Here is a 72089-nt window from a genome sequence, read left to right on the forward strand (position 1 = left end):
CTTTTAGGCAATCATATCGGCAGGTGACACGAAGTGATTCGAGTTTGTTTGCCCCCCCATTTTCTTTAACGAACGATAACTTTTTCTGAAAATAACAAGTGCCCCGATCCCGACCGAAACGACTCGAATTACACTACGAGACCCGCCGACATGATCGCCACGATGCACAGAGCAAATCGGACGACGTTGTATTTTTTCACAACCAGGACCGAAACCCTAGCCCGAACAAAATGGTCGTACGCGAAGTGAAATTTTTTGGCTCGAAATTTTACGAGCTTGTGCAGAACTTCTAGGCAATCATATCGGCAGGTGACACGAAGTGATTCGAGTTCGTTTGCCCCCCCCATTTTCTTTAACGAACGATAACTTTTTCTGAAAATAACAAGTGCCCCGATCCCGGCCGAAACGACTCGAATTACACTTCGAGACCCGCCGACATGATCGCCACGATGCACAGAGCAAATCGGACGACGTTGTATTTTTTCACAACCAGGACCGAAACCCTAGCCCGAACAAAATGGTCGTACGCGAAGTGAAATTTTTTGGCTCGAAATTTTACGAGCTTGTGCAGAACTTCTAGGCAATCATATCGGCAGGTGACACGAAGTGATTCGAGTTCGTTTGCCCCCCCATTTTCTTTAACGAACGATAACTTTTTCTGAAAATAACAAGTGCCCCGATCCCGGCCGAAACGACTCGAATTACACTACGAGACCCGCCGACATGATCGCCACGATGCACAGAGCAAATCGGACGACGTTGTATTTTTTCACAACCAGGACCGAAACCCTAGGCGGAACAAAATGGTCGTACGTGAAGTGAAATTTTTTGGCTCAAAATTTTACGAGCTTGTGCAGAACTTCTAGGCAATCATATCGGCAGGTGACACGAAGTGATTCGAGTTCGTTTGCCCCCCCCATTTTCTTTAACGAACGATAACTTTTTCTGAAAATAACAAGTGCCCCGATCCCGGCCGAAACGACTCGAATTACACTTCGAGACCCGCCGACATGATCGCTACGATGCACACAGCAAATCGGACGACGTTGTATTTTTTCACAACCAGGACCGAAACCCTAGGCGGAACAAAATGGTCGTACGCGAAGTGAAATTTTTTGGCTCGAAATTTTACGAGCTTGTGCAGAACTTTTAGGCAATCATATCGGCAGGTGACACGAAGTGATTCGAGTTCGTTTGCCCCCCCCCCATTTTCTTTAACGAACGATAACTTTTTCTGAAAATAACAAGTGCCCCGATCCCGGCCGAAACGACTCGAATTACACTACGAGACCCGCCGACATGATCGCCACGATGCACAGAGCAAATCGGACGACGTTGTATTTTTTCACAACCAGGACCGAAACCCTAGGCGGAACAAAATGGTCGTACGCGAAGTGAAATTTTTTGGCTCGAAATTTTACGAGCTTGTGCAGAACTTCTAGGCAATCATATCGGCAGGTGACACGAAGTGATTCGAGTTCGTTTGCCCCCCCCCATTTTCTTTAACGAACGATAACTTTTTCTGAAAATAACAAGTGCCCCGATCCCGGCCGAAACGACTCGAATTACACTTCGAGACCCGCCGACATGATCGCCACGATGCACAGAGCAAATGGGACGACGTTGTATTTTTTCACAACTAGGACCGAAACCCTAGGCGGAACAAAATGGTCGTACGCGAAGTGAAATTTTTTGGCTCGAAATTTTACGAGCTTGTGCAGAACTTCTAGGCAATCATATCGGCAGGTGACACGAAGTGATTCGAGTTCGTTTGCCCCCCCCCATTTTCTTTAACGAACGATAACTTTTTCTGAAAATAACAAGTGCCCCGATCCCGGCCGAAACGACTCGAATTACACTTCGAGACCCGCCGACATGATCGCCACGATGCACAGAGCAAATCGGACGACGTTGTATTTTTTCACAACCAGGACCGAAACCCTAGGCGGAACAAAATGGTCGTACGCGAAGTGAAATTTTTTGGCTCGAAATTTTACGAGCTTGTGCAGAACTTCTAGGCAATCATATCGGCAGGTGACACGAAGTGATTCGAGTTCGTTTGCCCCCCCCCATTTTCTTTAACGAACGATAACTTTTTCTGAAAATAACAAGTGCCCCGATCCCGGCCGAAACGACTCGAATTACACTACGAGACCCGCCGACATGATCGCCACGATGCACAGAGCAAATCGGACGACGTTGTATTTTTTCACAACCAGGACCGAAACCCTAGGCGGAACAAAATGGTCGTACGCGAAGTGAAATTTTTTGGCTCGAAATTTTACGAGCTTGTGCAGAACTTCTAGGCAATCATATCGGCAGGTGACACGAAGTGATTCGAGTTCGTTTGCCCCCCCCATTTTCTTTAACGAACGATAACTTTTTCTGAAAATAACAAGTGCCCCGATCCCGGCCGAAACGACTCGAATTACACTTCGAGACCCGCCGACATGATCGCTACGATGCACACAGCAAATCGGACGACGTTGTATTTTTTCACAACCAGGACCGAAACCCTAGGCGGAACAAAATGGTCGTACGCGAAGTGAAATTTTTTGGCTCGAAATTTTACGAGCTTGTGCAGAACTTTTAGGCAATCATATCGGCAGGTGACACGAAGTGATTCGAGTTCGTTTGCCCCCCCATTTTCTTTAACGAACGATAACTTTTTCTGAAAATAACAAGTGCCCCGATCCCGGCCGAAACGACTCGAATTACACTACGAGACCCGCCGACATGATCGCCACGATGCACAGAGCAAATCGGACGACGTTGTATTTTTTCACAACCAGGACCGAAACCCTAGGCGGAACAAAATGGTCGTACGCGAAGTGAAATTTTTTGGCTCGAAATTTTACGAGCTTGTGCAGAACTTCTAGGCAATCATATCGGCAGGTGACACGAAGTGATTCGAGTTCGTTTGCCCCCCCCATTTTCTTTAACGAACGATAACTTTTTCTGAAAATAACAAGTGCCCCGATCCCGGCCGAAACGACTCGAATTACACTTCGAGACCCGCCGACATGATCGCCACGATGCACAGAGCAAATCGGACGACGTTGTATTTTTTCACAACCAGGACCGAAACCCTAGCCCGAACAAAATGGTCGTACGCGAAGTGAAATTTTTTGGCTCGAAATTTTACGAGCTTGTGCAGAACTTCTAGGCAATCATATCGGCAGGTGACACGAAGTGATTCGAGTTCGTTTGCCCCCCCCATTTTCTTTAACGAACGATAACTTTTTCTGAAAATAACAAGTGCCCCGATCCCGGCCGAAACGACTCGAATTACACTACGAGACCCGCCGACATGATCGCCACGATGCACAGAGCAAATCGGACGACGTTGTATTTTTTCACAACCAGGACCGAAACCCTAGGCGGAACAAAATGGTCGTACGCGAAGTGAAATTTTTTGGCTCGAAATTTTACGAGCTTGTGCAGAACTTCTAGGCAATCATATCGGCAGGTGACACGAAGTGATTCGAGTTCGTTTGCCCCCCCCATTTTCTTTAACGAACGATAACTTTTTCTGAAAATAACAAGTGCCCCGATCCCGGCCGAAACGACTCGAATTACACTTCGAGACCCGCCGACATGATCGCTACGATGCACACAGCAAATCGGACGACGTTGTATTTTTTCACAACCAGGACCGAAACCCTAGGCGGAACAAAATGGTCGTACGCGAAGTGAAATTTTTTGGCTCGAAATTTTACGAGCTTGTGCAGAACTTTTAGGCAATCATATCGGCAGGTGACACGAAGTGATTCGAGTTCGTTTGCCCCCCCATTTTCTTTAACGAACGATAACTTTTTCTGAAAATAACAAGTGCCCCGATCCCGGCCGAAACGACTCGAATTACACTACGAGACCCGCCGACATGATCGCCACGATGCACAGAGCAAATCGGACGACGTTGTATTTTTTCACAACCAGGACCGAAACCCTAGGCGGAACAAAATGGTCGTACGCGAAGTGAAATTTTTTGGCTCGAAATTTTACTAGCTTGTGCAGAACTTCTAGGCAATCATATCGGCAGGTGACACGAAGTGATTCGAGTTCGTTTGCCCCCCCCATTTTCTTTAACGAACGATAACTTTTTCTGAAAATAACAAGTGCCCCGATCCCGGCCGAAACGACTCGAATTACACTTCGAGACCCGCCGACATGATCGCCACGATGCACAGAGCAAATCGGACGACGTTGTATTTTTTCACAACCAGGACCGAAACCCTAGCCCGAACAAAATGGTCGTACGCGAAGTGAAATTTTTTGGCTCGAAATTTTACGAGCTTGTGCAGAACTTCTAGGCAATCATATCGGCAGGTGACACGAAGTGATTCGAGTTCGTTTGCCCCCCCATTTTCTTTAACGAACGATAACTTTTTCTGAAAATAACAAGTGCCCCGATCCCGGCCTTAACGACTCGAATTACACTTCGAGACCCGCTGACATGATCGCCACGATGCACAGAGCAAATCGGACGACGTTGTATTTTTTCACAACTAGGACCGAAACCCTAGGCGGAACAAAATGGTCGTACGCGAAGTGAAATTTTTTGGCTCGAAATTTTACGAGCTTGTGCAGAACTTTTAGGCAATCATATCGGCAGGTGACACGAAGTGATTCGAGTTCGTTTGCCCCCCCATTTTCTTAAACGAACGATAACTTTTTCTGAAAATAACAAGTGCCCCGATCCCGGCCGAAACGACTCGAATTACACTACGAGACCCGCCGACATGATCGCCACGATGCACAGAGCAAATCGGACGACGTTGTATTTTTTCACAACTAGGACCGAAACCCTAGGCGGAACAAAATGGTCGTACGCGAAGTGAAATTTTTTGGCTCGAAATTTTACGAGCTTGTGCAGAACTTCTAGGCAATCATATCGGCAGGTGACACGAAGTGATTCGAGTTCGTTTGCCCCCCCCCATTTTCTTTAACGAACGATAACTTTTTCTGAAAATAACAAGTGCCCCGATCCCGGCCGAAACGACTCGAATTACACTTCGAGACCCGCCGACATGATCGCCACGATGCACAGAGCAAATCGGACGACGTTGTATTTTTTCACAACCAGGACCGAAACCCTAGGCGGAACAAAATGGTCGTACGCGAAGTGAAATTTTTTGGCTCGAAATTTTACGAGCTTGTGCAGAACTTCTAGGCAATCATATCGGCAGGTGACACGAAGTGATTCGAGTTCGTTTGCCCCCCCCATTTTCTTTAACGAACGATAACTTTTTCTGAAAATAACAAGTGCCCCGATCCCGGCCGAAACGACTCGAATTACACTTCGAGACCCGCCGACATGATCGCCACGATGCACAGAGCAAATCGGACGACGTTGTATTTTTTCACAACCAGGACCGAAACCCTAGCCCGAACAAAATGGTCGTACGCGAAGTGAAATTTTTTGGCTCGAAATTTTACGAGCTTGTGCAGAACTTCTAGGCAATCATATCGGCAGGTGACACGAAGTGATTCGAGTTCGTTTGCCCCCCCCATTTTCTTTAACGAACGATAACTTTTTCTGAAAATAACAAGTGCCCCGATCCCGGCCGAAACGACTCGAATTACACTACGAGACCCGCCGACATGATCGCCACGATGCACAGAGCAAATCGGACGACGTTGTATTTTTTCACAACCAGGACCGAAACCCTAGGCGGAACAAAATGGTCGTACGCGAAGTGAAATTTTTTGGCTCGAAATTTTACGAGCTTGTGCAGAACTTCTAGGCAATCATATCGGCAGGTGACACGAAGTGATTCGAGTTCGTTTGCCCCCCCCATTTTCTTTAACGAACGATAACTTTTTCTGAAAATAACAAGTGCCCCGATCCCGGCCGAAACGACTCGAATTACACTTCGAGACCCGCCGACATGATCGCTACGATGCACACAGCAAATCGGACGACGTTGTATTTTTTCACAACCAGGACCGAAACCCTAGGCGGAACAAAATGGTCGTACGCGAAGTGAAATTTTTTGGCTCGAAATTTTACGAGCTTGTGCAGAACTTTTAGGCAATCATATCGGCAGGTGACACGAAGTGATTCGAGTTCGTTTGCCCCCCCATTTTCTTTAACGAACGATAACTTTTTCTGAAAATAACAAGTGCCCCGATCCCGGCCGAAACGACTCGAATTACACTACGAGACCCGCCGACATGATCGCCACGATGCACAGAGCAAATCGGACGACGTTGTATTTTTTCACAACCAGGACCGAAACCCTAGGCGGAACAAAATGGTCGTACGCGAAATGAAATTTTTTGGCTCGAAATTTTACTAGCTTGTGCAGAACTTCTAGGCAATCATATCGGCAGGTGACACGAAGTGATTCGAGTTCGTTTGCCCCCCCCATTTTCTTTAACGAACGATAACTTTTTCTGAAAATAACAAGTGCCCCGATCCCGGCCGAAACGACTCGAATTACACTTCGAGACCCGCCGACATGATCGCCACGATGCACAGAGCAAATCGGACGACGTTGTATTTTTTCACAACCAGGACCGAAACCCTAGCCCGAACAAAATGGTCGTACGCGAAGTGAAATTTTTTGGCTCGAAATTTTACGAGCTTGTGCAGAACTTCTAGGCAATCATATCGGCAGGTGACACGAAGTGATTCGAGTTCGTTTGCCCCCCCATTTTCTTTAACGAACGATAACTTTTTCTGAAAATAACAAGTGCCCCGATCCCGGCCTTAACGACTCGAATTACACTTCGAGACCCGCTGACATGATCGCCACGATGCACAGAGCAAATCGGACGACGTTGTATTTTTTCACAACTAGGACCGAAACCCTAGGCGGAACAAAATGGTCGTACGCGAAGTGAAATTTTTTGGCTCGAAATTTTACGAGCTTGTGCAGAACTTTTAGGCAATCATATCGGCAGGTGACACGAAGTGATTCGAGTTCGTTTGCCCCCCCATTTTCTTAAACGAACGATAACTTTTTCTGAAAATAACAAGTGCCCCGATCCCGGCCGAAACGACTCGAATTACACTACGAGACCCGCCGACATGATCGCCACGATGCACAGAGCAAATCGGACGACGTTGTATTTTTTCACAACTAGGACCGAAACCCTAGGCGGAACAAAATGGTCGTACGCGAAGTGAAATTTTTTGGCTCGAAATTTTACGAGCTTGTGCAGAACTTCTAGGCAATCATATCGGCAGGTGACACGAAGTGATTCGAGTTCGTTTGCCCCCCCCCATTTTCTTTAACGAACGATAACTTTTTCTGAAAATAACAAGTGCCCCGATCCCGGCCGAAACGACTCGAATTACACTTCGAGACCCGCCGACATGATCGCCACGATGCACAGAGCAAATCGGACGACGTTGTATTTTTTCACAACCAGGACCGAAACCCTAGGCGGAACAAAATGGTCGTACGCGAAGTGAAATTTTTTGGCTCGAAATTTTACGAGCTTGTGCAGAACTTCTAGGCAATCATATCGGCAGGTGACACGAAGTGATTCGAGTTCGTTTGCCCCCCCCATTTTCTTTAACGAACGATAACTTTTTCTGAAAATAACAAGTGCCCCGATCCCGGCCGAAACGACTCGAATTACACTTCGAGACCCGCCGACATGATCGCCACGATGCACAGAGCAAATCGGACGACGTTGTATTTTTTCACAACCAGGACCGAAACCCTAGCCCGAACAAAATGGTCGTACGCGAAGTGAAATTTTTTGGCTCGAAATTTTACGAGCTTGTGCAGAACTTCTAGGCAATCATATCGGCAGGTGACACGAAGTGATTCGAGTTCGTTTGCCCCCCCATTTTCTTTAACGAACGATAACTTTTTTTGAAAATAACAAGTGCCCCGATCCCGGCCTTAACGACTCGAATTACACTTCGAGACCCGCTGACATGATCGCCACGATGCACAGAGCAAATCGGACGACGTTGTATTTTTTCACAACTAGGACCGAAACCCTAGGCGGAACAAAATGGTCGTACGCGAAGTGAAATTTTTTGGCTCGAAATTTTACGAGCTTGTGCAGAACTTTTAGGCAATCATATCGGCAGGTGACACGAAGTGATTCGAGTTCGTTTGCCCCCCCATTTTCTTAAACGAACGATAACTTTTTCTGAAAATAACAAGTGCCCCGATCCCGGCCGAAACGACTCGAATTACACTACGAGACCCGCCGACATGATCGCCACGATGCACAGAGCAAATCGGACGACGTTGTATTTTTTCACAACCAGGACCGAAACCCTAGGCGGAACAAAATGGTCGTACGCGAAGTGAAATTTTTTGGCTCGAAATTTTACGAGCTTGTGCAGAACTTCTAGGCAATCATATCGGCAGGTGACACGAAGTGATTCGAGTTCGTTTGCCCCCCCCCCATTTTCTTTAACGAACGATAACTTTTTCTGAAAATAACAAGTGCCCCGATCCCGGCCGAAACGACTCGAATTACACTACGAGACCCGCCGACATGATCGCCACGATGCACAGAGCAAATCGGACGACGTTGTATTTTTTCACAACTAGGACCGAAACCCTAGGCGGAACAAAATGGTCGTACGCGAAGTGAAATTTTTTGGCTCGAAATTTTACGAGCTTGTGCAGAACTTCTAGGCAATCATATCGGCAGGTGACACGAAGTGATTCGAGTTCGTTTGCCCCCCCCCATTTTTTTTAACGAACGATAACTTTTTCTGAAAATAACAAGTGCCCCGATCCCGGCCGAAACGACTCGAATTACACTTCGAGACCCGCCGACATGATCGCCACGATGCACAGAGCAAATCGGACGACGTTGTATTTTTTCACAACCAGGACCGAAACCCTAGGCGGAACAAAATGGTCGTACGCGAAGTGAAATTTTTTGGCTCGAAATTTTACGAGCTTGTGCAGAACTTCTAGGCAATCATATCGGCAGGTGACACGAAGTGATTCGAGTTCGTTTGCCCCCCCCATTTTCTTTAACGAACGATAACTTTTTCTGAAAATAACAAGTGCCCCGATCCCGGCCGAAACGACTCGAATTACACTTCGAGACCCGCCGACATGATCGCCACGATGCACAGAGCAAATCGGACGACGTTGTATTTTTTCACAACCAGGACCGAAACCCTAGCCCGAACAAAATGGTCGTACGCGAAGTGAAATTTTTTGGCTCGAAATTTTACGAGCTTGTGCAGAACTTCTAGGCAATCATATCGGCAGGTGACACGAAGTGATTCGAGTTCGTTTGCCCCCCCCATTTTCTTTAACGAACGATAAGTTTTTCTGAAAATAACAAGTGCCCCGATCCCGGCCTTAACGACTCGAATTACACTTCGAGACCCGCTGACATGATCGCCACGATGCACAGAGCAAATCGGACGACGTTGTATTTTTTCACAACTAGGACCGAAACCCTAGGCGGAACAAAATGGTCGTACGCGAAGTGAAATTTTTTGGCTCGAAATTTTACGAGCTTGTGCAGAACTTTTAGGCAATCATATCGGCAGGTGACACGAAGTGATTCGAGTTCGTTTGCCCCCCCATTTTCTTAAACGAACGATAACTTTTTCTGAAAATAACAAGTGCCCCGATCCCGGCCGAAACGACTCGAATTACACTACGAGACCCGCCGACATGATCGCCACGATGCACAGAGCAAATCGGACGACGTTGTATTTTTTCACAACCAGGACCGAAACCCTAGGCGGAACAAAATGGTCGTACGCGAAGTGAAATTTTTTGGCTCGAAATTTTACGAGCTTGTGCAGAACTTCTAGGCAATCATATCGGCAGGTGACACGAAGTGATTCGAGTTCGTTTGCCCCCCCCCATTTTCTTTAACGAACGATAACTTTTTCTGAAAATAACAAGTGCCCCGATCCCGGCCGAAACGACTCGAATTACACTTCGAGACCCGCCGACATGATCGCCACGATGCACAGAGCAAATCGGACGACGTTGTATTTTTTCACAACCAGGACCGAAACCCTAGCCCGAACAAAATGGTCGTACGCGAAGTGAAATTTTTTGGCTCGAAATTTTACGAGCTTGTGCAGAACTTCTAGGCAATCATATCGGCAGGTGACACGAAGTGATTCGAGTTCGTTTGCCCCCCCCATTTTCTTTAACGAACGATAACTTTTTCTGAAAATAACAAGTGCCCCGATCCCGGCCGAAACGACTCGAATTACACTTCGAGACCCGCCGACATGATCGCCACGATGCACAGAGCAAATCGGACGACGTTGTATTTTTTCACAACCAGGACCGAAACCCTAGCCCGAACAAAATGGTCGTACGCGAAGTGAAATTTTTTGGCTCGAAATTTTACGAGCTTGTGCAGAACTTCTAGGCAATCATATCGGCAGGTGACACGAAGTGATTCGAGTTCGTTTGCCCCCCCATTTTCTTTAACGAACGATAACTTTTTCTGAAAATAACAAGTGCCCCGATCCCGGCCTTAACGACTCGAATTACACTTCGAGACCCGCTGACATGATCGCCACGATGCACAGAGCAAATCGGACGACGTTGTATTTTTTCACAACTAGGACCGAAACCCTAGGCGGAACAAAATGGTCGTACGCGAAGTGAAATTTTTTGGCTCGAAATTTTACGAGCTTGTGCAGAACTTTTAGGCAATCATATCGGCAGGTGACACGAAGTGATTCGAGTTCGTTTGCCCCCCCATTTTCTTAAACGAACGATAACTTTTTCTGAAAATAACAAGTGCCCCGATCCCGGCCGAAACGACTCGAATTACACTACGAGACCCGCCGACATGATCGCCACGATGCACAGAGCAAATCGGACGACGTTGTATTTTTTCACAACTAGGACCGAAACCCTAGGCGGAACAAAATGGTCGTACGCGAAGTGAAATTTTTTGGCTCGAAATTTTACGAGCTTGTGCAGAACTTCTAGGCAATCATATCGGCAGGTGACACGAAGTGATTCGAGTTCGTTTGCCCCCCCCCATTTTCTTTAACGAACGATAACTTTTTCTGAAAATAACAAGTGCCCCGATCCCGGCCGAAACGACTCGAATTACACTTCGAGACCCGCCGACATGATCGCCACGATGCACAGAGCAAATCGGACGACGTTGTATTTTTTCACAACCAGGACCGAAACCCTAGGCGGAACAAAATGGTCGTACGCGAAGTGAAATTTTTTGGCTCGAAATTTTACGAGCTTGTGCAGAACTTCTAGGCAATCATATCGGCAGGTGACACGAAGTGATTCGAGTTCGTTTGCCCCCCCCATTTTCTTTAACGAACGATAACTTTTTCTGAAAATAACAAGTGCCCCGATCCCGGCCGAAACGACTCGAATTACACTTCGAGACCCGCCGACATGATCGCCACGATGCACAGAGCAAATCGGACGACGTTGTATTTTTTCACAACCAGGACCGAAACCCTAGCCCGAACAAAATGGTCGTACGCGAAGTGAAATTTTTTGGCTCGAAATTTTACGAGCTTGTGCAGAACTTCTAGGCAATCATATCGGCAGGTGACACGAAGTGATTCGAGTTCGTTTGCCCCCCCATTTTCTTTAACGAACGATAACTTTTTTTGAAAATAACAAGTGCCCCGATCCCGGCCTTAACGACTCGAATTACACTTCGAGACCCGCTGACATGATCGCCACGATGCACAGAGCAAATCGGACGACGTTGTATTTTTTCACAACTAGGACCGAAACCCTAGGCGGAACAAAATGGTCGTACGCGAAGTGAAATTTTTTGGCTCGAAATTTTACGAGCTTGTGCAGAACTTTTAGGCAATCATATCGGCAGGTGACACGAAGTGATTCGAGTTCGTTTGCCCCCCCATTTTCTTAAACGAACGATAACTTTTTCTGAAAATAACAAGTGCCCCGATCCCGGCCGAAACGACTCGAATTACACTACGAGACCCGCCGACATGATCGCCACGATGCACAGAGCAAATCGGACGACGTTGTATTTTTTCACAACCAGGACCGAAACCCTAGGCGGAACAAAATGGTCGTACGCGAAGTGAAATTTTTTGGCTCGAAATTTTACGAGCTTGTGCAGAACTTCTAGGCAATCATATCGGCAGGTGACACGAAGTGATTCGAGTTCGTTTGCCCCCCCCCCATTTTCTTTAACGAACGATAACTTTTTCTGAAAATAACAAGTGCCCCGATCCCGGCCGAAACGACTCGAATTACACTACGAGACCCGCCGACATGATCGCCACGATGCACAGAGCAAATCGGACGACGTTGTATTTTTTCACAACTAGGACCGAAACCCTAGGCGGAACAAAATGGTCGTACGCGAAGTGAAATTTTTTGGCTCGAAATTTTACGAGCTTGTGCAGAACTTCTAGGCAATCATATCGGCAGGTGACACGAAGTGATTCGAGTTCGTTTGCCCCCCCCCATTTTCTTTAACGAACGATAACTTTTTCTGAAAATAACAAGTGCCCCGATCCCGGCCGAAACGACTCGAATTACACTTCGAGACCCGCCGACATGATCGCCACGATGCACAGAGCAAATCGGACGACGTTGTATTTTTTCACAACCAGGACCGAAACCCTAGGCGGAACAAAATGGTCGTACGCGAAGTGAAATTTTTTGGCTCGAAATTTTACGAGCTTGTGCAGAACTTCTAGGCAATCATATCGGCAGGTGACACGAAGTGATTCGAGTTCGTTTGCCCCCCCCATTTTCTTTAACGAACGATAACTTTTTCTGAAAATAACAAGTGCCCCGATCCCGGCCGAAACGACTCGAATTACACTTCGAGACCCGCCGACATGATCGCCACGATGCACAGAGCAAATCGGACGACGTTGTATTTTTTCACAACCAGGACCGAAACCCTAGCCCGAACAAAATGGTCGTACGCGAAGTGAAATTTTTTGGCTCGAAATTTTACGAGCTTGTGCAGAACTTCTAGGCAATCATATCGGCAGGTGACACGAAGTGATTCGAGTTCGTTTGCCCCCCCATTTTCTTTAACGAACGATAACTTTTTCTGAAAATAACAAGTGCCCCGATCCCGGCCTTAACGACTCGAATTACACTTCGAGACCCGCTGACATGATCGCCACGATGCACAGAGCAAATCGGACGACGTTGTATTTTTTCACAACTAGGACCGAAACCCTAGGCGGAACAAAATGGTCGTACGCGAAGTGAAATTTTTTGGCTCGAAATTTTACGAGCTTGTGCAGAACTTTTAGGCAATCATATCGGCAGGTGACACGAAGTGATTCGAGTTCGTTTGCCCCCCCATTTTCTTAAACGAACGATAACTTTTTCTGAAAATAACAAGTGCCCCGATCCCGGCCGAAACGACTCGAATTACACTACGAGACCCGCCGACATGATCGCCACGATGCACAGAGCAAATCGGACGACGTTGTATTTTTTCACAACTAGGACCGAAACCCTAGGCGGAACAAAATGGTCGTACGCGAAGTGAAATTTTTTGGCTCGAAATTTTACGAGCTTGTGCAGAACTTCTAGGCAATCATATCGGCAGGTGACACGAAGTGATTCGAGTTCGTTTGCCCCCCCCCATTTTCTTTAACGAACGATAACTTTTTCTGAAAATAACAAGTGCCCCGATCCCGGCCGAAACGACTCGAATTACACTTCGAGACCCGCCGACATGATCGCCACGATGCACAGAGCAAATCGGACGACGTTGTATTTTTTCACAACCAGGACCGAAACCCTAGGCGGAACAAAATGGTCGTACGCGAAGTGAAATTTTTTGGCTCGAAATTTTACGAGCTTGTGCAGAACTTCTAGGCAATCATATCGGCAGGTGACACGAAGTGATTCGAGTTCGTTTGCCCCCCCCATTTTCTTTAACGAACGATAACTTTTTCTGAAAATAACAAGTGCCCCGATCCCGGCCGAAACGACTCGAATTACACTTCGAGACCCGCCGACATGATCGCCACGATGCACAGAGCAAATCGGACGACGTTGTATTTTTTCACAACCAGGACCGAAACCCTAGCCCGAACAAAATGGTCGTACGCGAAGTGAAATTTTTTGGCTCGAAATTTTACGAGCTTGTGCAGAACTTCTAGGCAATCATATCGGCAGGTGACACGAAGTGATTCGAGTTCGTTTGCCCCCCCATTTTCTTTAACGAACGATAACTTTTTTTGAAAATAACAAGTGCCCCGATCCCGGCCTTAACGACTCGAATTACACTTCGAGACCCGCTGACATGATCGCCACGATGCACAGAGCAAATCGGACGACGTTGTATTTTTTCACAACTAGGACCGAAACCCTAGGCGGAACAAAATGGTCGTACGCGAAGTGAAATTTTTTGGCTCGAAATTTTACGAGCTTGTGCAGAACTTTTAGGCAATCATATCGGCAGGTGACACGAAGTGATTCGAGTTCGTTTGCCCCCCCATTTTCTTAAACGAACGATAACTTTTTCTGAAAATAACAAGTGCCCCGATCCCGGCCGAAACGACTCGAATTACACTACGAGACCCGCCGACATGATCGCCACGATGCACAGAGCAAATCGGACGACGTTGTATTTTTTCACAACCAGGACCGAAACCCTAGGCGGAACAAAATGGTCGTACGCGAAGTGAAATTTTTTGGCTCGAAATTTTACGAGCTTGTGCAGAACTTCTAGGCAATCATATCGGCAGGTGACACGAAGTGATTCGAGTTCGTTTGCCCCCCCCCCCATTTTCTTTAACGAACGATAACTTTTTCTGAAAATAACAAGTGCCCCGATCCCGGCCGAAACGACTCGAATTACACTACGAGACCCGCCGACATGATCGCCACGATGCACAGAGCAAATCGGACGACGTTGTATTTTTTCACAACTAGGACCGAAACCCTAGGCGGAACAAAATGGTCGTACGCGAAGTGAAATTTTTTGGCTCGAAATTTTACGAGCTTGTGCAGAACTTCTAGGCAATCATATCGGCAGGTGACACGAAGTGATTCGAGTTCGTTTGCCCCCCCCCATTTTCTTTAACGAACGATAACTTTTTCTGAAAATAACAAGTGCCCCGATCCCGGCCGAAACGACTCGAATTACACTTCGAGACCCGCCGACATGATCGCCACGATGCACAGAGCAAATCGGACGACGTTGTATTTTTTCACAACCAGGACCGAAACCCTAGGCGGAACAAAATGGTCGTACGCGAAGTGAAATTTTTTGGCTCGAAATTTTACGAGCTTGTGCAGAACTTCTAGGCAATCATATCGGCAGGTGACACGAAGTGATTCGAGTTCGTTTGCCCCCCCCATTTTCTTTAACGAACGATAACTTTTTCTGAAAATAACAAGTGCCCCGATCCCGGCCGAAACGACTCGAATTACACTTCGAGACCCGCCGACATGATCGCCACGATGCACAGAGCAAATCGGACGACGTTGTATTTTTTCACAACCAGGACCGAAACCCTAGCCCGAACAAAATGGTCGTACGCGAAGTGAAATTTTTTGGCTCGAAATTTTACGAGCTTGTGCAGAACTTCTAGGCAATCATATCGGCAGGTGACACGAAGTGATTCGAGTTCGTTTGCCCCCCCATTTTCTTTAACGAACGATAACTTTTTCTGAAAATAACAAGTGCCCCGATCCCGGCCTTAACGACTCGAATTACACTTCGAGACCCGCTGACATGATCGCCACGATGCACAGAGCAAATCGGACGACGTTGTATTTTTTCACAACTAGGACCGAAACCCTAGGCGGAACAAAATGGTCGTACGCGAAGTGAAATTTTTTGGCTCGAAATTTTACGAGCTTGTGCAGAACTTTTAGGCAATCATATCGGCAGGTGACACGAAGTGATTCGAGTTCGTTTGCCCCCCCATTTTCTTAAACGAACGATAACTTTTTCTGAAAATAACAAGTGCCCCGATCCCGGCCGAAACGACTCGAATTACACTACGAGACCCGCCGACATGATCGCCACGATGCACAGAGCAAATCGGACGACGTTGTATTTTTTCACAACCAGGACCGAAACCCTAGGCGGAACAAAATGGTCGTACGCGAAGTGAAATTTTTTGGCTCGAAATTTTACGAGCTTGTGCAGAACTTCTAGGCAATCATATCGGCAGGTGACACGAAGTGATTCGAGTTCGTTTGCCCCCCCCCATTTTCTTTAACGAACGATAACTTTTTCTGAAAATAACAAGTGCCCTGATCCCGGCCGAAACGACTCGAATTACACTTCGAGACCCGCCGACATGATCGCCACGATGCACAGAGCAAATCGGACGACGTTGTATTTTTTCACAACCAGGACCGAAACCCTAGCCCGAACAAAATGGTCGTACGCGAAGTGAAATTTTTTGGGTCGAAATTTTACGAGCTTGTGCAGAACTTCTAGGCAATCATATCGGCAGGTGACACGAAGTGATTCGAGTTCGTTTGCCCCCCCATTTTCCTTAACGAACGATAACTTTTTCTGAAAATAACAAGTGCCCCGATCCCGGCCGAAACGACTCGAATTACACTTCGAGACCCGCCGACATGATCGCCACGATGCACAGAGCAAATCGGACGACGTTCTATTTTTTCACAACCAGGACCGAAACCCTAGGCGGAACAAAATGGTCGTACGCGAAGTGAAATTTTTTCGCTCGAAATTTTACGAGCTTGTGCAGAACTTCTAGGCAATCATATCGGCAGGTGACACGAAGTGATTCGAGTTCGTTTGCCCCCCCATTTTCTTTAACGATCGATAACTTTTTCTGAAAATAACAAGTGCCCCGATCCCGGCCGAAACGACTCGAATTACACTTCGAGACCCGCCGACATGATCGCCACGATGCACAGAGCAAATCGGACGACGTTGTATTTTTTCACAACCAGGACCGAAACCCTAGCCCGAACAAAATGGACGTACGCGAAGTGAAATTTTTTGGCTCGAAATTTTACGAGCTTGTGCAGAACTTCTAGGCAATCATATCGGCAGGTGACACGAAGTGATTCGAGTTCGTTTGCCCCCCCATTTTCTTTAACGAACGATAACTTTTTCTGAAAATAACAAGTGCCCCGATCCCGGCCGAAACGACTCGAATTACACTTCGAGACCCGCCGACATGATCGCCACGATGCGCAGAGCAAATCGGACGACGTTGTATTTTTTCACAACCAGGACCGAAACCCTAGCCCGAACAAAATGGTCGTACGCGAAGTGAAATTTTTTGGCTCGAAATTTTACGAGCTTGTGCAGAACTTCTAGGCAATCATATCGGCAGGTGACACGAAGTGATTCGAGTTCGTTTGCCCCCCCATTTTCTTTAACGAACGATAACTTTTTCTGAAAATAACAAGTGCCCCGATCCCGGCCTTAACGACTCGAATTACACTTCGAGACCCGCTGACATGATCGCCACGATGCACAGAGCAAATCGGACGACGTTGTATTTTTTCACAACTAGGACCGAAACCCTAGGCGGAACAAAATGGTCGTACGCGAAGTGAAATTTTTTGGCTCGAAATTTTACGAGCTTGTGCAGAACTTTTAGGCAATCATATCGGCAGGTGACACGAAGTGATTCGAGTTCGTTTGCCCCCCCATTTTCTTAAACGAACGATAACTTTTTCTGAAAATAACAAGTGCCCCGATCCCGGCCGAAACGACTCGAATTACACTACGAGACCCGCCGACATGATCGCCACGATGCACAGAGCAAATCGGACGACGTTGTATTTTTTCACAACCAGGACCGAAACCCTAGGCGGAACAAAATGGTCGTACGCGAAGTGAAATTTTTTGGCTCGAAATTTTACGAGCTTGTGCAGAACTTCTAGGCAATCATATCGGCAGGTGACACGAAGTGATTCGAGTTCGTTTGCCCCCCCCCATTTTCTTTAACGAACGATAACTTTTTCTGAAAATAACAAGTGCCCCGATCCCGGCCGAAACGACTCGAATTACACTTCGAGACCCGCCGACATGATCGCCACGATGCACAGAGCAAATCGGACGACGTTGTATTTTTTCACAACCAGGACCGAAACCCTAGCCCGAACAAAATGGTCGTACGCGAAGTGAAATTTTTTGGGTCGAAATTTTACGAGCTTGTGCAGAACTTCTAGGCAATCATATCGGCAGGTGACACGAAGTGATTCGAGTTCGTTTGCCCCCCCATTTTCCTTAACGAACGATAACTTTTTCTGAAAATAACAAGTGCCCCGATCCCGGCCGAAACGACTCGAATTACACTTCGAGACCCGCCGACATGATCGCCACGATGCACAGAGCAAATCGGACGACGTTCTATTTTTTCACAACCAGGACCGAAACCCTAGGCGGAACAAAATGGTCGTACGCGAAGTGAAATTTTTTCGCTCGAAATTTTACGAGCTTGTGCAGAACTTCTAGGCAATCATATCGGCAGGTGACACGAAGTGATTCGAGTTCGTTTGCCCCCCCATTTTCTTTAACGATCGATAACTTTTTCTGAAAATAACAAGTGCCCCGATCCCGGCCGAAACGACTCGAATTACACTTCGAGACCCGCCGACATGATCGCCACGATGCACAGAGCAAATCGGACGACGTTGTATTTTTTCACAACCAGGACCGAAACCCTAGCCCGAACAAAATGGACGTACGCGAAGTGAAATTTTTTGGCTCGAAATTTTACGAGCTTGTGCAGAACTTCTAGGCAATCATATCGGCAGGTGACACGAAGTGATTCGAGTTCGTTTGCCCCCCCATTTTCTTTAACGAACGATAACTTTTTCTGAAAATAACAAGTGCCCCGATCCCGGCCGAAACGACTCGAATTACACTTCGAGACCCGCCGACATGATCGCCACGATGCGCAGAGCAAATCGGACGACGTTGTATTTTTTCACATCCAGGACCGAAACCCTAGCCCGAACAAAATGGTCGTACGCGAAGTGAAATTTTTTGGCTCGAAATTTTACGAGCTTGTGCAGAACTTCTAGGCAATCATATCGGCAGGTGACACGAAGTGATTCGAGTTCGTTTGCCCCCCCATTTTCCTTAACGAACGATAACTTTTTCTGAAAATAACAAGTGCCCCGATCCCGGCCGAAACGACTCGAATTACACTTCGAGACCCGCCGACATGATCGCCACGATGCACAGAGCAAATCGGACGACGTTGTATTTTTTCACAACCAGGACCGAAACCCTAGCCCGAACAAAATGGTCGTACGCGAAGTGAAATTTTTTGGCTCGAAATTTTACGAGCTTGTGCAGAACTTCTAGGCAATCATATCGGCAGGTGACACGAAGTGATTCGAGTTCGTTTGCCCCCCCATTTTCTTTAACGAACGATAACTTTTTCTGAAAATAACAAGTGCCCCGATCCCGGCCGAAACGACTCGAATTACACTTCGAGACCCGCCGACATGATCGCCACGATGCACAGAGCAAATCGGACGACGTTGTATTTTTTCACAACCAGGACCGAAACCCTAGCCCGAACAAAATGGTCGTACGCGAAGTGAAATTTTTGGCTCGAAATTTTACGAGCTTGTGCAGAACTTCTAGGCAATCATATCGGCAGGTGACACGAAGTGATTCGAGTTCGTTTGCCCCCCCATTTTCCTTAACGAACGATAACTTTTTCTGAAAATAACAAGTGCCCCGATCCCGGCCGAAACGACTCAAATTACACTTCGAGACCCGCCGACATGATCGCCACGATGCACAGAGCAAATCGGACGACGTTCTATTTTTTCACAACCAGGACCGAAACCCTAGCCCGAACAAAATGGTCGCAAGCGAAGTGAAATTTTTTGGCTGGAAATTTTACGAGCTTGTGCAGAACTTCTAGGCAATCATATCGGCAGGTGACACGAAGTGATTCGAGTTCGTTTGCCCCCCCATTTTCTTTAACGAACGATAACTTTTTCTGAAAATAACAAGTGCCCCGATCCCGGCCTTAACGACTCGAATTACACTTCGAGACCCGCTGACATGATCGCCACGATGCACAGAGCAAATCGGACGACGTTGTATTTTTTCACAACTAGGACCGAAACCCTAGGCGGAACAAAATGGTCGTACGCGAAGTGAAATTTTTTGGCTCGAAATTTTACGAGCTTGTGCAGAACTTCTAGGCAATCATATCGGCAGGTGACACGAAGTGATTCGAGTTCGTTTGCCCCCCCATTTTCCTTAACGAACGATAACTTTTTCTGAAAATAACAAGTGCCCCGATCCCGGCCGAAACGACTCGAATTACACTTCGAGACCCGCCGACATGATCGCCACGATGCACAGAGCAAATCGGACGACGTTCTATTTTTTCACAACCAGGACCGAAACCCTAGGCGGAACAAAATGGTCGTACGCGAAGTGAAATTTTTTGGCTCGAAATTTTACGAGCTTGTGCAGAACTTCTAGGCAATCATATCGGCAGGTGACACGAAGTGATTCGAGTTCGTTTGCCCCCCATTTTCTTTAACGAACGATAACTTTTTCTGAAAATAACAAGTGCCCCGATCCCGGCCGAAACGACTCGAATTACACTTCGAGACCCGCCGACATGATCGCCACGATGCACACAGCAAATCGGACGACGTTGTATTTTTTCACAACCAGGACCGAAACCCTAGGCGGAACAAAATGGTCGTACGTGAAGTGAAATTTTTTGGCCCGAAATTTTACGAGCTTGTGCAGAACTTCTAGGCAATCATATCGGCAGGTGACACGAAGTGATTCGAGTTCATTTGCCCCCCCATTTGCTTTAACGAACGATAACTTTTTCTGAAAATAACAAGTGCCCCGATCCCGGCCGAAACGACTCGAATTACACTTCGAGACCCGCCGACATGATCGCTACGATGCACACAGCAAATCGGACGACGTTGTATTTTTTCACAACCAGGACCGAAACCCTAGGCGGAACAAAATGGTCGTACGCGAAGTGAAATTTTTTGGCTCGAAATTTTACGAGCTTGTGCAGAACTTTTAGGCAATCATATCGGCAGGTGACACGAAGTGATTCGAGTTCGTTTGCCCCCCCATTTTCTTTAACGAACGATAACTTTTTCTGAAAATAACAAGTGCCCCGATCCCGGCCGAAACGACTCGAATTACACTACGAGACCCGCCGACATGATCGCCACGATGCACAGAGCAAATCGGACGACGTTGTATTTTTTCACAACCAGGACCGAAACCTTAGGCGGAACAAAATGGTCGTACGCGAAGTGAAATTTTTTGGCTCGAAATTTTACGAGCTTGTGCAGAACTTCTAGGCAATCATATCGGCAGGTGACACGAAGTGATTCGAGTTCGTTTGCCCCCCCCATTTTCTTTAACGAACGATAACTTTTTCTGAAAATAACAAGTGCCCCGATCCCGGCCGAAACGACTCGAATTACACTTCGAGACCCGCCGACATGATCGCCACGATGCACAGAGCAAATCGGACGACGTTGTATTTTTTCACAACCAGGACCGAAACCCTAGCCCGAACAAAATGGTCGTACGCGAAGTGAAATTTTTTGGCTCGAAATTTTACGAGCTTGTGCAGAACTTCTAGGCAATCATATCGGCAGGTGACACGAAGTGATTCGAGTTCGTTTGCCCCCCCATTTTCTTTAACGAACGATAACTTTTTCTGAAAATAACAAGTGCCCCGATCCCGGCCTTAACGACTCGAATTACACTTCGAGACCCGCTGACATGATCGCCACGATGCACAGAGCAAATCGGACGACGTTGTATTTTTTCACAACTAGGACCGAAACCCTAGGCGGAACAAAATGGTCGTACGCGAAGTGAAATTTTTTGGCTCGAAATTTTACGAGCTTGTGCAGAACTTTTAGGCAATCATATCGGCAGGTGACACGAAGTGATTCGAGTTCGTTTGCCCCCCCCATTTTCTTAAACGAACGATAACTTTTTCTGAAAATAACAAGTGCCCCGATCCCGGCCGAAACGACTCGAATTACACTACGAGACCCGCCGACATGATCGCCACGATGCACAGAGCAAATCGGACGACGTTGTATTTTTTCACAACCAGGACCGAAACCCTAGGCGGAACAAAATGGTCGTACGCGAAGTGAAATTTTTTGGCTCGAAATTTTACGAGCTTGTGCAGAACTTCTAGGCAATCATATCCGCAGGTGACACGAAGTGATTCGAGTTCGTTTGCCCCCCCATTTTCTTTAACGAACGATAACTTTTTCTGAAAATAACAAGTGCCCCGATCCCGGCCGAAACGACTCAAATTACACTTCGAGACCCGCCGACATGATCGCCACGATGCACAGAGCAAATCGGACGACGTTCTATTTTTTCACAACCAGGACCGAAACCCTAGCCCGAACAAAATGGTCGTACGCGAAGTGAAATTTTTTGGCTCGAAATTTTACGAGCTTGTGCAGAACTTCTAGGCAATCATATCGGCAGGTGACACGAAGTGATTCGAGTTCGTTTGCCCCCCCATTTTCTTTAACGAACGATAACTTTTTCTGAAAATAACAAGTGCCCCGATCCCGGCCTTAACGACTCGAATTACACTTCGAGACCCGCTGACATGATCGCCACGATGCACAGAGCAAATCGGACGACGTTGTATTTTTTCACAACTAGGACCGAAACCCTAGGCGGAACAAAATGGTCGTACGCGAAGTGAAATTTTTTGGCTCGAAATTTTACGAGCTTGTGCAGAACTTTTAGGCAATCATATCGGCAGGTGACACGAAGTGATTCGAGTTCGTTTGCCCCCCCCATTTTCTTAAACGAACGATAACTTTTTCTGAAAATAACAAGTGCCCCGATCCCGGCCGAAACGACTCGAATTACACTTCGAGACCCGCCGACATGATCGCTACGATGCACACAACAAATCGGACGACGTTGTATTTTTTCACAACCAGGACCGAAACCCTAGGCGGAACAAAATGGTCGTACGCGAAGTGAAATTTTTTGGCTCGAAATTTTACGAGCTTGTGCAGAACTTTTAGGCAATCATATCGGCAGGTGACACGAAGTGATTCGAGTTCGTTTGCCCCCCCATTTTCTTTAACGAACGATAACTTTTTCTGAAAATAACAAGTGCCCCGATCCCGGCCGAAACGACTCGAATTACACTACGAGACCCGCCGACATGATCGCCACGATGCACAGAGCAAATCGGACGACGTTGTATTTTTTCACAACCAGGACCGAAACCCTAGGCGGAACAAAATGGTCGTACGCGAAGTGAAATTTTTTGGCTCGAAATTTTACGAGCTTGTGCAGAACTTTTAGGCAATCATATCGGCATGTGACACGAAGTGATTCGAGTTCGTTTGCCCCCCCATTTTCTTTAACGAACGATAACTTTTTCTGAAAATAACAAGTGCCCCGATCCCGGCCTTAACGACTCGAATTACACTTCGAGACCCGCTGACATGATCGCCACGATGCACAGAGTAAATCGGACGACGTTGTATTTTTTCACAACTAGGACCGAAACCCTAGGCGGAACAAAATGGTCGTACGCGAAGTGAAATTTTTTGGCTCGAAATTTTACGAGCTTGTGCAGAACTTTTAGGCAATCATATCGGCAGGTGACACGAAGTGATTCGAGTTCGTTTGCCCCCCCCATTTTCTTAAACGAACGATAACTTTTTCTGAAAATAACAAGTGCCCCGATCCCGGCCGAAACGACTCGAATTACACTACGAGACCCGCCGACATGATCGCCACGATGCACAGAGCAAATCGGACGACGTTGTATTTTTTCACAACCAGGACCGAAACCCTAGGCGGAACAAAATGGTCGTACGCGAAGTGAAATTTTTTGGCTCGAAATTTTACGAGCTTGTGCAGAACTTCTAGGCAATCATATCGGCAGGTGACACGAAGTGATTCGAGTTCGTTTGCCCCCCCATTTTCTTTAACGAACGATAACTTTTTCTGAAAATAACAAGTGCCCCGATCCCGGCCGAAACGACTCGAATTACGCTTCGAGACCCGCCGACATGATCGCCACGATGCACAGAGCAAATCGGACGACGTTGTATTTTTTCACAACCAGGACCGAAACCCTAGCCCGAACAAAATGGTCGTACGCGAAGTGAAATTTTTGGCTCGAAATTTTACGAGCTTGTGCAGAACTTCTAGGCAATCATATCGGCAGGTGACACGAAGTGATTCGAGTTCGTTTGCCCCCCCATTTTCTTTAACGAACGATAACTTTTTCTGAAAATAACAAGTGCCCCGATCCCGGCCGAAACGACACGAATTACACTTCGAGACCCGCCGACATGATCGCCACGATGCACAGAGCAAATCGGACGACGTTGTAATTTTTCACAACCAGGACCGAAACCCTAGCCCGAACAAAATGGTCGTACGCGAAGTGAAATTTTTGGCTCGAAATTTTACGAGCTTGTGCAGAACTTCTAGGCAATCATATCGGCAGGTGACACGAAGTGATTCGAGTTCGTTTGCCCCCCCATTTTCTTTAACGAACGATAACTTTTTCTGAAAATAACAAGTGCCCCGATCCCGGCCGAAACGACTCGAATTACACTTCGAGACCCGCCGACATGATCGCCACGATGCACGCAGCAAATCGGACGACGTTGTATTTTTTCACAACCAGGACCGAAACCCTAGGCGGAACAAAATGGTCGTACGCGAAGTGAAATTTTTTGGCTCAAAATTTTACGAGCTTGTGCAGAACTTCTAGGCAATCATATCGGCAGGTGACACGAAGTGATTCGAGTTCGTTTGCCCCCCCATTTTCTTTAACGAACGATAACTTTTTCTGAAAATAACAAGTGCCCCGATCCCGGCCGAAACGACTCGAATTACACTTCGAGACCCGCCGACATGATCGCCACGATGCACAGAGCAAATCGGACGACGTTGTAATTTTTCACAACCAGGACCGAAACCCTAGCCCGAACAAAATGGTCGTACGCGAAGTGAAATTTTTTGGCTCGAAATTTTACGAGCTTGTGCAGAACTTCTAGGCAATCATATCGGCAGGTGACACGAAGTGATTCGAGTTCGTTTGCCCCCCCATTTTCCTTAACGAACGATAACTTTTTCTGAAAATAACAAGTGCCCCGATCCCGGCCGAAACGACTCGAATTACACTTCGAGACCCGCCGACATGATCGCCACGATGCACAGAGCAAATCGGACGACGTTGTATTTTTTCACAACCAGGACCGAAACCCTAGCCCGAACAAAATGGTCGTACGCGAAGTGAAATTTTTTGGCTCGAAATTTTACGAGCTTGTGCAGAACTTCTAGGCAATCATATCGGCAGGTGACACGAAGTGATTCGAGTTCGTTTGCCCCCCCATTTTCTTTAACGAACGATAACTTTTTCTGAAAATAACAAGTGCCCCGATCCCGGCCGAAACGACTCGAATTACACTTCGAGACCCGCCGACATGATCGCCACGATGCACAGAGCAAATCGGACGACGTTGTATTTTTTCACAACCAGGACCGAAACCCTAGCCCGAACAAAATGGTCGTACGCGAAGTGAAATTTTTTGGCTCGAAATTTTACGAGCTTGTGCAGAACTTCTAGGCAATCATATCGGCAGGTGACACGAAGTGATTCGAGTTCGTTTGCCCCCCCATTTTCCTTAACGAACGATAACTTTTTCTGAAAATAACAAGTGCCCCGATCCCGGCCGAAACGACTCGAATTACACTTCGAGACCCGCCGACATGATCGCCACGATGCACAGAGCAAATCGGACGACGTTGTATTTTTTCACAACCAGGACCGAAACCCTAGCCCGAACAAAATGGTCGTACGTGAAGTGAAATTTTTTGGCTCGAAATTTTACGAGCTTGTGCAGAACTTCTAGGCAATCATATCGGCAGGTGACACGAAGTGATTCGAGTTCGTTTGCCCCCCCATTTTCTTTAACGAACGATAACTTTTTCTGAAAATAACAAGTGCCCCGATCCCGGCCGAAACGACTCGAATCACACTTCGAGACCCGCCGACATGATCGCCACGATGCACAGAGCAAATCGGACGACGTTCTATTTTTTCACAACCAGGACCGAAACCCTAGCCCGAACAAAATGGTCGCACGCGAAGTGAAATTTTTTGGCTCGAAATTTTACGAGCTTGTGCAGAACTTCTAGGCAATCATTTCGGCAGGTGACACGAAGTGATTCGAGTTCGTTTGCCCCCCCCATTTTCTTTAACGAACGATAACTTTTTCTGAAAATAATAAGTGCCCCGATCCCGGCCGAAACGACTCGAATTACACTTCGAGACCCGCCGACATGATCGCCACGATGCACACAGCAAATCGGACGACGTTGTATTTTTTCACAACCAGGACCGAAACCCTAGGCGGAACAAAATGGTCGTACGCGAAGTGAAATTTTTTGGCTCGAAATTTTACGAGCTTGTGCAGAACTTCTAGGCAATCATATCCGCAGGTGACACGAAGTGATTCGAGTTCGTTTGCCCCCCCCATTTTCTTTAACGAACGATAACTTTTTCTGAAAATAACAAGTGCCCCGATCCCGGCCGAAACGACTCGAATTACGCTTCGAGACCCGCCGACATGATCGCCACGATGCACAGAGCAAATCGGATGACGTTGTATTTTTTCACAACCAGGACCGAAACCCTAGCCCGAACAAAATGGTCGTACGCGAAGTGAAATTTTTGGCTCGAAATTTTACGAGCTTGTGCAGAACTTCTAGGCAATCATATCGGCAGGTGACACGAAGTGATTCGAGTTCGTTTGCCCCCCCATTTTCTTTAACGAACGATAACTTTTTCTGAAAATAACAAGTGCCCCGATCCCGGCCGAAACGACTCGAATTACACTTCGAGACCCGCCGACATGATCGCCACGATGCACAGAGCAAATCGGACGACGTTGTATTTTTTCACAACCAGGACCGAAACCCTAGCCCGAACAAAATGGTCGTACGCGAAGTGAAATTTTTTGGCTCGAAATTTTACGAGCTTGTGCAGAACTTCTAGGCAATCATATCGGCAGGTGACACGAAGTGATTCGAGTTCGTTTGCCCCCCCATTTTCTTTAACGAACGATAACTTTTTCTGAAAATAACAAGTGCCCCGATCCCGGCCGAAACGACTCGAATTACACTTCGAGAGCCGCCGACATGATCGCCACGATGCACGCAGCAAATCGGACGACGTTGTATTTTTTCACAACCAGGACCGAAACCCTAGGCGGAACAAAATGGTCGTACGCGAAGTGAAATTTTTTGGCTCGAAATTTTACGAGCTTGTGCAGAACTTCTAGGCAATCATATCGGCAGGTGACACGAAGTGATTCGAGTTCGTTTGCCCCCCCATTTTCTTTAACGAACGATAACTTTTTCTGAAAATAACAAGTGCCCCGATCCCGGCCGAAACGACTCGAATTACACTTCGAGACCCGCCGACATGATCGCCACGATGCACAGAGCAAATCGGACGACGTTGTATTTTTTCACAACCAGGACCGAAACCCTAGCCCGAACAAAATGGTCGTACGCGAAGTGAAATTTTTTGGCTCGAAATTTTACGAGCTTGTGCAGAACTTCTAGGCAATCATATCGGCAGGTGACACGAAGTGATTCGAGTTCGTTTGCCCCCCCATTTTCTTTAACGAACGATAACTTTTTCTGAAAATAACAAGTGCCCCGATCCCGGCCGAAACGACTCGAATTACACTTCGAGACCCGCCGACATGATCGCCACGATGCACAGAGCAAATCGGACGACGTTGTATTTTTTCACAACCAGGACCGAAACCCTAGCCCGAACAAAATGGTCGTACGCGAAGTGAAATTTTTTGGCTCGAAATTTTACGAGCTTGTGCAGAACTTCTAGGCAATCATATCGGCAGGTGACACGAAGTGATTCGAGTTCGTTTGCCCCCCCATTTTCCTTAACGAACGATAACTTTTTCTGAAAATAACAAGTGCCCCGATCCCGGCCGAAACGACTCGAATTACACTTCGAGACCCGCCGACATGATCGCCACGATGCACAGAGCAAATCGGACGACGTTGTATTTTTTCACAACCAGGACCGAAACCCTAGCCCGAACAAAATGGTCGTACGCGAAGTGAAATTTTTTGGCTCGAAATTTTACGAGCTTGTGCAGAACTTCTAGGCAATCATATCGGCAGGTGACACGAAGTGATTCGAGTTCGTTTGCCCCCCCATTTTCTTTAACGAACGATAACTTTTTCTGAAAATAACAAGTGCCCCGATCCCGGCCGAAACGACTCGAATTACACTTCGAGACCCGCCGACATGATCGCCACGATGCACAGAGCAAATCGGACGACGTTGTATTTTTTCACAACCAGGACCGAAACCCTAGCCCGAACAAAATGGTCGTACGCGAAGTGAAATTTTTTGGCTCGAAATTTTACGAGCTTGTGCAGAACTTCTAGGCAATCATATCGGCAGGTGACACGAAGTGATTCGAGTTCGTTTGCCCCCCCATTTTCCTTAACGAACGATAACTTTTTCTGAAAATAACAAGTGCCCCGATCCCGGCCGAAACGACTCGAATTACACTTCGAGACCCGCCGACATGATCGCCACGATGCACAGAGCAAATCGGACGACGTTGTATTTTTTCACAACCAGGACCGAAACCCTAGCCCGAACAAAATGGTCGTACGCGAAGTGAAATTTTTTGGCTCGAAATTTTACGAGCTTGTGCAGAACTTCTAGGCAATCATATCGGCAGGTGACACGAAGTGATTCGAGTTCGTTTGCCCCCCCATTTTCTTTAACGAACGATAACTTTTTCTGAAAATAACAAGTGCCCCGATCCCGGCCGAAACGACTCGAATTACACTTCGAGACCCGCCGACATGATCGCCACGATGCACAGAGCAAATCGGACGACGTTGTATTTTTTCACAACCAGGACCGAAACCCTAGCCCGAACAAAATGGTCGTACGCGAAGTGAAATTTTTTGGCTCGAAATTTTACGAGCTTGTGCAGAACTTCTAGGCAATCATATCGGCAGGTGACACGAAGTGATTCGAGTTTGTTTGCCCCCCCATTTTCCTTAACGAACGATAACTTTTTCTGAAAATAACAAGTGCCCCGATCCCGGCCGAAACGACTCGAATTACACTTCGAGACCCGCCGACATGATCGCCACGATGCACAGAGCAAATCGGACGACGTTGTATTTTTTCACAACCAGGACCGAAACCCTAGCCCGAACAAAATGGTCGTACGCGAAGTGAAATTTTTTGGCTCGAAATTTTACGAGCTTGTGCAGAACTTCTAGGCAATCATATCGGCAGGTGACACGAAGTGATTTGAGTTCGTTTGCCCCCCCATTTTCCTTAACGAACGATAACTTTTTCTGAAAATAACAAGTGCCCCGATCCCGGCCGAAACGACTCAAATTACACTTCGAGACCCGCCGACATGATCGCCACGATCCACAGAGCAAATCGGACGACGTTCTATTTTTTCACAACCAGGACCGAAACCCTAGCCCGAACAAAATGGTCGTACGCGAAGTGAAATTTTTTGGCTCGAAATTTTACGAGCTTGTGCAGAACTTCTAGGCAATCATATCGGCAGGTGACACGAAGTGATTCGAGTTCGTTTGCCCCCCCATTTTCTTTAACGAACGATAACTTTTTCTGAAAATAACAAGTGCCCCGATCCCGGCCGAAACGACTCGAATTACACTTCGAGACCCGCCGACATGATCGCCACGATGCACGCAGCAAATCGGACGACGTTGTATTTTTTCACAACCAGGACCGAAACCCTAGGCGGAACAAAATGGTCGTACGCGAAGTGAAATTTTTTGGCTCGAAATTTTACGAGCTTGTGCAGAACTTCTAGGCAATCATATCGGCAGGTGACACGAAGTGATTCGAGTTCGTTTGCCCCCCCATTTTCTTTAACGAACGATAACTTTTTCTGAAAATAACAAGTGCCCCGATCCCGGCCGAAACGACTCGAATTACACTTCGAGACCCGCCGACATGATCGCCACGATGCACGCAGCAAATCGGACGACGTTGTATTTTTTCACAACCAGGACCGAAACCCTAGGCGGAACAAAATGGTCGTACGCGAAGTGAAATTTTTTGGCTCGAAATTTTACGAGCTTGTGCAGAACTTCTAGGCAATCATATCGGCAGGTGACACGAAGTGATTCGAGTTCGTTTGCCCCCCCATTTTCTTTAACGAACGATAACTTTTTCTGAAAATAACAAGTGCCCCGATCCCGGCCGAAACGACTCGAATTACACTTCGAGACCCGCCGACATGATCGCCACGATGCACAGAGCAAATCGGACGACGTTGTATTTTTTCACAACCAGGACCGAAACCCTAGCCCGAACAAAATGGTCGTACGCGAAGTGAAATTTTTTGGCTCGAAATTTTACGAGCTTGTGCAGAACTTCTAGGCAATCATATCGGCAGGTGACACGAAGTGATTCGAGTTCGTTTGCCCCCCCATTTTCCTTAACGAACGATAACTTTTTCTGAAAATAACAAGTGCCCCGATCCCGGCCGAAACGACTCGAATTACACTTCGAGACCCGCCGACATGATCGCCACGATGCACAGAGCAAATCGGACGACGTTGTATTTTTTCACAACCAGGACCGAAACCCTAGCCCGAACAAAATGGTCGTACGCGAAGTGAAATTTTTTGGCTCGAAATTTTACGAGCTTGTGCAGAACTTCTAGGCAATCATATCGGCAGGTGACACGAAGTGATTCGAGTTCGTTTGCCCCCCCATTTTCTTTAACGAACGATAACTTTTTCTGAAAATAACAAGTGCCCCGATCCCGGCCGAAACGACTCGAATTACACTTCGAGACCCGCCGACATGATCGCCACGATGCACAGAGCAAATCGGACGACGTTCTATTTTTTCACAACCAGGACCGAAACCCTAGCCCGAACAAAATGGTCGCACGCGAAGTGAAATTTTTTGGCTCGAAATTTTACGAGCTTGTGCAGAACTTCTAGGCAATCATTTCGGCAGGTGACACGAAGTGATTCGAGTTCGTTTGCCCCCCCCATTTTCTTTAACGAACGATAACTTTTTCTGAAAATAATAAGTGCCCCGATCCCGGCCGAAACGACTCGAATTACACTTCGAGACCCGCCGACATGATCGCCACGATGCACAGAGCAAATCGGACGACGTTGTATTTTTTCACAACCAGGACCGAAACCCTAGGCGGAACAAAATGGTCGTACGCGAAGTGAAATTTTTTGGCTCGAAATTTTACGAGCTTGTGCAGAACTTCTAGGCAATCATATCCGCAGGTGACACGAAGTGATTCGAGTTCGTTTGCCCCCCCATTTTCTTTAACGAACGATAACTTTTTCTGAAAATAACAAGTGCCCCGATCCCGGCCGAAACGACTCGAATTACGCTTCGAGACCCGCCGACATGATCGCCACGATGCACAGAGCAAATCGGACGACGTTGTATTTTTTCACAACCAGGACCGAAACACTAGCCCGAACAAAATGGTCGTACGCGAAGTGAAATTTTTGGCTCGAAATTTTACGAGCTTGTGCAGAACTTCTAGGCAATCATATCGGCAGGTGACACGAAGTGATTCGAGTTCGTTTGCCCCCCCATTTTCTTTAACGAACGATAACTTTTTCTGAAAATAACAAGTGCCCCGATCCCGGCCGAAACGACTCGAATTACACTTCGAGACCCGCCGACATGATCGCCACGATGCACAGAGCAAATCAGACGACGTTGTATTTTTTCACAACCAGGACCGAAACCCTAGCCCGAACAAAATGGTCGTACGCGAAGTGAAATTTTTTGGCTCGAAATTTTACGAGCTTGTGCAGAACTTCTAGGAAATCATATCGGCAGGTGACACGAAGTGATTCGAGTTCGTTTGCCCCCCCATTTTCTTTAACGAACGATAACTTTTTCTGAAAATAACAAGTGCCCCGATCCCGGCCGAAACGACTCGAATTACGCTTCGAGACCCGCCGACATGATCGCCACGATGCACAGAGCAAATCGGATGACGTTGTATTTTTTCACAACCAGGACCGAAACCCTAGCCCGAACAAAATGGTCGTACGCGAAGTGAAATTTTTGGCTCGAAATTTTACGAGCTTGTGCAGAACTTCTAGGCAATCATATCGGCAGGTGACACGAAGTGATTCGAGTTCGTTTGCCCCCCCATTTTCTTTAACGAACGATAACTTTTTCTGAAAATAACAAGTGCCCCGATCCCGGCCGAAACGACTCGAATTACACTTCGAGACCCGCCGACATGATCGCCACGATGCACAGAGCAAATCGGACGACGTTGTATTTTTTCACAACCAGGACCGAAACCCTAGCCCGAACAAAATGGTCGTACGCGAAGTGAAATTTTTTGGCTCGAAATTTTACGAGCTTGTGCAGAACTTCTAGGCAATCATATCGGCAGGTGACACGAAGTGATTCGAGTTCGTTTGCCCCCCCATTTTCTTTAACGAACGATAACTTTTTCTGAAAATAACAAGTGCCCCGATCCCGGCCGAAACGACTCGAATTACACTTCGAGACCCGCCGACATGATCGCCACGATGCACGCAGCAAATCGGACGACGTTGTATTTTTTCACAACCAGGACCGAAACCCTAGGCGGAACAAAATGGTCGTACGCGAAGTGAAATTTTTTGGCTCGAAATTTTACGAGCTTGTGCAGAACTTCTAGGCAATCATATCGGCAGGTGACACGAAGTGATTCGAGTTCGTTTGCCCCCCCATTTTCTTTAACGAACGATAACTTTTTCTGAAAATAACAAGTGCCCCGATCCCGGCCGAAACGACTCGAATTACACTTCGAGACCCGCCGACATGATCGCCACGATGCACAGAGCAAATCGGACGACGTTGTATTTTTTCACAACCAGGACCGAAACCCTAGCCCGAACAAAATGGTCGTACGCGAAGTGAAATTTTTTGGCTCGAAATTTTACGAGCTTGTGCAGAACTTCTAGGCAATCATATCGGCAGGTGACACGAAGTGATTTGAGTTCGTTTGCCCCCCCATTTTCCTTAACGAACGATAACTTTTTCTGAAAATAACAAGTGCCCCGATCCCGGCCGAAACGACTCAAATTACACTTCGAGACCCGCCGACATGATCGCCACGATGCACAGAGCAAATCGGACGACGTTCTATTTTTTCACAACCAGGACCGAAACCCTAGCCCGAACAAAATGGTCGTACGCGAAGTGAAATTTTTTGGCTCGAAATTTTACGAGCTTGTGCAGAACTTCTAGGCAATCATATCGGCAGGTGACACGAAGTGATTCGAGTTCGTTTGCCCCCCCATTTTCTTTAACGAACGATAACTTTTTCTGAAAATAACAAGTGCCCCGATCCCGGCCGAAACGACTCGAATTACACTTCGAGACCCGCCGACATGATCGCCACTATGCACGCAGCAAATCGGACGACGTTGTATTTTTTCACAACCAGGACCGAAACCCTAGGCGGAACAAAATGGTCGTACGCGAAGTGAAATTTTTTGGCTCGAAATTTTACGAGCTTGTGCAGAACTTCTAGGCAATCATATCGGCAGGTGACACGAAGTGATTCGAGTTCGTTTGCCCCCCCATTTTCTTTAACGAACGATAACTTTTTCTGAAAATAACAAGTGCCCCGATCCCGGCCGAAACGACTCGAATTACACTTCGAGACCCGCCGACATGATCGCCACGATGCACAGAGCAAATCGGACGACGTTGTATTTTTTCACAACCAGGACCGAAACCCTAGCCCGAACAAAATGGTCGTACGCGAAGTGAAATTTTTTGGCTCGAAATTTTACGAGCTTGTGCAGAACTTCTAGGCAATCATATCGGCAGGTGACACGAAGTGATTCGAGTTCGTTTGCCCCCCCATTTTCCTTAACGAACGATAACTTTTTCTGAAAATAACAAGTGCCCCGATCCCGGCCGAAACGACTCGAATTACACTTCGAGACCCGCCGACATGATCGCCACGATGCACAGAGCAAATCGGACGACGTTGTATTTTTTCACAACCAGGACCGAAACCCTAGCCCGAACAAAATGGTCGTACGCGAAGTGAAATTTTTTGGCTCGAAATTTTACGAGCTTGTGCAGAACTTCTAGGCAATCATATCGGCAGGTGACACGAAGTGATTCGAGTTCGTTTGCCCCCCCATTTTCTTTAACGAACGATAACTTTTTCTGAAAATAACAAGTGCCCCGATCCCGGCCGAAACGACTCGAATTACACTTCGAGACCCGCCGACATGATCGCCACGATGCACAGAGCAAATCGGACGACGTTGTATTTTTTCACAACCAGGACCGAAACCCTAGCCCGAACAAAATGGTCGTACGCGAAGTGAAATTTTTTGGCTCGAAATTTTACGAGCTTGTGCAGAACTTCTAGGCAATCATATCGGCAGGTGACACGAAGTGGTTTGAGTTCGTTTGCCCCCCCATTTTCCTTAACGAACGATAACTTTTTCTGAAAATAACAAGTGCCCCGATCCCGGCCGAAACGACTCAAATTACACTTCGAGACCCGCCGACATGATCGCCACGATGCACAGAGCAAATCGGACGACGTTCTATTTTTTCACAACCAGGACCGAAACCCTAGCCCGAACAAAATGGTCGTACGCGAAGTGAAATTTTTTGGCTCGAAATTTTACGAGCTTGTGCAGAACTTCTAGGCAATCATATCGGCAGGTGACACGAAGTGATTCGAGTTCGTTTGCCCCCCCATTTTCTTTAACGAACGATAACTTTTTCTGAAAATAACAAGTGCCCCGATCCCGGCCGAAACGACTCGAATTACACTTCGAGACCCGCCGACATGATCGCCACTATGCACGCAGCAAATCGGACGACGTTGTATTTTTTCACAACCAGGACCGAAACCCTAGGCGGAACAAAATGGTCGTACGCGAAGTGAAATTTTTTGGCTCGAAATTTTACGAGCTTGTGCAGAACTTCTAGGCAATCATATCGGCAGGTGACACGAAGTGATTCGAGTTCGTTTGCCCCTCCATTTTCTTTAACGAACGATAACTTTTTCTGAAAATAACAAGTGCCCCGATCCCGGCCGAAACGACTCGAATTACACTTCGAGACCCGCCGACATGATCGCCACTATGCACGCAGCAAATCGGACGACGTTGTATTTTTTCACAACCAGGACCGAAACCCTAGGCGGAACAAAATGGTCGTACGCGAAGTGAAATTTTTTGGCTCGAAATTTTACGAGCTTGTGCAGAACTTCTAGGCAATCATATCGGCAGGTGACACGAAGTGATTCGAGTTCGTTTGCCCCCCCATTTTCTTTAACGAACGATAACTTTTTCTGAAAATAACAAGTGCCCCGATCCCGGCCGAAACGACTCGAATTACACTTCGAGACCCGCCGACATGATCGCCACGATGCACGCAGCAAATCGGACGACGTTGTATTTTTTCACAACCAGGACCGAAACCCTAGGCGGAACAAAATGGTCGTACGCGAAGTGAAATTTTTTGGCTCGAAATTTTACGAGCTTGTGCAGAACTTCTAGGCAATCATATCGGCAGGTGACACGAAGTGATTCGAGTTCGTTTGCCCCCCCATTTTCTTTAACGAACGATAACTTTTTCTGAAAATAACAAGTGCCCCGATCCCGGCCGAAACGACTCGAATTACACTTCGAGACCCGCCGACATGATCGCCACGATGCACAGAGCAAATCGGACGACGTTGTATTTTTTCACAACCAGGACCGAAACCCTAGCCCGAACAAAATGGTCGTACGCGAAGTGAAATTTTTTGGCTCGAAATTTTACGAGCTTGTGCAGAACTTCTAGGCAATCATATCGGCAGGTGACACGAAGTGATTCAAGTTCGTTTGCCCCCCCATTTTCCTTAACGAACGATAACTTTTTCTGAAAATAACAAGTGCCCCGATCCCGGCCGAAACGACTCGAATTACACTTCGAGACCCGCCGACATGATCGCCACGATGCACAGAGCAAATCGGACGACGTTGTATTTTTTCACAACCAGGACCGAAACCCTAGCCCGAACAAAATGGTCGTACGCGAAGTGAAATTTTTTGGCTCGAAATTTTACGAGCTTGTGCAGAACTTCTAGGCAATCATATCGGCAGGTGACACGAAGTGATTCGAGTTCGTTTGCCCCCCCATTTTCTTTAACGAACGATAACTTTTTCTGAAAATAACAAGTGCCCCGATCCCGGCCGAAACGACTCGAATTACACTTCGAGACCCGCCGACATGATCGCCACGATGCACAGAGCAAATCGGACGACGTTCTATTTTTTCACAACCAGGACCGAAACCCTAGCCCGAACAAAATGGTCGCACGCGAAGTGAAATTTTTTGGCTCGAAATTTTACGAGCTTGTGCAGAACTTCTAGGCAATCATTTCGGCAGGTGACACGAAGTGATTCGAGTTCGTTTGCCCCCCCCATTTTCTTTAACGAACGATAACTTTTTCTGAAAATAACAAGTGCCCCGATCCCGGCCTTAACGACTCGAATTACACTTCGAGACCCGCCGACATGATCGCCACGATGCACAGAGCAAATCGGACGACGTTGTATTTTTTCACAACTAGGACCGAAACCCTAGGCGGAACAAAATGGTCGTACGCGAAGTGAAATTTTTTGGCTCGAAATTTTACGAGCTTGTGCAGAACTTTTAGGCAATCATATCGGCAGGTGACACGAAGTGATTCGAGTTCGTTTGCCCCCCCATTTTCTTAAACGAACGATAACTTTTTCTGAAAATAACAAGTGCCCCGATCCCGGCCGAAACGACTCGAATTACACTACGAGACCCGCCGACATGATCGCCACGATGCACAGAGCAAATCGGACGACGTTGTATTTTTTCACAACCAGGACCGAAACCCTAGGCGGAACAAAATGGTCGTACGCGAAGTGAAATTTTTTGGCTCGAAATTTTACGAGCTTGTGCAGAACTTCTAGGCAATCATATCGGCAGGTGACACGAAGTGATTCGAGTTCGTTTGCCCCCCCATTTTCTTTAACGAACGATAACTTTTTCTGAAAATAACAAGTGCCCCGATCCCGGCCGAAACGACTCGAATTACGCTTCGAGACCCGCCGACATGATCGCCACGATGCACAGAGCAAATCGGACGACGTTGTATTTTTTCACAACCAGGACCGAAACCCTAGCCCGAACAAAATGGTCGTACGCGAAGTGAAATTTTTTGGCTCGAAATTTTACGAGCTTGTGCAGAACTTCTAGGCAATCATATCGGCAGGTGACACGAAGTGATTCGAGTTCGTTTGCCCCCCCATTTTCTTTAACGAACGATAACTTTTTCTGAAAATAACAAGTGCCCCGATCCCGGCCGAAACGACTCGAATTACACTTCGAGACCCGCCGACATGATCGCCACGATGCACAGAGCAAATCGGACGACGTTGTATTTTTTCACAACCAGGACCGAAACCCTAGCCCGAACAAAATGGTCGTACGCGAAGTGAAATTTTTTGGCTCGAAATTTTACGAGCTTGTGCAGAACTTCTAGGCAATCATATCGGCAGGTGACACGAAGTGATTCGAGTTCGTTTGCCCCCCCATTTTCCTTAACGAACGATAACTTTTTCTGAAAATAACAAGTGCCCCGATCCCGGCCGAAACGACTCGAATTACACTTCGAGACCCGCCGACATGATCGCCACGATGCACAGAGCAAATCGGACGACGTTGTATTTTTTCACAACCGGGACCGAAACCCTAGCCCGAACAAAATGGTCGTACGCGAAGTGAAATTTTTTGGCTCGAAATTTTACGAGCTTGTGCAGAACTTTTAGGCAATCATATCGGCAGGTGACACGAAGTGATTCGAGTTCGTTTGCCCCCCCCCCATTTTCTTTAACGAACGATAACTTTTTCTGAAAATAACAAGTGCCCCGATCCCGGCCGAAACGACTCGAATTACACTACGAGACCCGCCGACATGATCGCCACGATGCACAGAGCAAATCGGACGACGTTGTATTTTTTCACAACCAGGACCGAAACCCTAGCCCGAACAAAATGGTCGTACGCGAAGTGAAATTTTTTGGCTCGAAATTTTACGAGCTTGTGCAGAACTTCTAGGCAATCATATCGGCAGGTGACACGAAGTGATTCGAGTTCGTTTGCCCCCCCATTTTCTTTAACGAACGATAACTTTTTCTGAAAATAACAAGTGCCCCCATCCCGGCCGAAACGACTCGAATTACATTTCGAGACCCGCCGACATGATCGCCACGATGCACAGAGCAAATCGGACGACGTTGTATTTTTTCACAACCAGGACCGAAACCCTAGCCCGAACAAAATGGTCGTACGCGAAGTGAAATTTTTTGGCTCGAAATTTTACGAGCTTGTGCAGAACTTCTAGGCAATCATATCGGCAGGTGACACGAAGTGATTCGAGTTCGTTTGCCCCCCCATTTTCATTAACGAACGATAACTTTTTCTGAAAATAACAAGTGCCCCGATCCCGGCCGAAACGACTCGAATTACACTTCGAGACCCGCCGACTTGATCGCCACGATGCACAGAGCAAATCGGACGACGTTGTATTTTTTCACAACCAGGACCGAAACCCTAGCCCGAACAAAATGGTCGTACGCGAAGTGAAATTTTTTGGCTCGAAATTTTACGAGCTTGTGCAGAACTTCTAGGCAATCATATCGGCAGGTGACACGAAGTGATTCGAGTTCGTTTGCCCCCCCATTTTCCTTAACGAACGATAACTTTTTCTGAAAATAACAAGTGCCCCGATCCCGGCCGAAACGACTCGAATTACACTTCGAGACCCGCCGACATGATCGCCACGATGCACAGAGCAAATCGGACGACGTTCTATTTTTTCACAACCAGGACCGAAACCCTAGCCCGAACAAAATGGTCGCACGCGAAGTGAAATTTTTTGGCTCGAAATTTTACGAGCTTGTGCAGAACTTCTAGGCAATCATTTCGGCAGGTGACACGAAGTGATTCGAGTTCGTTTGCCCCCCCCATTTTCTTTAACGAACGATAACTTTTTCTGAAAATAACAAGTGCCCCGATCCCGGCCTTAACGACTCGAATTACACTTCGAGACCCGCTGACATGATCGCCACGATGCACAGAGCAAATCGGACGACGTTGTATTTTTTCACAACTAGGACCGAAACCCTAGGCGGAACAAAATGGTCATACGCGAAGTGAAATTTTTTGGCTCGAAATTTTACGAGCTTGTGCATAACTTCTAGGCAATCATATCGGCAGGTGACACGAAGTGATTCGAGTTCGTTTGCCCCCCCATTTTCCTTAACGAACGATAACTTTTTCTGAAAATAACAAGTGCCCCGATCCCGGCCGAAACGACTCGAATTACACTTCGAGACCCGCCGACATGATCGCCACGATGCACAGAGCAAATCGGACGACGTTCTATTTTTTCACAACCAGGACCGAAACCCTAGGCGGAACAAAATGGTCGTACGCGAAGTGAAATTTTTTGGCTCGAAATTTTACGAGCTTGTGCAGAACTTCTAGGCAATCATATCGGCAGGTGACACGAAGTGATTCGAGTTCGTTTGCCCCCCCATTTTCTTTAACGAACGATAACTTTTTCTGAAAATAACAAGTGCCCCGATCCCGGCCGAAACGACTCGAATTACACTTCGAGACCCGCCGACATGATCGCCACGATGCACACAGCAAATCGGACGACGTTGTATTTTTTCACAACCAGGACCGAAACCCTAGGCGGAACAAAATGGTCGTACGGGAAGTGAAATTTTTTGGCTCGAAATTTTACGAGCTTGTGCAGAACTTCTAGGCAATCATATCGGCAGGTGACACGAAGTGATTCGAGTTCATTTGCCCCCCCATTTTCTTTAACGAACGATAACTTTTTCTGAAAATAACAAGTGCCCCGATCTCGGCCGAAACGACTCGAATTACACTTCGAGACCCTCCGACATGATCGCTACGATGCACACAGCAAATCGGACGACGTTGTATTTTTTCACAACCAGGACCGAAACCCTAGGCGGAACAAAATAGTCGTACGCGAAGTGAAATTTTTTGGCTCGAAATTTTACGAGCTTGTGCAGAACTTCTAGGCAATCATATCGGCAGGTGACACGAAGTGATTCGAGTTCGTTTGCCCCCCCATTTTCTTTAACGAACGATAACTTTTTCTGAAAATAACAAGTGCCCCGATCCCGGCCGAAACGACTCGAATTACACTTCGAGACCCGCCGACATGATCGCCACGATGCACAGAGCAAATCGGACGACGTTCTATTTTTTCACAACCAGGACCGAAACCCTAGGCGGAACAAAATGGTCGTACGCGAAGTGAAATTTTTTGGCTCGAAATTTTACGAGCTTGTGCAGAACTTCTAGGCAATCATATCGGCAGGTGACACGAAGTGATTCGAGTTCGTTTGCCCCCCCATTTTCCTTAACGAACGATAACTTTTTCTGAAAATAACAAGTGCCCCGATCCCGGCCGAAACGACTCAAATTACACTTCGAGACCCGCCGACATGATCGCCACGATGCACAGAGCAAATCGGACGACGTTCTATTTTTTCACAACCAGGACCGAAACCCTAGGCGGAACAAAATGGTCGCAAGCGAAGTGAAATTTTTTGGCTCGAAATTTTACGAGCTTGTGCAGAACTTCTAGGCAATCATATCGGCAGGTGACACGAAGTGATTCGAGTTCGTTTGCCCCCCCATTTTCTTTAACGAACGATAACTTTTTCTGAAAATAACAAGTGCCCCGATCCCGGCCGAAACGACTCGAATTACACTTCGAGACCCGCCGACATGATCGCCACGATGCACACAGCAAATCGGACGACGTTGTATTTTTTCACAACCAGGACCGAAACCCTAGGTGGAACAAAATGGTCGTACGCGAAGTGAAATTTTTTGGCTCGAAATTTTACGAGCTTGTGCAGAACTTCTAGGCAATCATATCGGCAGGTGACACGAAGTGATTCGAGTTCGTTTGCCCCCCCATTTTCTTTAACGAACGATAACTTTTTCTGAAAATAACAAGTGCCCCGATCCCGGCCGAAACGACTCGAATTACACTTCGAGACCCGCCGACATGATCGCCACGATGCACAGAGCAAATCGGACGACGTTGTATTTTTTCACAACCAGGACCGAAACCCTAGGCGGAACAAAATGGTCGTACGCGAAGTGAAATTTTTTGGCTCGAAATTTTACGAGCTTGTGCAGAACTTCTAGGCAATCATATCGGCAGGTGACACGAAGTGATTCGAGTTCGTTTGCCCCCCCATTTTCCTTAACGAACGATAACTTTTTCTGAAAATAACAAGTGCCCCGATCCCGGCCGAAACGACTCAAATTACACTTCGAGACCCGCCGACATGATTGCCACGATGCACAGAGCAAATCGGACGACGTTGTATTTTTTCACAACCAGGACCGAAACCCTAGGCGGAACAAAATGGTCGCACGCGAAGTGAAATTTTTTGGCTCGAAATTTTACGAGCTTGTGCAGAACTTCTAGGCAATCATATCGGCAGGTGACACGAAGTGATTCGAGTTCGTTTGCCCCCCCATTTTCGTTAACGAACGATAACTTTTTCTGAAAATAACAAGTGCCCCGATCCCGGCCGAAACGACTCGAATTACACTTCGAGACCCGCCGACATGATCGCCACGATGCACAGAGCAAATCGGACGACGTTGTATTTTTTCACAACCAGGACCGAAACCCTAGCCCGAACAAAATGGTCGCACGCGAAGTGAAATTTTTTGGCTCGAAATTTTACGAGCTTGTGCAGAACTTCTAGGCAATCATATCGGCAGGTGACACGAAGTGATTCGAGTTCGTTTGCCCCCCCATTTTCTTTAACGAACGATAACTTTTTCTGAAAATAACAAGTGCCCCGATCCCGGCCGAAACGACTCAAATTACACTTCGAGACCCGCCGACATGATCGCCACGATGCACAGAGCAAATCGGACGACGTTCTATTTTTTCACAACCAGGACCGAAACCCTAGGCGGAACAAAATGGTCGCAAGCGAAGTGAAATTTTTTGGCTCGAAATTTTACGAGCTTGTGCAGAACTTCTAGGCAATCATATCGGCAGGTGACACGAAGTGATTCGAGTTCGTTTGCCCCCCCATTTTCTTTAACGAACGATAACTTTTTCTGAAAATAACAAGTGCCCCGATCCCGGCCGAAACGACTCGAATTACACTTCGAGACCCGCCGACATGATCGCCACGATGCACACAGCAAATCGGACGACGTTGTATTTTTTCACAACCAGGACCGAAACCCTAGGCGGAACAAAATGGTCGTACGCGAAGTGAAATTTTTTGGCTCGAAATTTTACGAGCTTGTGCAGAACTTCTAGGCAATCATATCGGCAGGTGACACGAAGTGATTCGAGTTCGTTTGCCCCCCCATTTTCTTTAACGAACGATAACTTTTTCTGAAAATAACAAGTGCCCCGATCCCGGCCGAAACGACTCGAATTACACTTCGAGACCCGCCGACATGATCGCCACGATGCACAGAGCAAATCGGACGACGTTGTATTTTTTCACAACCAGGACCGAAACCCTAGGCGGAACAAAATGGTCGTACGCGAAGTGAAATTTTTTGGCTCGAAATTTTACGAGCTTGTGCAGAACTTCTAGGCAATCATATCGGCAGGTGACACGAAGTGATTCGAGTTCGTTTGCCCCCCCATTTTCCTTAACGAACGATAACTTTTTCTGAAAATAACAAGTGCCCCGATCCCGGCCGAAACGACTCAAATTACACTTCGAGACCCGCCGACATGATCGCCACGATGCACAGAGCAAATCGGACGACGTTGTATTTTTTCACAACCAGGACCGAAACCCTAGGCGGAACAAAATGGTCGCACGCGAAGTGAAATTTTTTGGCTCGAAATTTTACGAGCTTGTGCAGAACTTCTAGGCAATCATATCGGCAGGTGACACGAAGTGATTCGAGTTCGTTTGCCCCCCCATTTTCGTTAACGAACGATAACTTTTTCTGAAAATAACAAGTGCCCCGATCCCGGCCGAAACGACTCGAATTACACTTCGAGACCCGCCGACATGATCGCCACGATGCGCAGAGCAAATCGGACGACGTTGTATTTTTTCACAACCAGGACCGAAACCCTAGCCCGAACAAAATGGTCGCACGCGAAGTGAAATTTTTTGGCTCGAAATTTTACGAGCTTGTGCAGAACTTCTAGGCAATCATATCGGCAGGTGACACGAAGTGATTCGAGTTCGTTTGCCCCCCCATTTTCTTTAACGAACGATAACTTTTTCTGAAAATAACAAGTGCCCCGATCCCGGCCGAAACGACTCAAATTACACTTCGAGACCCGCCGACATGATCGCCACGATGCACAGAGCAAATCGGACGACGTTCTATTTTTTCACAACCAGGACCGAAACCCTAGGCGGAACAAAATGGTCGCAAGCGAAGTGAAATTTTTTGGCTCGAAATTTTACGAGCTTGTGCAGAACTTCTAGGCAATCATATCGGCAGGTGACACGAAGTGATTCGAGTTCGTTTGCCCCCCCATTTTCTTCAACGAACGATAACTTTTTCTGAAAATAACAAGTGCCCCGATCCCGGCCGAAACGACTCGAATTACACTTCGAGACCCGCCGACATGATCGCCACGATGCACACAGCAAATCGGACGACGTTGTATTTTTTCACAACCAGGACCGAAACCCTAGGCGGAACAAAATGGTCGTACGCGAAGTGAAATTTTTTGGCTCGAAATTTTACGAGCTTGTGCAGAACTTCTAGGCAATCATATCGGCAGGTGACACGAAGTGATTCGAGTTCGTTTGCCCCCCCATTTTCTTTAACGAACGATAACTTTTTCTGAAAATAACAAGTGCCCCGATCCCGGCCGAAACGACTCGAATTACACTTCGAGACCCGCCGACATGATCGCCACGATGCACAGAGCAAATCGGACGACGTTGTATTTTTTCACAACCAGGACCGAAACCCTAGGCGGAACAAAATGGTCGTACGCGAAGTGAAATTTTTTGGCTCGAAATTTTACGAGCTTGTGCAGAACTTCTAGGCAATCATATCGGCAGGTGACACGAAGTGATTCGAGTTCGTTTGCCCCCCCATTTTCCTTAACGAACGATAACTTTTTCTGAAAATAACAAGTGCCCCGATCCCGGCCGAAACGACTCAAATTACACTTCGAGACCCGCCGACATGATCGCCACGATGCACAGAGCAAATCGGACGACGTTGTATTTTTTCACAACCAGGACCGAAACCCTAGGCGGAACAAAATGGTCGCACGCGAAGTGAAATTTTTTGGCTCGAAATTTTACGAGCTTGTGCAGAACTTCTAGGCAATCATATCGGCAGGTGACACGAAGTGATTCGAGTTCGTTTGCCCCCCCATTTTCGTTAACGAACGATAACTTTTTCTGAAAATAACAAGTGCCCCGATCCCGGCCGAAACGACTCGAATTACACTTCGAGACCCGCCGACATGATCGCCACGATGCACAGAGCAAATCGGACGACGTTGTATTTTTTCACAACCAGGACCGAAACCCTAGCCCGAACAAAATGGTCGCACGCGAAGTGAAATTTTTTGGCTCGAAATTTTACGAGCTTGTGCAGAACTTCTAGGCAATCATATCGGCAGGTGACACGAAGTGATTCGAGTTCGTTTGCCCCCCCATTTTCTTTAACGAACGATAACTTTTTCTGAAAATAACAAGTGCCCCGATCCCGGCCGAAACGACTCGAATTACACTTCGAGACCCGCCGACATGATCGCCACGATGCACACAGCAAATCGGACGACGTTGTATTTTTTCACAACCAGGACCGAAACCCTAGGCGGAACAAAATGGTCGTACGCGAAGTGAAATTTTTTGGCTCGAAATTTTACGAGCTTGTGCAGAACTTCTAGGCAATCATATCGGCAGGTGACACGAAGTGATTCGAGTTCGTTTGCCCCCCCATTTTCTTTAACGAACGATAACTTTTTCTGAAAATAACAAGTGCCCCGATCCCGGCCGAAACGACTCGAATTACACTTCGAGACCCGCCGACATGATCGCCACGATGCACACAGCAAATCGGACGACGTTGTATTTTTTCACAACCAGGACCGAAACCCTAGGCGGAACAAAATGGTCGTACGCGAAGTGAAATTTTTTGGCTCGAAATTTTACGAGCTTGTGCAGAACTTCTAGGCAATCATATCGGCAGGTGACACGAAGTGATTCGAGTTCGTTTGCCCCCCCATTTTCTTTAACGAACGATAACTTTTTCTGAAAATAACAAGTGCCCCGATCCCGGCCGAAACGACTCGAATTACACTTCGAGACCCGCCGACATGATCGCCACGATGCACACAGCAAATCGGACGACGTTGTATTTTTTCACAACCAGGACCGAAACCCTAGCCCGAACAAAATGGTCGTACGCGAAGTGAAATTTTTTGGCTCGAAATTTTACGAGCTTGTGCAGAACTTCTAGGCAATCATATCGGCAGGTGACACGAAGAGATTCGAGTTCGTTTGCCCCCCCATTTTCTTTAACGATCGATAACTTTTTCTGAAAATAACAAGTGCCCCGATCCCGGCCGAAACGACTCGAATTACACTTCGAGACCCGCCGACATGATCGCCACGATGCACACAGCAAATCGGACGACGTTGTATTTTTTCACAACCAGGACCGAAACCCTAGCCCGAACAAAATGGTCGTACGCGAAGTGAAATTTTTTGGCTCGAAATTTTACGAGCTTGTGCAGAACTTCTAGGCAATCATTTCGGCAGGTGACACGAAGTGATTCGAGTTCGTTTGCCCCCCCCATTTTCTTTAACGAACGATAACTTTTTCTGAAAATAACAAGTGCCCCGATCCCGGCCTTAACGACTCGAATTACACTTCGAGACCCGCTGACATGATCGCCACGATGCACAGAGCAAATCGGACGACGTTGTATTTTTTCACAACTAGGACCGAAACCCTAGGCGGAACAAAATGGTCATACGCGAAGTGAAATTTTTTGGCTCGAAATTTTACGAGCTTGTGCAGAACTTCTAGGCAATCATATCGGCAGGTGACACGAAGTGATTCGAGTTCGTTTGCCCCCCCATTTTCCTTAACGAACGATAACTTTTTCTGAAAATAACAAGTGCCCCGATCCCGGCCGAAACGACTCGAATTACACTTCGAGACCCGCCGACATGATCGCCACGATGCACAGAGCAAATCGGACGACGTTCTATTTTTTCACAACCAGGACCGAAACCCTAGGCGGAACAAAATGGTCGTACGCGAAGTGAAATTTTTTGGCTCGAAATTTTACGAGCTTGTGCAGAACTTCTAGGCAATCATATCGGCAGGTGACACGAAGAGATTCGAGTTCGTTTGCCCCCCCATTTTCTTTAACGATCGATAACTTTTTCTGAAAATAACAAGTGCCCCGATCCCGGCCGAAACGACTCGAATTACACTTCGAGACCCGCCGACATGATCGCCACGATGCACACAGCAAATCGGACGACGTTGTATTTTTTCACAACCAGGAGCGAAATCCTAGGCGGAACAAGATGGTCGTACGCGAAGTGAAATTTTTTGGCTCGAAATTTTACGAGCTTGTGCAGAACTTCTAGGCAATCATATCGGCAGGTGACACGAAGTGATTCGAGTTCGTTTGCCCCCCCATTTTCTTTAACGAACGATAACTTTTTCTGAAAATAACAAGTGCCCCGATCCCGGCCGAAACGACTCGAATTACACTTCGAGACCCGCCGACATGATCGCCACGATGCACACAGCAAATCGGACGACGTTGTATTTTTTCACAACCAGGAGCGAAACCCTAGGCGGAACAAAATGGTCGTACGCGAAGTGAAATTTTTTGGCTCGAAATTTTACGAGCTTGTGCAGAACTTCTAGGCAATCATATCGGCAGGTGACACGAAGTGATTCGAGTTCGTTTGCCCCCCCATTTTCTTTAACGAAGGATAACTTTTTCTGAAAATAACAAGTGCCCCGATCCCGGCCGAAACGACTCGAATTACACTTCGAGACCCGCCGACATGATCGCCACGATGCACAGAGCAAATCGGACGACGTTGTATTTTTTCACAACCAGGACCGAAACCCTAGCCCGAACAAAATGGTCGTACGCGAAGTGAAATTTTTGGCTCGAAATTTTACGAGCTTGTGCAGAACTTCTAGGCAATCATATCGGCAGGTGACACGAAGTGATTCGAGTTCGTTTACCCCCATTTTCTTTAACGAACGATAACTTTTTCTGAAAATAACAAGTGCCCCGATCCCGGCCGAAACGACTCGAGTTACACTTCGAGACCCGCCGACATGATCGCCACGATGCACGCAGCAAATCGGACGACGTTGTATTTTTTCACAACCAGGACCGAAACCCTAGGCGGAACAAAATGGTCGTACGCGAAGTGAAATTTTTTGGCTCGAAATTTTACGAGCTTGTGCAGAACTTCTAGGCAATCATATCGGCAGGTGACACGAAGTGATTCGAGTTCGTTTGCCCCCCCATTTTCTTTAACGAACGATAACTTTTTCTGAAAATAACAAGTGCCCCGATCCCGGCCGAAACGACTCGAATTACACTTCGAGACCCGCCGACATGATCGCCACGATGCACAGAGCAAATCGGACGACGTTCTATTTTTTCACAACCAGGAGCGAAACCCTAGCCCGAACAAAATGGTCGTACGCGAAGTGAAATTTTTTGGCTCGAAATTTTACGAGCTTGTGCAGAACTTCTAGGCAATCATTTCGGCAGGTGACACGAAGTGATTCGAGTTCGTTTGCCCCCCCCATTTTCTTTAACGAACGATAACTTTTTCTGAAAATAATAAGTGCCCCGATCCCGGCCGAAACAACTCGAATTACACTTCGAGACCCGCCGACATGATCGCCACGATGCACACAGCAAATCGGACGACGTTGTATTTTTTCACAACCAGGACCGAAACCCTAGGCGGAACAAAATGGTCGTACGCGAAGTGAAATTTTTTGGCTCGAAATTTTACGAGCTTGTGCAGAACTTCTAGGCAATCATATCGGCAGGTGACACGAAGTGATTCGAGTTCGTTTGCCCCCCCATTTTCTTTAACGAACGATAACTTTTTCTGAAAATAACAAGTGCCCCGATCCCGGCCGAAACGACTCGAATTACACTTCGAGACCCGCCGACATGATCGCCACGATGCACAGAGCAAATCGGACGACGTTGTATTTTTTCACAACCAGGACCGAAACCCTAGCCCGAACAAAATGGTCGTACGCGAAGTGAAATTTTTTGGCTCGAAATTTTACGAGCTTGTGCAGAACTTCTAGGCAATCATATCGGCAGGTGACACGAAGTGATTCGAGTTCGTTTGCCCCCCCATTTTCCTTAACGAACGATAACTTTTTCTGAAAATAACAAGTGCCCCGATCCCGGCCGAAACGACTCGAATTACACTTCGAGACCCGCCGACATGATCGCCACGATGCACAGAGCAAATCGGACGACGTTCTATTTTTTCACAACCAAGACCGAAACCCTAGCCCGAACAAAATGGTCGCACGCGAAGTGAAATTTTTTGGCTCGAAATTTTACGAGCTTGTGCAGAACTTCTAGGCAATCATATCGGCAGGTGACACGAAGTGATTCGAGTTCGTTTGCCCCCCCATTTTCTTTAACGAACGATAACTTTTTCTGAAAATAACAAGTGCCCCGATCCCGGCCGAAACGACTCGAATTACACTTCGAGACCCGCCGACATGATCGCCACGATGCACACAGCAAATCGGACGACGTTGTATTTTTTCACAACCAGGACCGAAACCCTAGGCGGAACAAAATGGTCGTACGCGAAGTGAAATTTTTTGGCTCGAAATTTTACGAGCTTGTGCAGAACTTCTAGGCAATCATATCGGCAGGTGACACGAAGTGATTCGAGTTCGTTTGCCCCCCCATTTTCTTTAACGAACGATAACTTTTTCTGAAAATAACAAGTGCCCCGATCCCGGCCGAAACGACTCGAATTACACTTCGAGACCCGCCGACATGATCGCCACGATGCACGCAGCAAATCGGACGACGTTGTATTTTTTCACAACCAGGACCGAAACCCTAGGCGGAACAAAATGGTCGTACGCGAAGTGAAATTTTTTGGCTCGAAATTTTACGAGCTTGTGCAGAACTTCTAGGCAATCATATCGGCAGGTGACACGAAGTGATTCGAGTTCGTTTGCCCCCCCATTTTCTTTAACGAACGATAACTTTTTCTGAAAATAACAAGTGCCCCGATCCCGGCCGAAACGACTCGAATTACACTTCGAGACCCGCCGACATGATCGCCACGATGCACAGAGCAAATCGGACGACGTTCTATTTTTTCACAACCAGGACCGAAACCCTAGCTCGAACAAAATGGTCGTACGCGAAGTGAAATTTTTTGGCTCGAAATTTTACGAGCTTGTGCAGAACTTCTAGGCAATCATATCGGCAGGTGACACGAAGTGATTCGAGTTCGTTTGCCCCCCCATTTTCTTTAACGAACGATAACTTTTTCAGAAAATAACAAGTGCCCCGATCCCGGCCGAAACGACTCGAATTACACTTCGAGACCCGCCGACATGATCGCCACGATGCACAGAGCAAATCGGACGACGTTGTATTTTTTCACAACCAGGACCGAAACCCTAGCCCGAACAAAATGGTCGTACGCGAAGTGAAATTTTTTGGCTCGAAATTTTACGAGCTTGTGCAGAACTTCTAGGCAATCATATCGGCAGGTGACACGAAGTGATTCGAGTTCGTTTGCCCCCCCATTTTCTTTAACGAACGATAACTTTTTCTGAAAATAACAAGTGCCCCGATCCCGGCCGAAACGACTCAAATTACACTTCGAGACCCGCCGACATGATCGCCACGATGCACATAGCAAATCGGACGACGTTCTATTTTTTCACAACCAGGACCGAAACCCTAGCCCGAACAAAATGGTCGCACGCGAAGTGAAATTTTTTGGCTCGAAATTTTACGAGCTTGTGCAGAACTTCTAGGCAATCATATCGGCAGGTGACACGAAGTGATTCGAGTTCGTTTGCCCCCCCATTTTCTTTAACGAACGATAACTTTTTCTGAAAATAACAAGTGCCCCGATCCCGGCCGAAACGACTCGAATTACACTTCGAGACCCGCCGACATGATCGCCACGATGCACACAGCAAATCGGACGACGTTGTATTTTTTCACAACCAGGACCGAAACCCTAGGCGGAACAAAATGGTCGTACGCGAAGTGAAATTTTTTGGCTCGAAATTTTACGAGCTTGTGCAGAACTTCTAGGCAATCATATCGGCAGGTGACACGAAGTGATTCGAGTTCGTTTGCCCCCCCCATTTTCTTTAACGAACGATAACTTTTACTGAAAATAACAAGTGCCCCGATCCCGGCCGAAACGACTCGAATTACACTTCGAGACCCGCCGACATGATTGCCACGATGCACAGAGCAAATCGGACGACGTTATATTTTTTCACAACCAGGACCGAAACCCAAGCCCGAACAAAATGGTCGTACGCGAAGTGAAATTTTTTGGCTCGAAATTTTACGAGCTTGTGCAGAACTTCTAGGCAATCATATCGGCAGGTGACACGAAGTGATTCGAGTTCGTTTGCCCCCCCATTTTCTTTAACGAACGATAACTTTTTCTGAAAATAACAAGTGCCCCGATCCCGGCCGAAACGACTCGAATTACACTTCGAGACCCGCCGACATGATCGCCACGATGCACAGAGCAAATCGGACGACGTTCTATTTTTTCACAACCAGGACCGAAACCCTAGCCCGAACAAAATGGTCGTACGCGAAGTGAAATTTTTTGGCTCGAAGTTTTACGAGCTTGTGCAGAACTTCTAGGCAATCATTTCGGCAGGTGACACGAAGTGATTCGAGTTCGTTTGCCCCCCCCCCCATTTTCTTTAACGAACGATAACTTTTTCTGAAAATAATAAGTGCCCCGATCCCGGCCGAAACGACTCGAATTACACTTCGAGACCCGCCGACATGATCGCCACGATGCACACAGCAAATCGGACGACGTTGTATTTTTTCACAACCAGGACCGAAACCCTAGCCCGAACAAAATGGTCGTACGCGAAGTGAGATTTTTTGGCTCGAAATTTTACGAGCTTGTGCAGAACTTCTAGGCAATCATATCGGCAGGTGACACGAAGTGATTCGAGTTCGTTTGCCCCCCCATTTTCTTTAACGAACGATAACTTTTTCTGAAAATAACAAGTGCCCCGATCCCGGCCGAAACGACTCGAATTACACTTCGAGACCCGCCGACATGATCGCCACGATGCACAGAGCAAATCGGACGACGTTCTATTTTTTCACAACCAGGACCGAAACCCTAGCCCGAACAAAATGGTCGTACGCGAAGTGAAATTTTTTGGCTCGAAATTTTACGAGCTTGTGCAGAACTTCTAGGCAATCATATCGGCAGGTGACACGAAGTGATTCGAGTTCGTTTGCCCCCCCATTTTCTTTAACGAACGATAACTTTTTCTGAAAATAACAAGTGCCCCGATCCCGGCCGAAACGACTCGAATTACACTTCGAGACCCGCCGACATGATCGCCACGATGCACAGAGCAAATCGGACGACGTTCTATTTTTTCACAACCAGGACCGAAACCCTAGCCCGAACAAAATGGTCGTACGCGAAGTGAAATTTTTTGGCTCGAAATTTTACGAGCTTGTGCAGAACTTCTAGGCAATCATATCGGCAGGTGACACGAAGTGATTCGAGTTCGTTTGCCCCCCCATTTTCTTTAACGAACGATAACTTTTTCTGAAAATAACAAGTGCCCCGATCCCGGCCGAAACGACTCGAATTACACTTCGAGACCCGCCGACATGATCGCCACGATGCACACAGCAAATCGGACGACGTTGTATTTTTTCACAACCAGGACCGAAACCCTAGGCGGAACAAAATGGTCGTACGCGAAGTGAAATTTTTTGGCTCGAAATTTTACGAGCTTGTGCAGAACTTCTAGGCAATCATATCGGCAGGTGACACGAAGTGATTCGAGTTCGTTTGCCCCCCCATTTTCTTTAACGAACGATAACTTTTTCTGAAAATAACAAGTGCCCCGATCCCGGCCGAAACGACTCGAATTACACTTCGAGACCCGCCGACATGATCGCCACGATGCACACAGCAAATCGGACGACGTTGTATTTTTTCACAACCAGGACCGAAACCCTAGGCGGAACAAAATGGTCGTACGCGAAGTGAAATTTTTTGGCTCGAAATTTTACGAGCTTGTGCAGAACTTCTAGGCAATCATATCGGCAGGTGACACGAAGTGATTCGAGTTCGTTTGCCCCCCCATTTTCTTTAACGAACGATAACTTTTTCCGAAAATAACAAGTGCCCCGATTCCGGCCGAAACGACTCGAATTACACTTCGAGACCCGCCGACATGATCGCCACGATGCACAGAGCAAATCGGACGACGTTCTATTTTTTCACAACCAGGACCGAAACCCTAGCCCGAACAAAATGGTCGTACGCGAAGTGAAATTTTTTGGCTCGAAATTTTACAAGCTTGTGCAGAACTTCTAGGCAATCATATCGGCAGGTGACACGAAGTGATTCGAGTTCGTTTGCCCCCCCATTTTCCTTAACGAACGATAACTTTTTCTGAAAATAACAAGTGCCCCGATCCCGGCCGAAACGACTCGAATTACACTTCGAGACCCGCCGACATGATCGCCACGATGCACAGAGCAAATCGGACGACGTTGTATTTTTTCACAACCAGGACCGAAACCCTAGGCGGAACAAAATGGTCGTACGCGAAGTGAAATTTTTTGGCTCGAAATTTTACGAGCTTGTGCAGAACTTCTAGGCAATCATATCGGCAGGTGACACGAAGTGATTCGAGTTCGTTTGCCCCCCCCCATTTTCTTTAACGAACGATAACTTTTACTGAAAATAACAAGTGCCCCGATCCCGGCCGAAACGACTCGAATTACACTTCGAGACCCGCCGACATGATCGCCACGATGCACAGAGCAAATCGGACGACGTTGTATTTTTTCACAACCAGGACCGAAACCCAAGCCCGAACAAAATGGTCGTACGCGAAGTGAAATTTTTTGGCTCGAAATTTTACGAGCTTGTGCAGAACTTCTAGGCAATCATATCGGCAGGTGACACGAAGTGATTCGAGTTCGTTTGCCCCCCCATTTTCTTTAACGAACGATAACTTTTTCTGAAAATAACAAGTGCCCCGATCCTGGCCGAAACGACTCGAATTACACTTCGAGACCCGCCGACATGATCGCCACGATGCACAGAGCAAATCGGACGACGTTCTATTTTTTCACAACCAGGACCGAAACCCTAGCCCGAACAAAATGGTCGTACGCGAAGTGAAATTTTTTGGCTCGAAATTTTACGAGCTTGTGCAGAACTTCTAGGCAATCATTTCGGCAGGTGACACGAAGTGATTCGAGTTCGTTTGCCCCCCCCCATTTTCTTTAACGAACGATAACTTTTTCTGAAAATAATATGTGCCCCGATCCCGGCCGAAACGACTCGAATTACACTTCGAGACCCGCCGACATGATCGCCACGATGCACACAGCAAATCGGACGACGTTGTATTTTTTCACAACCAGGACCGAAACCCTAGCCCGAACAAAATGGTCGTACGCGAAGTGAAATTTTTTGGCTCGAAATTTTACGAGCTTGTGCAGAACTTCTAGGCAATCATATCGGCAGGTGACACGAAGTGATTCGAGTTCGTTTGCCCCCCCATTTTCTTTAACGAACGATAACTTTTTCTGAAAATAACAAGTGCCCCGATCCCGGCCGAAACGACACGAATTACACTTCGAGACCCGCCGACATGATCGCCACGATGCACAGAGCAAATCGGACGACGTTCTATTTTTTCACAACCAGGACCGAAACCCTAGCCCGAACAAAATGGTCGTACGCGAAGTGAAATTTTTTGGCTCGAAATTTTACGAGCTTGTGCAGAACTTCTAGGCAATCATATCGGCAGGTGACACGAAGTGATTCGAGTTCGTTTGCCCCCCCATTTTCTTTAACGAACGATAACTTTTTCTGAAAATAACAAGTGCCCCGATCCCGGCCGAAACGACTCGAATTACACTTCGAGACCCGCCGACATGATCGCCACGATGCACAGAGCAAATCGGACGACGTTCTATTTTTTCACAACCAGGACCGAAACCCTAGCCCGAACAAAATGGTCGTACGCGAAGTGAAATTTTTTGGCTCGAAATTTTACGAGCTTGTGCAGAACTTCTAGGCAATCATATCGGCAGGTGACACGAAGTGATTCGAGTTCGTTTGCCCCCCCATTTTCTTTAACGAACGATAACTTTTTCTGAAAATAACAAGTGCCCCGATCCCGGCCGAAACGACTCGAATTACACTTCGAGACCCGCCGACATGATCGCCACGATGCACACAGCAAATCGGACGACGTTGTATTTTTTCACAACCAGGACCGAAACCCTAGGCGGAACAAAATGGTCGTACGCGAAGTGAAATTTTTTGGCTCGAAATTTTACGAGCTTGTGCAGAACTTCTAGGCAATCATATCGGCAGGTGACACGAAGTGATTCGAGTTCGTTTGCCCCCCCATTTTCTTTAACGAACGATAACTTTTTCCGAAAATAACAAGTGCCCCGATTCCGGCCGAAACGACTCGAATTACACTTCGAGACCCGCCGACATGATCGCCACGATGCACAGAGCAAATCGGACGACGTTCTATTTTTTCACAACCAGGATCGAAACCCTAGCCCGAACAAAATGGTCGTACGCGAAGTGAAATTTTTTGGCTCGAAATTTTACAAGCTTGTGCAGAACTTCTAGGCAATCATATCGGCAGGTGACACGAAGTGATTCGAGTTCGTTTGCCCCCCCATTTTCCTTAACGAACGATAACTTTTTCTGAAAATAACAAGTGCCCCGATCCCGGCCGAAACGACTCGAATTACACTTCGAGACCCGCCGACATGATCGCCACGATACACACAGCACATCGGACGACGTTGTATTTTTTCACAACCAGGGCCGAAACCCTAGCCCGAACAAAATGGTCGTACGCGAAGTGAAATTTTTTGGCTCGAAATTTTACGAGCTTGTGCAGAACTTCTAGGCAATCATATCGGCAGGTGACACGAAGTGATTCGAGTTCGTTTGCCCCCCCATTTTCTTTAACGAACGATAACTTTTTCTGAAAATAACAAGTGCTCCGATCCCGGCCGAAACGACTCGAATTACACTTCGAGACCCGCCGACATGATCGCCACGATACACACAGCACATCGGACGACGTTGTATTTTTTCACAACCAGGACCGAAACCCTAGCCCGAACAAAATGGTCGCACGCGAAGTGAAATTTTTTGGCTCGAAATTTTACGAGCTTGTGCAGAACTTCTAGGCAATGATATCGGCAGGTGACACGAAGTGATTCGAGTTCGTTTGCCCCCCCATTTTCTTTAACGAACGATAACTTTTTCTGAAAATAACAAGTGCCCCGATCCCGGCCGAAACGACTCGAATTACACTTCGAGACCCGCCGACATGATCGCCACGATGCACAGAGCAAATCGGACGACGTTCTATTTTTTCACAACCAGGACCGAAACCCTAGCCCGAACAAAATGGTCGTACGCGAAGTGAAATTTTTTGGCTCGAAATTTTACAAGCTTGTGCAGAACTTCTAGGCAATCATATCGGCAGGTGACACGAAGTGATTCGAGTTCGTTTGACCCCCCATTTTCTTTAACGAACGATAACTTTTTCCGAAAATAACAAGTGCCCCGATCCCGGCCGAAACGACTCGAATTACACTTCGAGATCCGCCGACATGATCGCCACGATGCACAGAGCAAATCGGACGACGTTCTATTTTTTCACAACCAGGACCGAAACCCTAGCCCGAACAAAATGGTCGTACGCGAAGTGAAATTTTTTGGCTCGAAATTTTACGAGCTTGTGCAGAACTTCTAGGCAATCATATCGGCAGGTGACACGAAGTGATTCGAGTTCGTTTGACCCCCCATTTTCTTTAACGAACGATAACTTTTTCCGAAAATAACAAGTGCCCCGATCCCGGCCGAAACGACTCGAATTACACTTCGAGACCCGCCGACATGATCGCCACGATGCACAGAGCAAATCGGACGACGTTCTATTTTTTCACAACCAGGACCGAAACCCTAGCCCGAACAAAATGGTCGTACGCGAAGTGAAATTTTTTGGCTCGAAATTTTACGAGCTTGTGCAGAACTTCTAGGCAATCATATCGGCTGGTGACACGAAGTGATTCGAGTTCGTTTGCCCCCCCATTTTCTTTAACGATCGATAACTTTTTCTGAAAATAACAAGTGCCCCGATCTCGGCCGAAACGACTCGAATTACACTTCGCCGACATGATCGCCACGATGCACACAGCAAATCGGACGACGTTGTATTTTTTCACAACCAGGACCGAAACCCTAGCCCGAACAAAATGGTCGTACGCGAAGTGAAATTTTTTGGCTCGAAATTTTACGAGCTTGTGCAGAACTTCTAGGCAATCATATCGGCAGGTGACACGAAGTGATTCGAGTTCGTTTGCCCCCCCATTTTCTTTAACGAACGATAACTTTTTCTGAAAATAACAAGTGCCCCGATCCCGGCCGAAACGACTCGAATTACACTTCGAGACCCGCCGACATGATCGCCACGATGCACAGAGCAAATCGGACGACGTTCTATTTTTTCACAACCAGGACCGAAACCCTAGCCCGAACAAAATGGTCGTACGCGAAGTGAAATTTTTTGGCTCGAAATTTTACGAGCTTGTGCAGAACTTCTAGGCAATCATATCGGCAGGTGACACGAAGTGATTCGAGTTCGTTTGCCCCCCCATTTTCTTTAACGAACGATAACTTTTTCTGAAAATAACAAGTGCCCCGATCCCGGCCGAAACGACTCGAATTACACTTCGAGACCCGCCGACATGATCGCCACGATGCACAGAGCAAATCGGACGACGTTCTATTTTTTCACAACCAGGACCGAAACCCTAGCCCGAACAAAATGGTCGTACGCGAAGTGAAATTTTTTGGCTCGAAATTTTACGAGCTTGTGCAGAACTTCTAGGCAATCATATCGGCAGGTGACACGAAGTGATTCGAGTTCGTTTGCCCCCCCATTTTCTTTAACGAACGATAACTTTTTCTGAAAATAACAAGTGCCCCGATCCCGGCCGAAACGACTCGAATTACACTTCGAGACCCGCCGACATGATCGCCACGATGCACACAGCAAATCGGACGACGTTGTATTTTTTCACAACCAGGACCGAAACCCTAGGCGGAACAAAATGGTCGTACGCGAAGTGAAATTTTTTGGCTCGAAATTTTACGAGCTTGTGCAGAACTTCTAGGCAATCATATCGGCAGGTGACACGAAGTGATTCGAGTTCGTTTGCCCCCCCATTTTCTTTAACGAACGATAACTTTTTCCGAAAATAACAAGTGCCCCGATTCCGGCCGAAACGACTCGAATTACACTTCGAGACCCGCCGACATGATCACCACGATGCACAGAGCAAATCGGACGACGTTCTATTTTTTCACAACCAGGATCGAAACCCTAGCCCGAACAAAATGGTAGTACGCGAAGTGAAATTTTTTGGCTCGAAATTTTACAAGCTTGTGCAGAACTTCTAGGCAATCATATCGGCAGGTGACACGAAGTGATTCGAGTTCGTTTGCCCCCCCATTTTCCTTAACGAACGATAACTTTTTCTGAAAATAACAAGTGCCCCGATCCCGGCCGAAACGACTCGAATTACACTTCGAGACCCGCCGACATGATCGCCACGATGCACAGAGCAAATCGGACGACGTTGTATTTTTTCACAACCAGGACCGAAACCCTAGGCGGAACAAAATGGTCGTACGCGAAGTGAAATTTTTTGGCTCGAAATTTTACGAGCTTGTGCAGAACTTCTAGGCAATCATATCGGCAGGTGACACGAAGTGATTCGAGTTCGTTTGCCCCCCATTTTCTTTAACGAACGATAACTTTTTCTGAAAATAACAAGTGCCCCGATCCCGGCCGAAACGACTCGAATTACACTTCGAGACCCGCCGACATGATCGCCACGATGCACAGAGCAAATCGGACGACGTTGTATTTTTTCACAACCAGGGCCGAAACCCTAGCCCGAACAAAATGGTCGTACGCGAAGTGAAATTTTTTGGCTCGAAATTTTACGAGCTTGTGCAGAACTTCTAGGCAATCATATCGGCAGGTGACACGAAGTGATTCGAGTTCGTTTGCCCCCCCATTTTCTTTAACGAACGATAACTTTTTCTGAAAATAACAAGTGCTCCGATCCCGGCCGAAACGACTCGAATTACACTTCGAGACCCGCCGACATGATCGCCACGATACACACAGCACATCGGACGACGTTGTATTTTTTCACAACCAGGACCGAAACCCTAGCCCGAACAAAATGGTCGCACGCGAAGTGAAATTTTTTGGCTCGAAATTTTACGAGCTTGTGCAGAACTTCTAGGCAATGATATCGGCAGGTGACACGAAGTGATTCGAGTTCGTTTGCCCCCCCATTTTCTTTAACGAACGATAACTTTTTCTGAAAATAACAAGTGCCCCGATCCCGGCCGAAACGACTCGAATTACACTTCGAGACCCGCCGACATGATCGCCACGATGCACAGAGCAAATCGGACGACGTTCTATTTTTTCACAACCAGGACCGAAACCCTAGCCCGAACAAAATGGTCGTACGCGAAGTGAAATTTTTTGGCTCGAAATTTTACAAGCTTGTGCAGAACTTCTAGGCAATCATATCGGCAGGTGACACGAAGTGATTCGAGTTCGTTTGACCCCCCATTTTCTTTAACGAACGATAACTTTTTCCGAAAATAACAAGTGCCCCGATCCCGGCCGAAACGACTCGAATTACACTTCGAGATCCGCCGACATGATCGCCACGATGCACAGAGCAAATCGGACGACGTTCTATTTTTTCACAACCAGGACCGAAACCCTAGCCCGAACAAAATGGTCGTACGCGAAGTGAAATTTTTTGGCTCGAAATTTTACGAGCTTGTGCAGAACTTCTAGGCAATCATATCGGCAGGTGACACGAAGTGATTCGAGTTCGTTTGACCCCCCATTTTCTTTAACGAACGATAACTTTTTCCGAAAATAACAAGTGCCCCGATCCCGGCCGAAACGACTCGAATTACACTTCGAGACCCGCCGACATGATCGCCACGATGCACAGAGCAAATCGGACGACGTTCTATTTTTTCACAACCAGGACCGAAACCCTAGCCCGAACAAAATGGTCGTACGCGAAGTGAAATTTTTTGGCTCGAAATTTTACGAGCTTGTGCAGAACTTCTAGGCAATCATATCGGCTGGTGACACGAAGTGATTCGAGTTCGTTTGCCCCCCCATTTTCTTTAACGATCGATAACTTTTTCTGAAAATAACAAGTGCCCCGATCTCGGCCGAAACGACTCGAATTACACTTCGCCGACATGATCGCCACGATGCACACAGCAAATCGGACGACGTTGTATTTTTTCACAACCAGGACCGAAACCCTAGCCCGAACAAAATGGTCGTACGCGAAGTGAAATTTTTTGGCTCGAAATTTTACGAGCTTGTGCAGAACTTCTAGGCAATCATATCGGCAGGTGACACGAAGTGATTCGAGTTCGTTTGCCCCCCCATTTTCTTTAACGATCGATAACTTTTTCTGAAAATAACAAGTGCCCCGATCTCGGCCGAAACGACTCGAATTACACTTCGCCGACATGATCGCCACGATGCACACAGCAAATCGGACGACGTTGTATTTTTTCACAACCAGGACCGAAACCCTAGCCCGAACAAAATGGTCGTACGCGAAGTGAAATTTTTTGGCTCGAAATTTTACGAGCTTGTGCAGAACTTCTAGGCAATCATATCGGCAGGTGACACGAAGTGATTCGAGTTCGTTTGCCCCCCCATTTTCTTTAACGAACGATAACTTTTTCTGAAAATAACAAGTGCCCCGATCCCAGCCGAAACGACTCGAATTACACTTCGAGACCCGCCGACATGATCGCCACGATGCACAGAGCAAATCGGACGACGTTGTATTTTTTCTCAACCCGGACCGAAACCCTAGCCCGAACAAAATGGTCGTACGCGAAGTGAAATTTTTTGGCTCGAAATTTTACGAGCTTGTGCAGAACTTCTAGGCAATCATATCGGCAGGTGACACGAAGTGATTCGAGTTCGTTTGCCCCCCCATTTTCTTTAACGAACGATAACTTTTTCTGAAAATAACAAGTGCCCCGATCCCGGCCGAAACGACTCGAATTACACTTCGAGACCCGCCGACATGATCGCCACGATGCACAGAGCAAATCGGACGACGTTCTATTTTTTCACAACCAGGACCGAAACCCTAGCCCGAACAAAATGGTCGTACGCGAAGTGAAATTTTTTGGCTCGAAATTTTACGAGCTTGTGCAGAACTTCTAGGCAATCATATCGGCAGGTGACACGAAGTGATTCGAGTTCGTTTGCCCCCCCATTTTCTTTAACGAACGATAACTTTTTCTGAAAATAACAAGTGCCCCGATCCCGGCCGAAACGACTCGAATTACACTTCGAGACCCGCCGACATGATCGCCACGATGCACAGAGCAAATCGGACGACGTTCTATTTTTTCACAACCAGGACCGAAACCCTAGCCCGAACAAAATGGTCGTACGCGAAGTGAAATTTTTTGGCTCGAAATTTTACGAGCTTGTGCAGAACTTCTAGGCAATCATATCGGCAGGTGACACGAAGTGATTCGAGTTCGTTTGCCCCCCCATTTTCTTTAACGAACGATAACTTTTTCTGAAAATAACAAGTGCTCCGATCCCGGCCGAAACGACTCGAATTACACTTCGAGACCCGCCGACATGATCGCCACGATACACACAGCACATCGGACGACGTTGTATTTTTTCACAACCAGGACCGAAACCCTAGCCCGAACAAAATGGTCGCACGCGAAGTGAAATTTTTTGGCTCGAAATTTTACGAGCTTGTGCAGAACTTCTAGGCAATGATATCGGCAGGTGACACGAAGTGATTCGAGTTCGTTTGCCCCCCCATTTTCTTTAACGAACGATAACTTTTTCTGAAAATAACAAGTGCCCCGATCCCGGCCGAAACGACTCGAATTACACTTCGAGACCCGCCGACATGATCGCCACGATGCACAGAGCAAATCGGACGACGTTCTATTTTTTCACAACCAGGACCGAAACCCTAGCCCGAACAAAATGGTCGTACGCGAAGTGAAATTTTTTGGCTCGAAATTTTACAAGCTTGTGCAGAACTTCTAGGCAATCATATCGGCAGGTGACACGAAGTGATTCGAGTTCGTTTGACCCCCCATTTTCTTTAACGAACGATAACTTTTTCCGAAAATAACAAGTGCCCCGATCCCGGCCGAAACGACTCGAATTACACTTCGAGATCCGCCGACATGATCGCCACGATGCACAGAGCAAATCGGACGACGTTCTATTTTTTCACAACCAGGACCGAAACCCTAGCCCGAACAAAATGGTCGTACGCGAAGTGAAATTTTTTGGCTCGAAATTTTACGAGCTTGTGCAGAACTTCTAGGCAATCATATCGGCAGGTGACACGAAGTGATTCGAGTTCGTTTGCCCCCCCATTTTCTTTAACGATCGATAACTTTTTCTGAAAATAACAAGTGCCCCGATCTCGGCCGAAACGACTCGAATTACACTTCGCCGACATGATCGCCACGATGCACACAGCAAATCGGACGACGTTGTATTTTTTCACAACCAGGACCGAAACCCTAGCCCGAACAAAATGGTCGTACGCGAAGTGAAATTTTTTGGCTCGAAATTTTACGAGCTTGTGCAGAACTTCTAGGCAATCATATCGGCAGGTGACACGAAATGATTCGAGTTCGTTTGCCCCCCCATTTTCTTTAACGAACGATAACTTTTTCTGAAAATAACAAGTGCCCCGATCCCAGCCGAAACGACTCGAATTACACTTCGAGACCCGCCGACATGATCGCCACGATGCACAGAGCAAATCGGACGACGTTGTATTTTTTCTCAACCAGGACCGAAACCCTAGCCCGAACAAAATGGTCGTACGCGAAGTGAAATTTTTTGGCTCGAAATTTTACGAGCTTGTGCAGAACTTCTAGGCAATCATATCGGCAGGTGACACGAAGTGATTCGAGTTCGTTTGCCCCCCCATTTTCTTTAACGAACGATAACTTTTTCTGAAAATAACAAGTGCCCCGATCCCGGCCGAAACGACTCGAATTACACTTCGAGACCCGCCGACATGATCGCCACGATGCACAGAGCAAATCGGACGACGTTCTATTTTTTCACAACCAGGACCGAAACCCTAGCCCGAACAAAATGGTCGTACGCGAAGTGAAATTTTTTGGCTCGAAATTTTACGAGCTTGTGCAGAACTTCTAGGCAATCATATCGGCAGGTGACACGAAGTGATTCGAGTTCGTTTGCCCCCCCATTTTCTTTAACGAACGATAACTTTTTCTGAAAATAACAAGTGCCCCGATCCCGGCCGAAACGACTCGAATTACACTTCGAGACCCGCCGACATGATCGCCACGATGCACAGAGCAAATCGGACGACGTTCTATTTTTTCACAACCAGGACCGAAACCCTAGCCCGAACAAAATGGTCGTACGCGAAGTGAAATTTTTTGGCTCGAAATTTTACGAGCTTGGGCAGAACTTCTAGGCAATCATATCGGCAGGTGACACGAAGTGATTCGAGTTCGTTTGCCCCCCCATTTTCTTTAACGAACGATAACTTTTTCTGAAAATAACAAGTGCTCCGATCCCGGCCGAAACGACTCGAATTACACTTCGAGACCCGCCGACATGATCGCCACGATACACACAGCACATCGGACGACGTTGTATTTTTTCACAACCAGGACCGAAACCCTAGCCCGAACAAAATGGTCGCACGCGAAGTGAAATTTTTTGGCTCGAAATTTTACGAGCTTGTGCAGAACTTCTAGGCAATGATATCGGCAGGTGACACGAAGTGATTCGAGTTCGTTTGCCCCCCCATTTTCTTTAACGAACGATAACTTTTTCTGAAAATAACAAGTGCCCCGATCCCGGCCGAAACGACTCGAATTACACTTCGAGACCCGCCGACATGATCGCCACGATGCACAGAGCAAATCGGACGACGTTCTATTTTTTCACAACCAGGACCGAAACCCTAGCCCGAACAAAATGGTCGTACGCGAAGTGAAATTTTTTGGCTCGAAATTTTACAAGCTTGTGCAGAACTTCTAGGCAATCATATCGGCAGGTGACACGAAGTGATTCGAGTTCGTTTGACCCCCCATTTTCTTTAACGAACGATAACTTTTTCCGAAAATAACAAGTGCCCCGATCCCGGCCGAAACGACTCGAATTACACTTCGAGATCCGCCGACATGATCGCCACGATGCACAGAGCAAATCGGACGACGTTCTATTTTTTCACAACCAGGACCGAAACCCTAGCCCGAACAAAATGGTCGTACGCGAAGTGAAATTTTTTGGCTCGAAATTTTACGAGCTTGTGCAGAACTTCTAGGCAATCATATCGGCAGGTGACACGAAGTGATTCGAGTTCGTTTGACCCCCCATTTTCTTTAACGAACGATAACTTTTTCCGAAAATAACAAGTGCCCCGATCCCGGCCGAAACGACTCGAATTACACTTCGAGACCCGCCGACATGATCGCCACGATGCACAGAGCAAATCGGACGACGTTCTATTTTTTCACAACCAGGACCGAAACCCTAGCCCGAACAAAATGGTCGTACGCGAAGTGAAATTTTTTGGCTCGAAATTTTACGAGCTTGTGCAGAACTTCTAGGCAATCATATCGGCTGGTGACACGAAGTGATTCGAGTTCGTTTGCCCCCCCATTTTCTTTAACGATCGATAACTTTTTCTGAAAATAACAAGTGCCCCGATCTCGGCCGAAACGACTCGAATTACACTTCGCCGACATGATCGCCACGATGCACACAGCAAATCGGACGACGTTGTATTTTTTCACAACCAGGACCGAAACCCTAGGCGGAACAAAATGGTCGTACGCGAAGTGAAATTTTTTGGCTCGAAATTTTACGAGCTTGTGCAGAACTTCTAGGCAATCATATCGGCAGGTGACACGAAGTGATTCGAGTTCGTTTGCCCCCCCATTTTCTTTAACGATCGATAACTTTTTCTGAAAATAACAAGTGCCCCGATCTCGGCCGAAACGACTCGAATTACACTTCGCCGACATGATCGCCACGATGCACACAGCAAATCGGACGACGTTGTATTTTTTCACAACCAGGACCGAAACCCTAGCCCGAACAAAATGGTCGTACGCGAAGTGAAATTTTTTGGCTCGAAATTTTACGAGCTTGTGCAGAACTTCTAGGCAATCATATCGGCAGGTGACACGAAGTGATTCGAGTTCGTTTGCCCCCCCATTTTCTTTAACGAACGATAACTTTTTCTGAAAATAACAAGTGCCCCGATCCCGGCCGAAACGACTCGAATTACACTTCGAGACCCGCCGACATGATCGCCACGATGCACAGAGCAAATCGGACGACGTTCTATTTTTTCACAACCAGGACCGAAACCCTAGCCCGAACAAAATGGTCGTACGCGAAGTGAAATTTTTTGGCTCGAAATTTTACGAGCTTGTGCAGAACTTCTAGGCAATCATATCGGCAGGTGACACGAAGTGATTCGAGTTCGTTTGCCCCCCCCATTTTCTTTAACGAACGATAACTTTTTCTGAAAATAACAAGTGCCCCGATCCCGGCCGAAACGACTCGAATTACACTTCGAGACCCGCCGACATGATCGCCACGATGCACACAGCAAATCGGACGACGTTGTATTTTTTCACAACCAGGACCGAAACCCTAGGCGGAACAAAATGGTCGTACGCGAAGTGAAATTTTTTGGCTCGAAATTTTACGAGCTTGTGCAGAACTTCTAGGCAATCATATCGGCAGGTGACACGAAGTGATTCGAGTTCGTTTGCCCCCCCATTTTCTTTAACGAACGATAACTTTTTCTGAAAATAAGAAGTGCCCCGATCCCGGCCGAAACGACTCGAATTACACTTCGAGACCCGCCGACATGATCGCCACGATACACACAGCACATCGGACGACGTTGTATTTTTTCACAACCAGGACCGAAACCCTAGGCGGAACAAAATGGTCGTACGCGAAGTGAAATTTTTTGGCTCGAAATTTTACGAGCTTGTGCAGAACTTCTAGGCAATCATATCGGCAGGTGACACGAAGTGATTCGAGTTCGTTTGCCCCCCCATTTTCTTTAACGAACGATAACTTTTTCCGAAAATAACAAGTGCCCCGATCCCGGACGAAACGACTCGAATTACACTTCGAGACCCGCCGACATGATCGCCACGATGCACAGAGCAAATCGGACGACGTTGTATTTTTTCACAACCAGGACCGAAACCCTAGCCCGAACAAAATGGTCGTACGCGAAGTGAAATTTTTTGGCTCGAAATTTTACGAGCTTGTGCAGAACTTCTAGGCAATCATATCGGCAGGTGACACGAAGTGATTCGAGTTCGTTTGCCCCCCCATTTTCTTTAACGAACGATAACTTTTTCTGAAAATAACAAGTGCCCCGATCCCAGCCGAAACGACTCGAATTACACTTCGAGACCCGCCGACATGATCGCCACGATGCACAGAGCAAATCGGACGACGTTGTATTTTTTCTCAACCAGGACCGAAACCCTAGCCCGAACAAAATGGTCGTACGCGAAGTGAAATTTTTTGGCTCGAAATTTTACGAGCTTGTGCAGAACTTCTAGGCAATCATATCGGCAGGTGACACGAAGTGATTCGAGTTCGTTTGCCCCCCCATTTTCTTTAACGAACGATAACTTTTTCTGAAAATAACAAGTGCCCCTATCCCGGCCGAAACGACTCGAATTACACTTCGAGACCCGCCGACATGATCGCCACGATGCACAGAGCAAATCGGACGACGTTGTATTTTTTCACAACCAGGGCCGAAACCCTAGCCCGAACAAAATGGTCGTACGCGAAGTGAAATTTTTTGGCTCGAAATTTTACGAGCTTGTGCAGAACTTCTAGGCAATCATATCGGCAGGTGACACGAAGTGATTCGAGTTCGTTTGCCCCCCCATTTTCTTTAACGAACGATAACTTTTTCTGAAAATAACAAGTGCTCCGATCCCGGCCGAAACGACTCGAATTACACTTCGAGACCCGCCGACATGATCGCCACGATGCATAGAGCAAATCGGACGACGTTCTATTTTTTCACAACCAGGACCGAAACCCTAGCCCGAACAAAATGGTCGCACGCGAAGTGAAATTTTTTGGCTCGAAATTTTACGAGCTTGTGCAGAACTTCTAGGCAATCATATCGGCAGGTGACACAAAGTGATTCGAGTTCGTTTGCCCCCCCATTTTCTTTAACGAACGATAACTTTTTCTGAAAATAAGAAGTGCCCCGATCCCGGCCGAAACGACTCGAATTACACTTCGAGACCCGCCGACATGATCGCCACGATACACACAGCACATCGGACGACGTTGTATTTTTTCACAACCAGGACCGAAACCCTAGGCGGAACAAAATGGTCGTACGCGAAGTGAAATTTTTTGGCTCGAAATTTTACGAGCTTGTGCAGAACTTCTAGGCAATCATATCGGCAGGTGACACGAAGTGATTCGAGTTCGTTTGCCCCCCCATTTTCTTTAACGAACGATAACTTTTTCCGAAAATAACAAGTGCCCCGATCCCGGACGAAACGACTCGAATTACACTTCGAGACCCGCCGACATGATCGCCACGATGCACAGAGCAAATCGGACGACGTTGTATTTTTTCACAACTAGGACCGAAACCCTAGGCGGAACAAAATGGTCGTACGCGAAGTGAAATTTTTTGGCTCGAAATTTTACGAGCTTGTGCAGAACTTCTAGGCAATCATATCGGCAGGTGACACGAAGTGATTCGAGTTCGTTTGCCCCCCCATTTTCTTTAACGAACGATAACTTTTTCTGAAAATAACAAGTGCCCCGATCCCGGCCGAAACGACTCGAATTACACTTCGAGACCCGCCGACATGATCGCCACGATGCACACAGCAAATCGGACGACGTTGTATTTTTTCACAACCAGGACCGAAACCCTAGGCGGAACAAAATGGTCGTACGCGAAGTGAAATTTTTTGGCTCGAAATTTTACGAGCTTGTGCAGAACTTCTAGGCAATCATATCGGCAGGTGACACGAAGTGATTCGAGTTCGTTTGCCCCCCCATTTTCTTTAACGAACGATAACTTTTTCTGAAAATAAGAAGTGCCCCGATCCCGGCCGAAACGACTCGAATTACACTTCGAGACCCGCCGACATGATCGCCACGATACACACAGCACATCGGACGACGTTGTATTTTTTCACAACCAGGACCGAAACCCTAGGCGGAACAAAATGGTCGTACGCGAAGTGAAATTTTTTGGCTCGAAATTTTACGAGCTTGTGCAGAACTTCTAGGCAATCATATCGGCAGGTGACACGAAGTGATTCGAGTTCGTTTGCCCCCCCATTTTCTTTAACGAACGATAACTTTTTCCGAAAATAACAAGTGCCCCGATCCCGGACGAAACGACTCGAATTACACTTCGAGACCCGCCGACATGATCGCCACGATGCACAGAGCAAATCGGACGACGTTGTATTTTTTCACAACCAGGACCGAAACCCTAGCCCGAACAAAATGGTCGTACGCGAAGTGAAATTTTTTGGCTCGAAATTTTACGAGCTTGTGCAGAACTTCTAGGCAATCATATCGGCAGGTGACACGAAGTGATTCGAGTTCGTTTGCCCCCCCATTTTCTTTAACGAACGATAACTTTTTCTGAAAATAACAAGTGCCCCGATCCCAGCCGAAACGACTCGAATTACACTTCGAGACCCGCCGACATGATCGCCACGATGCACAGAGCAAATCGGACGACGTTGTATTTTTTCTCAACCAGGACCGAAACCCTAGCCCGAACAAAATGGTCGTACGCGAAGTGAAATTTTTTGGCTCGAAATTTTACGAGCTTGTGCAGAACTTCTAGGCAATCATATCGGCAGGTGACACGAAGTGATTCGAGTTCGTTTGCCCCCCCATTTTCTTTAACGAACGATAACTTTTTCTGAAAATAACAAGTGCCCCTATCCCGGCCGAAACGACTCGAATTACACTTCGAGACCCGCCGACATGATCGCCACGATGCACAGAGCAAATCGGACGACGTTGTATTTTTTCACAACCAGGGCCGAAACCCTAGCCCGAACAAAATGGTCGTACGCGAAGTGAAATTTTTTGGCTCGAAATTTTACGAGCTTGTGCAGAACTTCTAGGCAATCATATCGGCAGGTGACACGAAGTGATTCGAGTTCGTTTGCCCCCCCCATTTTCTTTAACGAACGATAACTTTTTCTGAAAATAACAAGTGCTCCGATCCCGGCCGAAACGACTCGAATTACACTTCGAGACCCGCCGACATGATCGCCACGATGCACAGAGCAAATCGGACGACGTTCTATTTTTTCACAACCAGGACCGAAACCCTAGCCCGAACAAAATGGTCGCACGCGAAGTGAAATTTTTTGGCTCGAAATTTTACGAGCTTGTGCAGAACTTCTAGGCAATCATATCGGCAGGTGACACAAAGTGATTCGAGTTCGTTTGCCCCCCCATTTTCTTTAACGAACGATAACTTTTTCTGAAAATAAGAAGTGCCCCGATCCCGGCCGAAACGACTCGAATTACACTTCGAGACCCGCCGACATGATCGCCACGATACACACAGCACATCGGACGACGTTGTATTTTTTCACAACCAGGACCGAAACCCTAGGCGGAACAAAATGGTCGTACGCGAAGTGAAATTTTTTGGCTCGAAATTTTACGAGCTTGTGCAGAACTTCTAGGCAATCATATCGGCAGGTGACACGAAGTGATTCGAGTTCGTTTGCCCCCCCATTTTCTTTAACGAACGATAACTTTTTCCGAAAATAACAAGTGCCCCGATCCCGGACGAAACGACTCGAATTACACTTCGAGACCCGCCGACATGATCGCCACGATGCACAGAGCAAATCGGACGACGTTGTATTTTTTCACAACCAGGACCGAAACCCTAGGCGGAACAAAATGGTCGTACGCGAAGTGAAATTTTTTGGCTCGAAATTTTACGAGCTTGTGCAGAACTTCTAGGCAATCATATCGGCAGGTGACACGAAGTGATTCGAGTTCGTTTGCCCCCCCATTTTCTTTAACGAACGATAACTTTTTCTGAAAATAACAAGTGCCCCGATCCCGGCCGAAACGACTCGAATTACACTTCGAGACCCGCCGACATGATCGCCACGATGCACACAGCAAATCGGACGACGTTGTATTTTTTCACAACCAGGACCGAAACCCTAGGCGGAACAAAATGGTCGTACGCGAAGTGAAATTTTTTGGCTCGAAATTTTACGAGCTTGTGCAGAACTTCTAGGCAATCATATCGGCAGGTGACACGAAGTGATACGAGTTCGTTTGCCCCCCCCATTTTCTTTAACGAACGATAACTTTTTCTGAAAATAACAAGTGCCCCGATCCCGGCCGAAACGACTCGAATTACACTTCGAGACCCGCCGACATGATCGCCACGATGCACAGAGCAAATCGGACGACGTTCTATTTTTTCACAACCAGGACCGAAACCCTAGCCCGAACAAAATGGTCGCACGCGAAGTGAAATTTTTTGGCTCGAAATTTTACGAGCTTGTGCAGAACTTCTAGGCAATCATATCGGCAGGTGACACGAAGTGATTCGAGTTCGTTTGCCCCCCCATTTTCTTTAACGATCGATAACTTTTTCTGAAAATAACAAGTGCCCCGATCCCGGCCGAAACGACTCGAATTACACTTCGAGACCCGCCGACATGATCGCCACGATGCACAGAGCAAATCGGACGACGTTGTATTTTTTCACAACCAGGACCGAAACCCTAGCCCGAACAAAATGGTCGTACGCGAAGTGAAATTTTTTGGCTCGAAATTTTACGAGCTTGTGCAGAACTTCTAGGCAATCATATCGGCAGGTGACACGAAGTGATTCGAGTTCGTTTGCCCCCCCATTTTCTTTAACGAACGATAACTTTTTCCGAAAATAACAAGTGCCCCGATCCCGGCCGAAACGACTCGAATTACACTTCGAGACCCGCCGACATGATCGCCACGATGCACAGAGCAAATCGGACGACGTTCTATTTTTTCACAACCAGGACCGAAACCCTAGCCCGAACAAAATGGTCGTACGCGAAGTGAAATTTTTTGGCTCGAAATTTTACAAGCTTGTGCAGAACTTCTAGGCAATCATATCGGCAGGTGACACGAAGTGATTCGAGTTCGTTTGACCCCCCATTTTCTTTAACGAACGATAACTTTTTCCAAAAATAACAAGTGCCCCGATCCCGGCCGAAACGACTCGAATTACACTTCGAGATCCGCCGACATGATCGCCACGATGCACAGAGCAAATCGGACGACGTTCTATTTTTTCACAACCAGGACCGAAACCCTAGCCCGAACAAAATGGTCGTACGCGAAGTGAAATTTTTTGGCTCGAAATTTTACGAGCTTGTGCAGAACTTCTAGGCAATCATATCGGCAGGTGACACGAAGTGATTCGAGTTCGTTTGACCCCCCATTTTCTTTAACGAACGATAACTTTTTCCGAAAATAACAAGTGCCCCGATCCCGGCCGAAACGACTCGAATTACACTTCGAGACCCGCCGACATGATCGCCACGATGCACAGAGCAAATCGGACGACGTTCTATTTTTTCACAACCAGGACCGAAACCCTAGCCCGAACAAAATGGTCGTACGCGAAGTGAAATTTTTTGGCTCGAAATTTTACGAGCTTGTGCAGAACTTCTAGGCAATCATATCGGCAGGTGACACGAAGTGATTCGAGTTCGTTTGCCCCCCCATTTTCTTTAACGATCGATAACTTTTTCTGAAAATAACAAGTGCCCCGATCTCGGCCGAAACGACTCGAATTACACTTCGCCGACATGATCGCCACGATGCACACAGCAAATCGGACGACGTTGTATTTTTTCACAACCAGGACCGAAACCCTAGCCCGAACAAAATGGTCGTACGCGAAGTGAAATTTTTTGGCTCGAAATTTTACGAGCTTGTGCAGAACTTCTAGGCAATCATATCGGCAGGTGACACGAAGTGATTCGAGTTCGTTTGCCCCCCCATTTTCTTTAACGATCGATAACTTTTTCTGAAAATAACAAGTGCCCCGATCTCGGCCGAAACGACTCGAATTACACTTCGCCGACATGATCGCCACGATGCACACAGCAAATCGGACGACGTTGTATTTTTTCACAACCAGGACCGAAACCCTAGCCCGAACAAAATGGTCGTACGCGAAGTGAAATTTTTTGGCTCGAAATTTTACGAGCTTGTGCAGAACTTCTAGGCAATCATATCGGCAGGTGACACGAAGTGATTCGAGTTCGTTTGCCCCCCCATTTTCTTTAACGAACGATAACTTTTTCTGAAAATAACAAGTGCCCCGATCCCGGCCGAAACGACTCGAATTACACTTCGAGACCCGCCGACATGATCGCCACGATGCACAGAGCAAATCGGACGACGTTGTATTTTTTCACAACCAGGACCGAAACCCTAGCCCGAACAAAATGGTCGTACGCGAAGTGAAATTTTTTGGCTCGAAATTTTACGAGCTTGTGCAGAA

This window comes from Corylus avellana, chromosome 3, assembly GCF_965113065.1.
Source record: "Corylus avellana chromosome 3, dhCorAvel1.hap1.2, whole genome shotgun sequence".
Classification (NCBI taxonomy): Eukaryota; Viridiplantae; Streptophyta; class Magnoliopsida; order Fagales; family Betulaceae; genus Corylus; species Corylus avellana.